Source organism: Myxine glutinosa, chromosome 1 (assembly GCF_964187855.1).
Source record: "Myxine glutinosa chromosome 1, kmMyxGlut1.1, whole genome shotgun sequence".
Lineage (NCBI taxonomy): Eukaryota > Metazoa > Chordata > Myxini > Myxiniformes > Myxinidae > Myxine > Myxine glutinosa.
The window spans coordinates 70995009-71067097 of NC_136261.1; the positions used below are offsets into that span (position 1 = coordinate 70995009).

The window sequence follows — 72089 nt, forward strand, 5'->3', positions numbered from 1 at the left end:
AAAAGTATGCTAAATTAAAAAGGCAATGTAAGGATGACAAACTACAGTCTGAAAAATGTCCTAAACAAGATAGGGATGATGTTGGTTTAGAGAGTAGCTAACAGTATTTGCCATCACATAACAATCCCAATGAGCTAATGATCCTGCACGTTAGCGGAGCAAATTGGCAATTGTTCAGGGTACCGTCCCACAATGGTCTTCTCTTCTCGACTGCAAAAGATGGTCTAATCAATTGAATTTTTAACATCCACCAACCAATGCTAGGCGACATGACGGTATAAAATGGGAGTATACAGTAAAACACGGGACACCCAGCTTATTGTCCCACCAGATTGACAAACTGATCCAGACCCATGACAGCTTATAGTCATGTTTCCAATTAAACTCGGACGACGCAGCTCAAAGTGAAGTTGGTGACCACAGAGCTATCATGTCAACCCATTTTCATGTTTATGTTAAAGAAATTGTCATTCTGGTACTTAATATCGAAGCTATCTAACTTTTCTTTAAAGCTATATACAGGAGGGCCTTGCCGTTTGTGAATTAGTTCAATCGCGATGAATTTATTGAGACAAATTTTGCGGGTTGACGAACTATTTTCCACATTTATTCACCTAATTAGCATGTGCCGTGAACACAATAACCCCCTCAAAACCCCCCAACATCATCATCTCCATCAACTCGTCTTTATCGTCGCCATCGCATTTTTGGATCAAGTTTATCATCATCATTATTAAAGGTAAGCTTCCTGATCTTAACTCATGAAAATAAACTTTATTTTATGTTCTAATAACCCTCGTATACACAAGTGACTTGCTGCGTACCAATCCCACTGCTCCCATACATCCCTTCAACTTTTCTTGGATCAATGGTCATTGTACCTCCGTCCATCATGACTACCAGGAGAGGTATGTCCTAAAAACATTTAAATCAATTTATTTTAAAAGGCACACCACTATCATTAAAAAGCAAACAGACGAGTTTAAGCATGTGTAAAATGTGAAAGCGGTGTCAAATCACTGTTCAATAAAAACGAGGACCATTTAAACAAGTACTTTATGAGACTCAATAAATTTGAACACCGGGGCACCAAAAACAGGAAGGAAGGAAGGAAGAAATTCGAAAAACGGACGACACTTGGAACTTTTGCGTCGAATTTAGCACAAGACAAACCGAACACGCTCGTCATCAAAAGAATATTAACAGCTTTAGTAACTCGGTCCTTTTTGTGAAGTTGTTTAACTTTGCAATCAACATATTTAAAATGCAGAAGGGAAAGGGGGATAGGGGGCTGACAAGTGCAAAATAAACTAAATCAACTGTGGAAGTTAAGGGTCATCACTACATGTTACAATATACATTTAAATCAAATCTTTTGTATGTTCATCCATGCATGAAGCATACCATTTGTGCAAGTGTAGCAGCCATGCACTGCTGTATACACACTGGTGTTAAGAGCACAAAAATGTACAAATCACTATTTATTTCTTCCTTGCGCTAACTCTGTAGAGAAATACAAACAATGCGATGATTTTTGTTGACAACCTTGATAACCTAAGAGGATGAAATGAGCAAGCAGATAGAGAAGATATGTCAGCAGCTCAAAGTGCTGCATGCGGAAGGGCAACCTTGATTGGCAGCGGTCCTGCCTCAGATGACTCTACAGCGATCAATGGGCCAGTAAACACGGGTGGCAGCTTCATGACCTGCAATCCGGTTCCTGTCACGGGCAGTTTCTGCAACCACAGTGCATTAATGAGCACTCATGATCAAGAGATCAAACAGAAATCTACAATGCACTTCCGATTGATTGTTGTTGCTGCGCCCTTGTGTCTGAATGACTCGATAAGAGTAGCATTTGTCTGACCTTTTGATTCCTCAGATAAGAACGCACAGCATAAATAAATTAAAAAGAGGACACCAACTTAATGGGCAAACACAGTAGGGTTGTAACAATAAGCCTGTGTCATGATATAATATGCAACTTACGGTAGAATCCTTATCGTGATACATACCTTAAATATTCAAAGCAGAATATCCATCATTGCGTTATGTGATCAATATCATGCATGTATGTATGTGGTGTTGGCTGAGCGGTTAGGGTGCAGGCTTGGGATCCTAGGATCCTGGGTTTGAATCTCGGTCGATCGCTGAATTAACACCAGGGGGATTGACTCAGCCTGTCATCCTTCCGAGGTCGGCAAATTGAGTACCAGCTTGCTGGGATGAATGATCACGATGTGTACCCCGATTTAGAATAGGTACACCGTATCCCTGCGCATCATAAGAGGCGACTAAGGGTTGGCGTCAGGAAGGGCATCCGGCCATAAAAACATTGCCTCAAACAGGGAACCATGATTGTCATGGGGCCCGCAAGGCTAACCCCTGCTCTAGCGGGGAAAAACGGCCTTAAAACGATCATTCATTCATTCATTCACTATGTATGTACGATAGATATATATATATATATATATATATATATATATATATATATATATATATATATATATATATATATATATATACACATCATCCTAGGTAAGAACCAAACAAGAACACCGATTTATTGTCGACAAACGTGCTCATTAGAATAATTATGCAAAAAAAAAAAAAATGCAGGAGAGTAAGATACTTATAATATACCAAGATTCAGATTCAGCATACTCTGTTGCAGAGTGTCGGTGTGGCTGAAGTAGTTTCTTGGCAAGGGTTATACTCGGTGGTTTACCATTGCCTTCCCAGTAGTTAGAGCAGGAATTTCTAATTTGTTCAGAGCCGGCGATAGCTCACCCACTCTTCGAGAAAGACACCGTGGGATCCTTAACGTCCAAAAACTGATGCCAACAAACGTGATGCCACTTTAACATCCATTCAAGGGACGGCACACAAAGTCAAACTGACGAGCTATTGATTAAAAGCAACAAAACACATACTATACCTGCCAACATTTATAAATGAACTAGAATGGCACTCTTCGACATCGCAACGTCAACCGATATGCTTCCGTCTACATTATTACATCATTATACGTACATACTTGTAACAAGTTTGATTTAAATCCCTTCAGCTGTTCTCAAGTATCACAATTTTACCTGACATTACCTCTGATCTTTGACGCCGAAATCTAATCAGTTCATCTTGGCCATTATTTATTTATTCATACTTAGCCTGTTTCTGCTTGGCTGCATCATTTTCTGGGGGTGCAGCTGCGCCGCTGATGCAATGCCCCCTTACTAGCAAGCTGGTACTCATTTTGCCAACCCCAGAAGGATGACAGGCTGAGTCAACCCACTGGTGTTAATCCAATGGATGACAGGAGCTTGAACTCAGGACCCTAGGGATCTTAAGTCAGCCACCTTAACCATCAAAATTCTCATTCAAATACTTTTTTCATCAAAAAACCAGGCAAAATACAACTTTATACATCATCAAATTTCTAAGGTGCAGCTAGATGTTTGGAACTTGCAAGTTTTCACACTCCAAATTCCATGTAATCTTGGTGTATAACATTCATTATCTCAATCACCAAAGATGAATGGAGATTATGTTTTCATTCCAGTCTGTCTCTTTGTCTACAAACAACAACAACAGGCATTTTAAGGCCATTTTCCCTGCGGGGGTTAGCCTTGCAGTCCCCATGACAATCTTCTCCATTTTGCCCTATTTTCTGCATCTCTCCTTGTTAACCCCTTGCCCGCATTTCTTCTTCCACCATCTTTAACCAAGTCTTACTCGGTCGAAGAGGTCTTCTTTGACCTCGAAGACCTCGACCTATCCACCCCCTCCCCCCCCACCCCCCCCCCCCCCCCCCCCCCACGAAGACCTCGAAGGTCTTATTTCTCAATGTCTCTTTGTCTGTGAGCAGGTAATCCCAAAGTTATGGACGGAGTCTCACTGAACTTGGTGGACAGGTTGGGTGTGTGACAAGGACGAATTGTTTCGATTTTGGTGAAGATCTCGACACTAGAATTTACAAAATGATTCTTCACAATTGAAACACAGCCAAAAACGATATATAACATGATATTTCAAAATGTTGTGAACGAGTTATGACAAAACAAGGTGGATGAGTTGGTTAGGTGACAAGAACAAGCCGATTAGATTTTGGTTCAGGTCCAAATCCAGATCCTGCCTATCAGTGGTATATACTGTATATACAAAACGTAACCTGCTCAGCCTGGTGGAGGTATGCGCTTTATCGTGTGCCATTCTAGTTGTCGATGGATGTTATAGACCACCGTGTCTCGCGATGCATTGACAAGTTATCACCAGCACCACAAATATATTATTACAAATCACTGGACCTGATTGACTTCTGAGAAACCCAATGGTACATAACGCTTGCTAAGAAACTGTCTTGGCAGAACTGACGCTCTGTCAACACCATGGTACATTGATTTGATTGAGTAACCAACTTAATGCACTTTTTTTTTTCTGTTGCAGTTTTGAATCTGGTTTTGCTTGTGAAATGATGCACAGGCCATGATAAATATGCATCCAAGAATGTATGGAAATTACAAACATTACAATGTTACCGAGTGCTATTTTTGGTGTGGAATGTTAACCTTTTGTTCTTAAACCATGGCAAATGATGACACAACCTAAGTTTCACCCCCAGATAAATCTGGTAGAGTGCGCATAAAAAAAACAAAAAAAAAACAAAAAAAACAATGACAGCCAAATTGCAATTTGCTCAATAGTGTAGCAGCATAGCAAACCTGTTGTGCATTTTGTGATACAAGCACCAAATTTGGCACAAATGTACATTAATATGTTGCGAACATTTTCAGATATTGGGCCACTTGAAATTCCGTAATTTGTTTTTTCAAATTTTTTCAAATTTCGTAATTTCAAATTTTTCGGGTGACACCGTCACAATTTCGGTCTTCGAGGCCGGCCGATATAGTGGGGCGGCTTAGCCCAAATATTCAAAAGAATTGTGCATTTTGTGATACAAGCACCAAATTTGGCACAAATGTACATTAATATGTTGCGAACATTGTGTGGTCAGCAATGAAGACGAGAGTCTGAATTACATGTATGCAAAAGACCTTGTGAACCAGTGAAGCAAATACACGGGTAAGCATGAATTAAATCTAGGGCATGATATAATTTCCATGATGTTTACCTCTACACTCAATGGTGGAAGGAGGTAATGTTTTGATCCCAGCTTGTCTGTATGTCTGTTTGTCTGTTAGTCCACAAAATTCCAGACAAAGCTTGTAGTAGTGGTAGTTGTAGTGGTAGTGGTGATAACAGAAATTGTTATATAGAACTGAACTTATATTATTATTATATGCAGAAAATAACTTCATTTCTATATGCCCTGCAGTGGACAGGTTAATTGGTTTATGCACTGAAGGGGTCACCCTGGTGTGCACTGCTGTGTTCTGCCTCACTGAGTTGTTCAGGTATGATGTACTCAGCACAAGCTTCCGGTCGGCCCGGAGGTGGGGGTGCGGGGCCTGTCACGGAACGTCAAAACAAACGGCCTGCCGGGGCCGCCCAAAAGTCGGGCGTGAGGGGCGCGTCCACTAATGGAACGCCTCTCGCTTCCCAGATCGAGGGCCACGTGGTCAGGAGAACCTCGTCCCTTCCGGTCACACTTTGCCTATCGGCCGGCCTCGAAGACCGAAATTGTGACGGTGTCACCCGAAAAATTTGAAATTACGAAATTTGAAAAAATTTGAAAAAAAAAATTACGGAATTTCAAGTGGCCCAATATCTGAAAATGTTCGCAACATATTAATGTACATTTGTGCCAAATTTGGTGCTTGTATCACAAAATGCACAATTCTTTTGAATATTTGGGCTAAGCCGCCCCACTACAAGGAATAACTCTAAACAAAGCCTCCTGGGGGTAAAATGTTAACTTTTGCAGTTTCAAAATTTTTATTTTTATGTTGAAGGCTCCAGGTTCCAGGCACCCATCTATATAGCTTAATATCAAGCTATATAGCCCTTGTCGAGGCCAGGCCTTAAATAAACGAGAAGAAACGTGTATGATGAAAAGTGTTTGTTTGCGAGAAAGAGAGATTGAAGCTCGCCCGGTTGCTGTAGTTTCAGTGCTGTAGTTTGAGTGCGACAGAAAGCAAGACTAGCAATCCTGACACGGAGAGTGTAAGATGGTTCCGGGTATGCAAAGTCAGGACGGTAGTTCTACCATGGGCGGTTGCTGTCTACAACCTAATACCTAAAAAAAAACTACTACCAATTGATACCAAGGATCTGCAATCTTGGCGTTAGACAAAAAAAAAAAACACCTTTAGAGGCCATTTTTCCCCGCAAGCGGGCACCGTGGTTGTTTTTTTTTTTTTGGTCCCCTTTTTGAAGCAATGTTTTACGGCTGGATGCCCTTCCTGCCGCCAACCCTTTTTGTCGCCTTTTACGACAAGCAGGGAATTACCAGTGAACTGGTACTCAAATGTTGACAACTTGGCGTTAGACACAATTCATAAAATCTAAAAGTGGGAATTGAAGATTATTTTATACATACATGTGCTGCAGGAATATGGTGATCTGGAGCAGTGACGGTGGTGGCACAGCAGATCCACAGCAGGACAATGATCGAGAGTACAAGGGTGAAAGCCAAAACCCAACGTGGCAGGCCTGAACGGCTGCTTGGAGACACAGAAACAACATTACATTTCTCTACTCTAAAGTGCATGTTGCATGAGATTTCCTTTCAAAAATCACTTCACTGGTCCCGCTGCGGCTCCATAAATCAGCAGAGAAGAACATGCTCTGCTCCGTTAACAAATTGACTGCAATTTATTTATTATATTTTCAACTGAGATCGAGGCTCATGGACACCTGAACGACAGGGTATGACAAGCCAACATCGATAATGAAGCAAATTATGACAGGCGAACTCTGTATAGCAAATTGAACAAACAAAAAGACAGGCGGCATAGCAAGGGACACATGGACAGGACAAGAGAACAGAGGGGGATCATCTATAACTATAAGAGGTGTGTGTGTGTGTGTGTGTGTGTGTGTGTGTGTGTGTGTGTGTGTGTGTGTGTGTGTGTGTGTGTGTGTGTGTGTGTGTGTACGTCGGCATTTTCTCAGAGATGGCCAAATGGATCTTTGTCAAACTCTCAGAGGTTCACCAATGAGTGTTTTAGGCAAAAAATAAACCTTTCTGAAAATCTTGAAAAATAAAGGTGGATTTTTTTTAATGCTGTATAGTGCCTATGTAACTATGTGAAAGGTAATATTAAATGATCCACGACCACATTTCTTACTGAGTATGGGAAAGTGTTTTAGACCCCACAAAAAAATTTGCAAAATTTGATTTCTTCAAAATGCCAGCAGGATTAAAACTAACGAGCAACGCCAGGTACCCCAGCTAGTAGTAGATGAAGGGCACGCAAACAAACAGGAAAACCTGGCAAACATGGCATATATAAAGAGAGAAAAGAAAAAGAGTGCAGTTGAAATGAAAACGGGAGACAGTGAGAATAGCAATAGATCAGGAAAAGACAATGGGGATATCACGTGGGGATAAGGGGAAAAGGGAATATCACGATGTATTCGTCTGTATGTCCATATATATATACTGTATATATGGTTGAGGTGTTGAGGTGTTGAGGTGTGTGTGTGTGTGTGTGTGTGTGTGTGTGTGTGTGTGTGTGTGTGTGTGTGTGTGTGTGTGTGTGTGTGTGTGTGTGTGTGTGTGTGTGTGTGTGTGTGTTCTCCATATACGGGTTTCAGAAGGTGGAACAGTCTTCCCAGGAATCGAAGTAACCACATCCATTTCAGTAAGGGATCATGGTTTATGGACCAGTTTGGAAGTTTTCTTGTTCTCAAAGTTTTGTTCCGACGGCTCTTTTGAGGATTGTCATCGAGCCTCGGACAGCTTCAAATTGCAGTTTGTTTGTCGTAATATTCCCAGCAATGGTTTTTAAGATCTCTAAGGTTATTTTTTGTCATTCCTGTTAATCCAATAATCACTGGCGCAATTTTTGAGGTCTTCAGTTTCCAGAATATTTTCACTTCATTTTTGAGATCTTGGTATTTTAGTGTATGCGGTTATGTTGCAATTAACAGGGGAGTGAAACTTTCATATAGAATCTTGAAACTGGTACTTATTGACTTCTTTAGATCACATAGGACTCAAAACCACCTGTTTCCAATTTTTTCCAGCATGGATACGCACTAAATCCAAGATGGCGGCCATTTAACACGATAATCGCTTAATCGCCAACTATTTTGGACATTTGTAATGGATATAGTTGTCCAGTATATCGTTTTATAGGTTTTATTGGTCACTGAATTCATTGAAGTACTTATCTATCTATAATTCCAGTAATCTCTGTGTGTATGTTTGTATGTTTGTATGTCTGTGACCGCTGTTTCTCGACAACCACGGGTCCGATATACTTTAAACTTGCCAGGTATATTGCTGGGGACCCGAGGATGTGCCTTTTCAAGGTTTCATATTAATCGGACAAGTAGTTACCGAGCTATGTCCAAAAAACGATTCAACCAATCAGAGAGCAGCGAGCTATCACGTGTGCCGAACGTGGCGAACAGACTCTGCCTCGGACGGCACATTTGAGAGCGTATTCATTTATTTCACGTTGGAAAACTATGTTGCCGTTAAACTATGTTTTAAAACTAATTAAAACTAATTTGCGATTCATCGTAACTGCGATTTGCGACCTTCCGGACAGTCAAATGAGGACGTCACTTCCGGACTTACGGATAGTCATAGTGACGCTGAACGTGGCGAGCAGACGCTGCCTCGGACGGCACATTTGAGAGCGTATTCATTTATTTGACGTTGCAATCTGTGTTGATTGTTGTAAGGTACGATCGATTGTAGTACATACATATTTATATTTTGTACATATTCATTACGGGCACGTCACGGGTACGGGTACGGTACGGGTACGGTACGGGTACGGTTCTGGGTACGGTACGGTTACGGGTACGCCACGTACGGGCACGTCCTAGTATCATCAATAACACAAAGCATAAAGTGAATAATCATCCAATATGAGGTATAATTGGCGCCATATGGCATGGCACACCCATATAAATACCCAATGAACGGTACACAAATATTTGGGTTATAATAATGATTATGTATATTTGTTTTTCAGCAAAATAAATCTGTCCTGATCGTTCTATGGAAGACTGCATGGCTTGAGCCATAATAATGTAACCACAGGAATGGATGCATGGGTGCAATCTGCCATGAAATCAGAGTTGACCAGCTTATGAAGTGTCCATTTCTAAACATGTATTTTCTTTTCTACTTGCAGGTAAATAATGGCATCCGAAGCGGAACCTCTGGAGAAAAGGGCACGTACCGAACTAAATTTCAAGCTGTGCATCAAATGTCAAACTTCAAAAGAAGAACAATTAAAGGAACCCCCACAGTCCCAAAAGCAATCAACGTATGACAAATTTCTAACAGCGGTTCGTTTGAGAGCGCAGTTTGGAAACACTGACTTTATTGCACTCAACGAAAAAATTGGACAATTGACAGCACAAGATTTATGTGACATGTTGTGTGGCACAGAACGTGCTATGCTATGAGCACAAATAAAGAACATATAATACGTGATGAAAAGCGCTACAACCGAGCGTGTGCAACATCCGATGTTACTCTCCTTAGTAGCCGAACCGTGGGGAGACCAACTGCTTCATCAACACTTAGTGCTACGGACGAAGAGCCAGTGTCAAAAAAGTACACCCGATCACAGTTAACTGCATATGACAAAACAGAATGTTTCTTCTGTCAAGGTAAAATACAAGGTCCCTTGCACGAATGTCAATCAGCAAATATTGGAAAGCAGATAAAGGACATAGTACACCACTCCAACAACCAAGAATGGAAGGTTAACTATGCCACTGTTCTATCTGACAATGATGCGCTGTCACGTGATATTGTCTACCACAAGAAGTGCATCACCGAACAGTGGCAGTTTCTAAAGCAGGGAAATGCTGCAGACAGTGGATCATGCCCTAAGACAGCTGACCGCTGCAACACAGATGCCAGTGGGCCGACAGTACACCACATCACGGCTGAAATTGAATTCTTTGCCGAAATACAAGATCGCATCAACGAGGGAGAATTTATTCCAATGGACGAAGCAGAAAAGCTATACTTATCGAAGATGGAACAATACAACATCCAGTATGTCTCAAAGTTTTCTAACGCCAAGTCCGAGCGGAGGTGGCTACGACAAAATATCGAGGAAAATGTTAATCTCGTTCAGTTCACACCATTACCGAAGAAGCCTACACTGATACATTCCAAAGCTGCACAAAATGCTGCAGTTGATGAAGCTGTCAAGAACAACACATACGATGACATGAAGAAGTTATTTGAAGCAAGCAGAGTCCTACGTAAATTGATCCAGGAAACAAAGAAAGACCCGTGGGTTTTCACCGGAACACTCGAAAATAGTGAGCATTGCGTAGTGCCACAGGAGCTCCACAGCATGGTGCTTTGGATCATGAAAGGTACAACTACAGTTAAAACTGAAGCTTGTGCACAAGAGTTTAATAGATCTGCGTCAATCGTCTCTCAGCAAATAGTACAAGCCCACAAATCTAATCGGCAACTCCTGTATGACCCAAAATCACCAGTGGCTGCGTCGTAATCGATGGCATGGCTCTCGTGCAGGAGATGGTTGTTCGGAAGGATGGTATAAAGTGTTGCCGAGACCTGTCAGGCTGTTATTCATTCAACATTCGAAGTGTTGACAACAAGTCGCAAGGCTACAGTGACATATACTTATTATTCGATAACTACACTGTTACAAACTCCATGAAGGACAGAACGAGACAGCTCCGAACAGCAGGAAGAGCACAAGACAAGGGATACAAAATAGAAGATTCCACACCGATCAAAGACTTTAAGGTATTCCAAGGAACCAAGGAAACCAAAGCCAACCTCGTGCTATACCTTGCACAAAAATCTGTCCAGCTGTGCAAACTGCCGATCACTACCCACACACACAAAGGTGTTATGTCTTCCCAATCAAACATGGTGAACATCACAAGTACACAGGAGGAAGCCGACACGTTACTGGTCATGTATGCAGTAGCAGTGAGTAGTTTGGGTAATACACCACATATATACTCCTCTGACACAGATGTGTTGGTGCTCGCTCTGCGCAGGGTCCCAAACCTCAACACAGAGAGTCTCATCATCATGGGCTCTGGTGATCGACGACGGAAGATTAAACTCAAACCTATCTACATGGCCATCGGCGCAGAACGTGCAGCAGCTTTGCCAGGATTCCACGCGCTCACTGGATGTGATACCACTGGCCACATCCAGGGAAAGGGAAAGCCTACTTGCTTCAAATCCTTCATGAAGGCTAGTGATGACGTAATCCATGCACTAGCTGGGCTTGGTGTTGGTGTGTATCCATCTCCGGAGGTGTTGGCTGGTTGTGAAAAGTTCGTGTGTCAGCTCTTCAAACCTGGTTATGAATCAGCTAAAGCACTCCGGTGGCATATGTTCAAGCAACTCAAGGGCAACCAGGGTGTAGAGAAACTACCTCTAACTCAAGGATCCATAACTGAACACATTCTGCGAGCACACTTCCAAGCTAACATTTGGGTGCAGGACACAGTAGCTGTTCCAAGTCTTCTAGATCCAGTATCGTTGGGATGGAAACAACTAGATGACGGACGTTGTGTTCCTGTGACGTCGAAAGTTCCACCGGTACCAGAGGCTGTCGTCGGCCTCGTGAAGTGTTCATGTATTGCCAGCAAATGCAGTGGACGGTGTTCTTGCAAGACCAATAATCTGTCATGCACAGAGCTTTGCAAGTGTGAAGGTGCTGAAGGATCATGCACTAATGTTGCAAATGAGGAGACAGAGAGTGATGATGATGATGACAGCGACAGTGATGACTAATAACGTGGCAGTAATAATAACTAGCATCCGGATACATGTATAATTGAGCATCCAATTTGATATGTGTATGAACACCATTTTGTTTTCCCCATGATTGTTAGATACATAAGATGCCTAGGTAAATTTCCATAACACAAGTATGTTGATAAATGGTTTGATTTTTCTGTATATGGTGGCCACCATCTTGGACTTATTCTACGACATTAATGAAAACATTGAAAACTTCTTAAAGAAGTAACATACTTGGAAGAAAAGAATATATTGTAATCACAAAAATGTCAGCTTATCATTATACATGTACGTAAATAAATGGTTCAGATATTAAAATATCGTATTTTTTCGAAATTTGGTGGACGCCATCTTGGATGTTGTCAATGGATATGAATGAAAACATTGAAGACAGTCTATTTCATACAACCATATTTAAAAAAAAAAAAATTTCATACAACCATATGTAGATACAAATATATTGTAATCAAAAGCATGTCCATAATAAACTTATCATTGTGCATATATTGAATACATTGGTTCAAATATAACGATTTATTGCTTTTTCGGTATATGCTGGCGGCCATCTTGAATTTTGCCACTGGACATAATTTAAAAAATTGGAAACAGGTTGTTTTGTGTTCAGTGTGATCATAGAAAGTAAAAAATCACAAGTTTGCAGATTCTATATGAACCGTTCACTAAATAACACAACGACCTACACTATTTGGTCATTTTCTTGATTTCTGCATTGTTTAGGCCAGAATCGCTGGGGGTTAACACCTCAGTTAGCAATGCCTTCTTTTCTTTTTTGTACCTTGGTGCTATATCCGGTTGCAATGCTTTGTTTTCTATGTTCACGCTTGATGGGATCATTAGGTGATACGGTGAGCATTTCTTCCTTGTTTTCAGTGATTGCTTTTGGTTTGTTTCCACGAGTTTTCTGGAACTGGGATATTGAGACTTTTGCAGACGTGCCAGTGGGTTACTGTATTTTCCGGTGTATTAACCTCGCTTTTTTATCGGCAAAAAGGTTAAAGGTTAGGGGGGTGTGGTTAATACACAGATGTAGCAAAAACAAGAATTTTTTTTGTTTTTGTTTTTTGTATACAAGTCAAAGCTCGTGTGAGAGCGAACACATATAACAAAGTCAAAAAAGTATAAAACAGTATAAAAAGTATAAAAACCATATAATATAATAAACACTTTAAAAACACACACTTATAAAACACGTTCACACTTTCATTAGCATGTCATAAATTCCGATGTAACGTTTAATTCAACTATACATGGAATCTCATGGAAGAACAGAATGACAGGGAGCAACAGTACAAACAAAACGTTTTAGTACAACTGCATAGTTGTCAAAGCACGTGATGAATAAAAACGTTAACATGTCAAAACACCTTTATAATTGAATGATCAAAAGGTTTACTCAAGCCCAACAATTTACCGTGCCATGCACATCAAGAAGCCGTGGTGATCATGTGCATCGGTAGAACGGCTGTTGGTATCCCACTGACCTCTGCTGGATATGTCTGTACGAACTTGTGTGTCTGAAAAGGCAATTAGCAAAGTGTTATCACACACGTCATTATGCATGCACACAAAATAAAGTCGTTAAAAAGGAAAGAAAAGAAAAGATGGAGTCACATGCACATACTTTGCAACAAAATCATGATATTTGATCCAATTCCAATGACGTCCACTACCTCGGAATGTGCATGCTACATAGCAATAGTCTCCAGTGACAACTGGGGTTATAGTACAAAGCATTACCAAGTTGGGATTTGTGTGACTCATCCAGACCATCTGACACCTTTTCTCGAAACTCCAAATAGAGCCCAGGTTGGGACTGTTGACCGGCAGCACATATGTGGGTGAAAGGGGGAGAGCAAGGTGAGGATGGAGTCGGGACAGTACCAGAAAAAAAAAACACACACAAAAACTATCAAATAGAGGGAAGTTGATGGTGAGCCATCGCAATCCCCACACTTCCCACATAAAGCAAAGTTTAAAGATGACAAAATGTGATATCAAATTGACCCAATATCTCATTTTGAGTTTAAACTAGAATGGCACTCTTTAATGTGGTGACGTCGACCGATATGCCTCCACCCCCATTGTTGCATCATTATACATACTTGAAGCAAGTTTGATTTAAATCGCTTCAACTGTTCTCAAGTATCACATTTTTACCTGACATGACCTCTGACGCCAAAATCTAATCAGTTCATCTTTTCATCATAATATGTACTTATAACAAGTTTGGTCAAAATCCCATTATTAGGTCACAAATTTGTGCAGTAACAGAATTTTTACCTAACGAAACCTCTGACCTTTGCCCTCTTGATGCAGAAATCTAATCAGTTCCACCTTTGCATCATAATATATACTTGTACCAGGTTTGCTCAAAATCTCAACACTGGTTCACAAGTTAGCTCGGTAACAGAATTTTCATCTAAAAGGACCTCTGACCTTTTGACCCCATCATCTAGTCAGTTCATCTTTACATCATTATACATACCTGTACCATGTTTGACTTGGAACCCTTGAGCCATTCTTAAGTTATGACGGTAAATAAATAATTGTAACTTAACTTGACCTGTGACCTTTGGCCTCTTGACCCCAAAATCTAATCAGTTCATCTTTACACAATTATACATACCTGGTACCAAGTTTGACTTAGATCTCTTCAGCCATTCCCATTACAAGGTCACAAATTATCGCAGTAACATAATTTTTTTTTTTATCCCTGAAGGACAGCCGGACGGGCAACCCAAAAACATAATGCCCCTGGCGACTTCGTTGGCGGAGGCATATAAATTCGCATTTTGAACTCTAACCTTGGACTTTGACTATGAGTCAAACCCCCCAAAAAATCATTACATATTATTTCATGCATCTCCCAATGTTGATTACATATACAAAGCTTCATTAAAAACGTTTTAAAATGTGGCCGCAATTGCATTTTTTTGGTATTTGACCTTTTGACCCCACCCCAGGTGGTGGAGCCAAAATGCCACTGCTCTTGCACCTTCATGCCATGTGTTCATGCCTACATACCATCATAACTACCAAGTTTCGTGAATTTCTGTACAACCATTCAGGAGATAGCGTGACGGACGGGCAGATGGAAAGACGGACGGAGATGATTACAATATCCCCACATTTGTTTTCAAAAAGCGTGAGGATAACTGGAATGCTTTCGATGAAGTTGTTTACTCACACTGTTTTCTATTCGTGCAATACATCCCCAGAAGATGCTAACCAATATCGTCACACCACCATGGTGTGAATAAATATAATCCTGTCCTAATTTTCATTTCATATTTTCCCTGTGAGCTCAAATTTTAACTCATCTGAGGCATTCACAATATGAAGCTCTGGGCCAAATCTGGCGATTCTAGTTGCCTTTGTTCAGGTGTTTTTCCAAGAAACAAACAGACCTACGGCCATGGAAAAATAACAATGTTGAGAGCGTTAGGTTCCAAATAACCCAGAGGAGAGAGATTTGATGGAGGGGTGGGAAGAGGAGAGAGGGGACAGTGCCCTATTGAGTCATGAACAAATAAATACCTCAGGCTGTATTTATGAATTTTCAAGGGATGACGTGGAACGACGGAGGATGCCCAGTCTGCGGGTGGCTTGGGAGGGCAGCATTGTGATATGCTCAGCACAAGGAGAGGTCATGGCTTATAGTGAGGCTCAGAAGTAGCTCACCGACTACTTCCTCCAACCCCCCCCCCCCCCCCCACCCCCACACCCCATCAGCGTTTCTCTCAAGTTTTTTTTTTTTTTTACCTTGCCATCGTTCTTGAAATGGTAATACAAGAGTAAAAATCAGATCAGCTGTGTACCATACTTCAAGGATAGAGAGCTAAAACAGCTCTGTTCAGTGTGGTACCTGCACAAGTATATCATGCATGTCTTACAACTTTTGGTGCAAGTTTACTGAACAGGGCAGTGGAGTCTCACACATGGTCACCTCAGGGTGGCATCATTGGCAACGTGGTACCCACAGGAACAAATACCATTACATGACTGTGGCAGAGGAGCTGCCCAAATTAAATATGAAGGGGAAACCTGGCTCACGCCAACAATCTGATTTCTTTGTGAAAACCACTGCATTTTAAAAAGCCAAAGTTTTACAAAAACTTGTCTTTTTTTACTACATTCCAATGTAGATGTGGCAACACAGGATAACGGATTCCAAAAACTGCTAATGACCTTTAGAAACCACATATTTAAGTTGAGAATGATATGCAAAGGATGAAAAAGGCATATTTATGAGAACAAGCCCAATTAAGGATAATAATAAATAAATAAATAATAAATTTAAAAAACCACCTATCGAGGCCATTTTTCCCCGCAAAGCGGGGGTTGGCCTTTTTCGCGTACCGTGGTTGTTGTTGTTTTTTGGTCCCCTTTTTGAAGCAATGTTTTACAGCCGGATGCCCTTCCTGCCGCCAACCCTTTTTGTCGCCTTTTACGACAAGCAGGGAATTACCAGTGAACTGGTACTCAATTAGCCGACCTCGGAAGGATGACAGGCTGAGTCAACCCCCCTGGCGTTAATTCAGCGATCGACCAGGATTCGAACCCAGGATCCTAGGATCCTAAGCTGGCACCCTAGCCGCTAGCCCAACACCAGGGTTATCAGACATGGTCACCTCTCAGACATGGTCAACAAGCCCAATCAAGGATACAAGGAGCAAATAAGGGAGAGTAATATGGCCATTTGATATCCCTTGTGAAGCTCTCTTGACTTTTGATCAAAATTAAAGTTATTAGGGAAAATACAAATCAGCGCAAGAATCGTTTCAGCTCTTACCTGGAACATGACAACACGGCCATCATCTGCCTGCATATAGAAGGTCCAAGAAGAGGAAAGCAGTCCATGAGCAGAGTCGAGTAAACGAGCCCACGATGAGCCAAGTAGACCGAGTGTGTGCATGTGTGGAAGCATGGCTGCCAACTGGGTATATGGAGTGAAAGAAAACGAGGAAGAATCAAAATGGGTGCATCCAGAACTAGCTGGGTAAATTGTACGCTAGGCATGAGCCTTAGTAACTGTAGAAAATTAATTTGAAAAATAAAGGTTTAAATAATACCTGTTGCTGCCTGAGCTCTGCCAGAGGTTGCTGAACTCGACAACCTACAATACAGCTCTCTTCTTCAGCTGCATTGTTGTAAGCTTCTGTACAAGCTACAACCAGACAGAAATAAAATTGGAATGGACCAATCAGGACATTACTCGAGGAGACAATGGCCAAAATCAATGCAGTATATATGCGATTTGAACCTCAGATCCCAATATCATGAATCACGTGGCAAATGGAAATAGAAAAACAACATGTTAGTTGGTATAACCAATCCGATGAAACCTTCGAAATATTTGCTGAAATGATCCTCAATTGCTTGCAGTTGGTTCGTAAATATATGAGGATCCCATTCGTCATTTGGAATCACTCATGAGAATTATAACAATTGCAGAAAAAAAAGGGATTATCAATTTTAGCAAATGAGTATGTTCATGTAGATACATATATAATATACAAAGGTCTTTCTTAACACTCACTCACTCATAAATGTTTAATAGTACTTTCTAGGTGGGCTACAAATCTGAAGATTTGCATACTTGCGCACCTTGAAGACAAGATTCCGGAGGGGTGAGGGTTGAGAGGGAAGGTTAATCACAACCCGTCCGTAAATGGAAGTAGAGCGAAGTCCCCACGCTTCCCATCTAAAGCAAAGTTGAAAGATGGCAAAACGTTCCACCAGGAATGACCCAAAATCCAATTTCGAGTTAATTTTTTTCCCCCATTTAGACACCTGGGAGGACCCTAAATGCCCAACCCTTGCGGCATGAACCAGCGGCCAAATCCCAAAAAATTGTTACATATTTCATGTGTCCCCCCAATGTTGATTGCATAAACAAAGTTTCATTGTGAAATGTTTTAAAATGTGCTTGTAATTGCATTTTTAGCTGCGACGATCAGCTCTATGAGAGGACCGCGTTGTTGTTGTTGTTGGGGTGCCTTTTTGAATAGCGCATGCGCATACACTTGGACGTGCGTTGGTATGAGGTAAGAACATCGCGGACTAAAATCGCGATTTGTTTGAAGATACCAAAATAAATTTAGCAACAAAGACAACATGAATGTTTTCATATCAATCTCGTTTCACAAAACTTGACACAAATTAGGTGTAATTATTGAATAGCGCATGTGCATACAATCGGACTTCCCCTACCGACCAAGCCCGTTTCAAATTATCCCTCTGCCACCCAGAATTAACATTAATAAATAACATTAATGAATTAACATTAACAGAAATAACATTCACGTCCATACATTATATGTAATCAGTTGATGAAGCATGTTGCGTCGCAAAACAAAGGACAAGACAAGACCAGAACTGAAACACAAAAAGACGCTAGTGCATGCGTATAATTTAAGTGACTGGTCGAATTTGGTAGCGCACATTGCAACGGATATCCTCATGATTCTACACGTCGCAGCTGGTGACCACACTGTGGTCATTTTTCTCTTGTTGGTATTTAACCTTTTGACCCACCCCAGGGGGTGAGGCCAAATGTGATGCACTGCTCCTGCAGGTTCGTAATATGTGGTGATCATAACCATCAAGCTTGGTGAATTTCTACACAACCGTTGAGGAGGAGATAGCATGACGGACAAACAGCCAGACAGACAAGACAGACAGAGACAGACGATTACAATATCCTCCAATTTTTTCTAAAAGGGTGCAGATAAATATCAGTGGACAAAGGTCGGCATGTGTTGCCTCACTCCTGCTCACAGAGAGCCAGGTGCCTGAAGACAACAGAATGTCACGTGATGTCGCATGGGTACGATCTCTCCCCAAGGGAGTTCGTGATTCTCAGTTTTATAGCAGCATGATGAAACAAGTGCTTGTGGGATTTTGTTGTCTCGAAGATTGTGTGTATGTGTACAGTCGTGGCCAAGAATAATGGCACCCTTGCACTTTTTTCAGATAATTCACCATTTCTTCCAGAAAATTGTTGAAATTAAAAAATATTTTGGTATCCACATGTATTTCTTCAGTTTGCAGTGGAACAAAGCAAAAAAAGCTGAAAAAATACTAAATCTGAGTTTATTCGACACAGAAATCCTAAAATGGCCCGGACAATATTATTGGCACCTTTTAGAAGTTGTTAGAAATAATTAGATTTCAAGCAGGTGATTCTCCTTTACTTTGTAATTGAACACCTGTGGTGACGTGCAGGTGCCTGCAATAAAAAAATCACTCATTCAACCAGTTTGAAAAGAGAAAAGGAGCCCAACCTCACGAATGCTCTTGTGGCTGAATGGAAGCAAATCCCCACAGCAATGTGCCAACATCCAGTGGAAAGCCTTCTCAGAAGAGTGGAGGCTGTTATAGCAGAAAAGGGTGGACCAACTGCATATTAATGCCCATGATTTTGGAATGAGGTGTGTGATGTTCGGGTGTGAACCCACCAGACCCACCATATATGAACCCACCAGTGTGTACCCAAGTTTAGAATAGGTACACCGTATCCCTGCGTGTCGTAAGAGGCAACTAAAAGGATTGGCGCCAGGAAGGGCATCCGGCCATAAAACATTGCCTCAAAAAAAGGGAACCATGACAATTACAACTACATATGGGCAGGGTACAGCCCGAAGTACCCCGTGGGGGACCTCACTCCCTCTCGTCAAAACTCAAGGTGGGGAACCCGATCGAAGCAAGGGTGGAAATCACTCCATTTATGACGACGAAACGTCTGATGCCCCACGTGGAGATCGGTTTCTGAGGTTTGGGACATGGAATGAAGGGACAATGACAGGGAGATCAGGAGAAGTGGTGGAAGTATTGGTCAGAAGAAGAGTAGACATATGTTGAGAACAGGAGACGAGATGGAAGGGAAGTGGTGTGAGAATGGTGAAGGGTAGGCAGGGACAGAAATACAAGTTTGTGTGGCAAGAGTGCCTGGAAGGTGTGCATGGTGTTGGGGTCCTGTTTTCTCAGGAGTTTGTAGACAGTGTGGTGAGTGTGACGAGAGTGAGTGAACGGTTGATGATGGTGAAAATGATGATTGGAAAGCTCTTGGTGAACGTCATCTCAGGATATGCTCCGCAGGTCAGTCGGAGCGATGAAGAGGACAAGTTCTGGTGTGCAAAAGAGAAGCTGATGGAAAACGTGAAAGATGAGGAAGTTTTTGGCGTAGGAGGAGACCTAAATGGACATGTGGGAAGGAGTGTACACGGTTTTGAGAGAGTTCATGGGGGTTACGGATATGGTGTGAGGAATGGAGAAGGTGAAAGGATTTTGGAGTTTGCTGATGGAGCTGATTTGTAATACTCAGTTCCAGAAAGAGGATAATAAGCTTGTTACATACACATCAGGTGGGTCGACGACAACCGTTGATAGGGGGCACCTCCGGGACACAAAGGTGATCCCGGGGAGGAGGCTGTTTCACAGCACCACTTAGTTGAATATGAATGAATGAATGATCGTTTTAAGGCCATTTTCCCCGCTAGAGCAGGGGTTAGCCTTGCGGGCCCCATGACAATCATGGTTCCCTGTTTGAGGCAATGTTTTTATGGCCGGATGCCCTTCCTGGCACCAACCCTTAGTCGCCTCTTACGATGCGCAGGGATACGGTGTACCTATTCTAAACCGGGGTACACACCGGGAATCATTCCTCCCAGCAAGCTGGTACTCAATTTGCCGACCTCGGAAGGATGACAGGCTGAGTCAACCCCCCTGGTGTTAATTTAGCGATCGACCAGGATTAGAACCCAGGATCCTAGGATCCCAAGCCAGCACCCTAACCGCTAAGCCAACACCGTCTGCTCCATAAGGGTGAAAGGTGCGAGGAGAGCTCGGCGGGTGAAGTACCAACCGAGAATGAAGGTGTGGAGGTTGAAAGAGGTGACAGTGAGGGAGGCATTAAAAGAGAGGCTGAGTATGGTAGAGGATGATGTGGTTGAGCTTGAAAGTGGTTGGAAGTCAATGAAAGATAGTCTGTTGGGAGCCGTTGGTGAGGTATGTGGATGGACAAAAGGACCACCAAGGCACTCGGAAACATGGTGGTGGGATGATGAAGTTGGAAAGAGGATTGACGAGAAGAGGAAGAAGTTCAAGGAGTGGCAGAAGGCGAAGGGTACGGGGGCAGAAAAGGCAGAGCATGAAAGTTATAAGGCTGCAAAGAAAGAGGTAGCAAAGGCGCAGAAGGCATGTAGGAATATGTTCGGAGAACGCTTGGATACGGAAGAGGGTCAGTGATCGTTATTCAGGATTGCAAAGCAGATAGCGAGAGAGAGGTGCGATGTGATGGGGGTGAGTTGATTGAAGGATGAAGTGGGACAAATCGTTGTGGATGCAGAGTGAATTAAAGGAAGATGGAAGAGATATATGAAAATGCTGTTGAAAGCAGAGAATGAATGGGATGGCAACATAGAGAGTAACCCAGTTTTAGGACCGGCAGAGAAGTTAACGAAGAAGGAAGTTGAGGAAGCGATAAAAGCAATGAAGAGTAGAAAAGTGGGAGGGCCGACGGGAGTTGTCGGAGATATGTTGAAGGCAGCGGGAAGTTGGGGTGTAAAGAGAATGACAGAGATTTGTAATCTGGTGGTGAAAGAAGGCCGCATTCCAGTGGATTGGGAACTGAGTACCCTCGTCCCTCTATACAATGGGAAAGGTAACCCTCTGGACTGTGGCTTGTATAGAGCGATAAAGTTATTAGAGCATGGAATGAAGGTATTGGAAAGGGTGCTGGATTTATGCCAGGAAGAGGAACGATCGACGCGCTTTTTATTGTAAGGCAGTTGCAGGAGAAGTACATGGAGAAGAGAAAGAAGTTGTTTCTTGGGTTTGTTGATCTGGAGAAAGCATTTGATAGGGTTCACACGAAGTAGTGACATGGGCATTGAGGAAGTAAGTAGTGGAGGAATGGTTGATCAGAGTAGTGATGGCAATGTACGAGAGAGCACGCACAGCTGTAAGGACGAAGGACGGGAACAGTGGTGAGTTTGAGGTGAAGGTGGGAGTGCATCAGGGGTCAGCACTAAGTCCACTACTATTTGTAGCTGTGATGGAGGTGCTGGCTCGGAATGTATAGGAGGGTTTACCGTGGGAGTTGTTGTATGCAGATTTTTTTTTATTTATTTTTTTTGTATACAAGATCGAGGCTCGTGAAAGAGCGAACATTAATCACACAGAAATACAAACCGACACATAAAACATGTAACATCGGGAGCGGTAGACAAGATGGGGAGAGAGGAGGAAGGACACAAACACAACATTATTTTGAGAGCAGGGACCGAGAGACATGGAGACATCGAGAGATCTGTGAGAGGGAGAGGGCATTGGGGGGGGGGGGGCATGGGAAGGGGAGGGTGGGAGAGGTATAAAACATATGGACACTGCCAGGACTTCCAGGAAAGAAGTTGGAATTTCAAACAAGGTGGATCTGGGGTGAATTAGCGGGGGTAGAAAAGATCAAGGTTTTGGATGGGGGAAGATAAGAGATGGTGGTGAACAGCTGTTTTAAAGACCTGGAGGGACGAGTGGGATTGAAGGGAGTGAGGGAGTTTGTTCCAGAGGCGGGAGAAAAGAGGAATGAAAGAGTGAAGGTGAGCAGAGAGCCGAGATTTCGGCAGTTTAACCATCAGAGGGTTTCTGGCAGATCTTGTGCGACCTGTAGGAATATTTGGGGGACAGAGCACAGAGAGCTGGGGGTGCAAGGCCGGAGAGGAGTCGGTAGAAGACAGAAAGACCACCTACCTGCCTGCAGTGAGTGAGTAAAAGGCCCTCAGAGATAGCTTCATCGCGGGAGATTCCAATAATTCTGAAAGCTTTGGTTTCGACAGCGTGAAGCCGAGCTAGGTGTGAGGCAGGAGCACCGGCCCATAGGGGAGAACAGTATTCCATTGAGCTGCGGATGAAAGCCTTGTATGTGGTGAGGAGCTCAGGTGTGCCGAGGAAGGACTTCGCACGACGGATGATGCACAGTCGGCGACTGGCTTTGGAGGCCAGCTTGGAAATGTGGTTTTCCCAAGAAAGATCATGGCAGATAGTGAGACCCAAAAGCTTGAGCGACAGAACTTCTTGGAGAGGATTGTTGAGAAAGTAGATGGGAGGGTTGTCCAGTCGATCTTTTCGGAGAGACGTAGTAAGAGTGTGAGATTTGTCAGGATGGAAAGACATGTTCCACTTGTTTGACCAGTCTGTGATTTTGTCCAAGTCTTCAGAGAGTGCGGAGGCTGCAGACTGCCGATCTGAGGGCAGAGGAATGGAGCGGCAGAGAGTGGAGTCATCAGCAAAGAGATAGAGAGGCTTTTCCAGAGAGTCGGAGAGATCATTGATAAAGACCAGAAAAAGCACAGGGCCCAGAACACTGCCTTGGGGAACTCCAGCCTGAACAGGAAGGGGAGTTGAGAGAAATCCATTCAGGACCACACGTTGACTACGACCAGAGAGGAAGTCTGCAAGCCATGCATGGAGATTTCCATGGATACCATAGGAGGAGAGTTTGGTGAGCAGAGCTGGGTGCCAGACCGTATCGAAGGCACGTGATATGTCGAGGGAGACAGCTCTGATTTCCTGTTTGGCATTGAGGACCTCCATCCATTGTTGAGACAGCAGAAGCAGCATGTCCAGAGTAGAGTGACCTGGTCTGAAACCAAATTGATGATCAGAGATCAAACCGTTGGAGAAGAGGAAAGATTTCATATCCTAAGCAATGATGGATTCCATGACTTTGCTGATAATTGGGAGCAGGCTGATTGGTCTGTAGAGTTGCAAGGATCTGTTTTTGCACCTTTTTTGTGTAAAGCGGTAATGTTTGCTGATTTCCAGGATGCTGGCAGATGACCTTGAGCAAAAGAGAGGGTGAAAAGGACAGAGAGAGGGTGAGATAGAGCAGCAGAGCAGGATTTTAGGACCCGTGGGCTGATGCCGTCTGGTCCAGTTGCAGAATCAGAGTCGAGGTTAGACAAAAACTCCTCCACCTTGTCAGCAGAGAAGGCCACAGAGTCCAGGAGCAGTTGGGTTCGACTGGGAAGGGTGGGAACAGAGAGAGATGGGTTTGGGACACAAGATTTTGAGGCAAACACAGAGTTGAGGCATTCGGCTTTGTCACGTGCGATGTCAACTGTGTGGCCATTTGAGGTAAGGGAGGGGATGGAGGGGGAACAAACACCAGAAACGGATTTGACCAGACGCCACCAGGATTTGGGGGAAGGAGACAGGTTTGAGAGTTCATTCTTGAGTGTGGAGAGATAGTGCTTCCTGGCACTCCTGAGGGTAGACACACTTGTTCCGAGCTTGGTGGAAGGAACTGAGATTGACTTCAGTTGGATTTGCCTTCCAAGAGGCAAAGGCAAGTTGTTTCAGGTCAACTGCCTCACCACAAGATTCAGTGTACCATGGACGGGAGGAAGGGTAAGACAACTGAAGACGAGATGGGATAAATCTGTGCATGAGAGAGAGCAGTTTGCTTTGGAAGAATTCCCAGGAAGAATTGATGTCAGAGGCAGTGGAGATGGGAGACCAATCCAGACGCTTGATGGCTGCTTGAAGACCGTCCCAGTCGGCCTGAGTGAAATGCCAGACTCGTCGACGCTGAGGAGGCTCTCTGAGAATGGCCAGAGAGATGTCCACTTTGACAAGCACATGATCAGAAGAACCGATTGGAACAGAAGAAGAGCAGCAGACATTAGCAGGGAAGTTTGTCATAACCAAGTCTAGAAGAGAAGATACTCCATTGGCTGAGATCCGGGTCGGGAAATTGACAGATTGTGTCAATCCCAGTGAGTCACAGAAGTCCTTTGCTGAGGTGCCATGACTGGTGAGAGAGGAACCCACACCCAACCAGCTGGCATGATGACAGTTGAAGTCACCACATACGAGGAAGAGAGAGTTGGGATGAGTGGATAGAAGTTGGTCCATGTTGTCAGACAGTGAAATGTAAATGGAGTCATCACTGTTTGGAGGACGGTACAGAACACATATGAACAAAAGGTGGGAGCGGAGAGGAAGCCGTAGCCAGAGGTACTCCTGGGGGTGAGGAGGAGAGAGGGCAGTGCAAGGAGAGTGAGGAAGAGAGTTTTTGATCAAGATAGACACCCCACCACCAGGACGAGGCTCAGGTCTATCATACCGGAGGAGGGAGTAACCAGGAAGAGATATTAAGGTATCAGAGACATCTTGAAGGAGGAAAGTCTCTGTTAAGCAGATCAAGTCTGGATTGTCAGAAGCAACCTGTATGGAGAGATCAGTCAGGTTTGAGCGAAGCCCCCGGATGTTTGAGGTCCATACCGTTAATGAAGAGAGAGGGGAGCATCGGGTACAGGACAGGGGAGGGGAGGAGTAGGGTAAGATGAAGGATGAGAGGGGGAGGTAGGGAGAGCAGTTGATAGTGTGTCAGAGATCACAGAAGAGTTCCAAGAAAGGGAAGGATGAGGAGGATGAAAGGTTTGATGGTGAAGGGATGAGGCACAGTGAGGGGTTGTTTGAGGGGGGGGCAGAGGAAAGTAGAAGGTTGGGGGGGGGGTGGAGGTATGAGATAGAAGGGAGACGAAGTGCGGAGGAGGCAGCTTTGAGGAGGAGGAGGGAGGAGGGAGAATTGGAGAGGAATGGTATGGGGGGAGATTTGAAGGGGAGGAGTGAGGGGGGAGTTTAGGAGGGGAGGGGCAAGGGGGGAGTTTAGGAGTGGAGGGGCAAGGGGGGAGTTTAGGAGTGTAGGGGCAAGGGGGGGATTTGGAGGGGAGGGGCAAGGGGGAGTTTAGGAGGGGAAGGGCAAGGAGGGAGTTCAGGAGTGGAGGGGCAAGGGGGAGTTTAGGAGTGGAGGGGCAAGGGGGGAGTTTAGGAGTGTAGGTGCAAGGGGGGGGATTTGGAGGGGAGGGGCAAGAGGGGAGTTTCGAAAGTGGATGATTAATGAAAGACGAACATTGATAACAAATTGGGTTTGTTGTGATTTTCAAGTTAGCAATCCGATTCAGAACGATGGAGGAGGGGTGGAATGAATGTGAATTTAGACCATGTAGTGAGGGAGACGTATAAAAGATTGAATTTCTTTTTTTTGACATGGAATGAGATGGAGAGGAATTTGAAAAAAGCCTTTTAAATAGGAAGAAAAACAGCGTGTTGTAATATACCACTGAATAAAACACTGAAGGGGAACGTTTACACATATTTAAATAATATTAAAACAGAACCGTAAACAATCTTATATGCACAATGTACCAACGGGTGGAGAGCCGAGAGGGACCACCACGAGTCACGTGGACAGGGCAAAAGGTGGATGGCAAGGAGATAATGGGGGCGGGGCGAACAGCACACCTGGACAGAAAGTACAGGATGAGACAAACAGCACACGTTGAGAAAGGAAAAATAAATGTTTTTGGTTTGTTTGTTTTTTTCGTTTTTTTTTTGGGGGGGGGGGGTGGGGATTTAAAACGTTAGACAAAGAGTATTATGTTCGGGGTAGAAGGGAAAAAACTAAGAACCAAGCAAAACACGATGTTGGGGAGTTAAGTAAACAAACACCGATGGGGGTACAAGGCCGCACACGCAGAGCAGAACACGATTAAATAATTACGAGTTACAGGAAATTCAAACCAAAACTAACTATAAACAAACAATATTACGCATGGACGATAAAATAACGAGTTGAAATTTGACAAACACACGAATGAAAAAATAACCACTTTGGATGCCCGGAGAGAACCAGGCCTCAAGGGCGGAAGCTTCAACAAGGGCGGAAGCTTCTGGTGTTGATTGCGGAAAGTATGGATGGACGGAAGGAGAAGATGAACAGGTGGAAGGAATGTATGGAGACAAAAGGTCTGAAGGTAAATATCGGAAAAACGAAGGTGATGGAAAGTGGTAAAGCATGTGGTGAGGTGGAAAGAACTGGGAAGTGGCCGTGTGCTGTGTGCAGGAAGGGTGTCGGAGTGAACTCCATTCAATGTACAATGTGCGCTGAGTGGGTTCATCATAAATGTAGTGGACTGAGAGGGTCATTAACCAGTGTGGCAGCTACATTCAAGTGCAAGGTGTGCACAGACGGAGCTGCAGATGGACGAAATGTTGAGTTGGATCTTGGAGACGGCATGAAGCTGGAAGGTGTGAAAACATTTTGCTACCTCGGAGACATGTTGAATGGAGAAGGTGGATCAGACTCGGCAGTTGCTCAAGTGAGATGTGCATGGATGAAGTTTCGGGAACTGAGTGGCATGCTGACGAGGAGGGGAGTGTCGTTGAAGCTGAAGGGAAAGGTGTATGCTGCATGTGTGAGAAGTGTTATGATTTATGGGAGCGAGACATGGGTAATGAACGTAGAGCAGCAACAAAGGCTGGAATGGGTGGAAATGTGAATGGTCCAGTGGATGTGCGGAGTATCGTTGAGAGAGAGGAAGACAAATGATTAATTGCAAAAGATGATGGGAATAGAGCCTGTGATGGATGCTGTGAAGAGAAACAGGTTGAGATGGTTTGGTCATGTGTTGAGGAAGGATGGAAGTAACTGGTTGAGAAGAATGATGGAAATGAATGTAGAAGGAAGTGGAGGACAGGGAAGACCAAGAAAGACTTGGCTAAAGGTGGTGGAAGAAGAAATGTGGGCAAGGGGGTCAACAAGGGGAGATGCAGAAAATAGGGCAAAATGGAGAAGATTGTCATGGGGACCGCAAGGCTAACCCCCGCTCTAGCAGGGAAAATGGCCTTAAAATGCCTGTTGTTTTGTGTGTGTGTATATATATATATATATATATATATATATATATATATATATATATATGTTAGCCATTAGGGTTTAAACCCCATGACTCAATTGATCACAACATCTGAAATTATATATCGTGCTTCTGAAAACTGATTTGAACTCAGCTGCAGGCAGAGGCGGGTGGACAAAATGTGGTTTCGAGGCTCGAGGTGCAGGATACAGGAAAAACCTGTGGATCCTTAGCCCAGTAAACAAGTCCTTGAATGTATGTGCCAAACAGAAGATAAAATGCTCACAACCCACGTACAGGGAAAACATGTTGCCAAACGCCTTCTTCACAAAGGGAATAATTAATTGTATATCTTTGTAGTTTCCAGTGTGTCTCCTAAATCAAGGACGTAACCAACCTTGGAAAAGAAATATAGACATTACATATCCTTTGATTGTTATGTATTCAGCATGTGTATTCAATCATTAATCTACTATTATGCTTAGTGTCAAGAAAACCATTGAAGGTATTATGAGAGCATTTCCTTCGGCCTGCGCTCGGGTCTGATGTGTTTAGATAAAGGGCCAAAAAGGGTCACCCTATCCTATGCTTACATCTTTTCTGTCTAAGTTTGGCCTTCTGCAGGAAGGGACGATGGTAGGTGGGTCTTTACGGCCCAGTTTGCTTTGTCTTTAGCGCAGACTCTTGTCTGATATTTTTGCTATATATGAAATGCCTTTTTACTGATTTTGCAGCGAGTGTCTTGAAATTGCCCGCTGCGTGTCAGGCGGTGCATTCTTGAGCCTTGCTCCACACAGTGTGTTTGTAATCGATTTTATTAAACATTGTTGCTCTGATCCTTGTTCTTCTTCCTTCCCTTGAGGTCGTTGACCTCCACAATCTTGGTGTCAGAAGTGGGATCATCCAGGTGTGCAGACGAGGTGGTTCCTCACGTTCCAGGTCGGGAAGGAGGCCCTGCCGGCATCTAATTTGGGTAAGCATTTTTGCACATCGAAATTGAAAGCCTCCTGCCTTACTTTGGATGTGTGGACCTCTGTCGGCTGTACTACCTGGCTTGTATTCCGAACTATATTTCGTTTAACCAGAGCAGCAGTGGGTAACGAATCGATTATACAGGGCGCCCGAGATAAGGAGGGATACCCCTCAGGTAAGCTCCCGGCGTGGGAAGCAGGTAGACCCATATGTGGGTGATAGATAATAGGTGTTAAGTTACTCCGGCGTGAGAACTGCGTTTAAGGCTAGAGATCGGGGGGCGACCCGATCTTAGGACTACCAGGAGGGATTAACCCAAGAAGGTAGGAAGAATGGGTAATAAGGTAGGAAAGGAGGGAGAGCCTTTGAAGAACACTCCAGCGTTTTACATGAAAAGAGAATATGGGTATGCTGCTTTGCAACCGGGCAAGGCATGGGCTGTATTGACCATGGGTTTGAGTACGCCTTGGCCAGAGGAAGGGTCATTTGCAATAGACAGGTTGGATGTGCTATATGGGGCTTTAGATGCCCTAGAGAAGAAGAAGAAGAGACTCCCACCTGATTCATGGAAGGTCTATAGTTGGTGGAAGGTGGAGGCCTTGAAGAGACAGGCAGCCTCCAGACAAGCGAGTTTGCGAGGAGAGTTGGGCAAATACCAGGATGAGCGCAAACAGGGTCGAAAGAAGCAGGATAAACAGATGAAGGCGCTCGCAGCGCAGACAAGCCAGAGGCTAATGGTAGCCCGGATTAATTCCGATGAGAAGGAACAGGATGAGGAAGATGAAATCCCTGTTTCCTATTCCCCCCATGGTCCAGTCCCAGGATCTAAGGCACGTACCCGACACCAGGGCGCTATAGGGGAAACAAATGGGAGACCCCCTAGAGTTCAAAGGACCCCACAACCATCAGCCCCATAGGTCGAGGACGATGGAGATAGTGGCACAGACACCCCGGGGTTTCCACCCCCGATAGGTCCAGGTCAGAAAGTATACCCTTCACTAGTGGAGTATCAGGCACCAGTGCAACGTGCGATAGAAACAAAGGGAGTGTTCCCCATGCGATGCGTGGGAATAGATGCAAACGGCGTGGTAGTAAGGGAACGAGTGCCGTGGAAGGAATCTGATTTAACGGCCATGCAAAAGAGGGTTCAGGAAATGTTGATCGACCAACCTTTGGATATAGTAATATTGCTCCGTCACTGGATTACAGAGGATGCCCCGGATTGGAGAGATATTTGTCATTTGGGAGCATCCATATTGCCACCAAAGGTATGGGCAAAGGCTAAAACCCTTTCATTATGGCCAATAGATGACCCCATGGCTCGGGTGCCACCCATGGCCGGAAACGATTGGGTCATTTTGAAAAATCATCTCCTGACCAACATTGGCAATGCGCTAGCGCCACCCGGAGGACCAGATTGGGGAAAAATCGGCAACATAAAGCAAAAGGCAGGAGAATCAAACGGCGATTACCGAGAGAGAATAGAAAAAGCAATAGCTCGATGGGGCGGGTTAGGATTAATCCAAGTCGAGGACCTACCCGCTCCCCTGGTAAACAATTACCTAGTAGAAGGGCTTCGGCCCGCATTAAAAAAACAAGTGCATGCCGTCCTTTTCGGTTGGAAAGGAATGGGGACCAATGAATTATGTACGAAACTTGAACAATGTCCGGGCTCCTCCTCGGAGGAAAAGAAGGAAATTAAGGACGAAATGTTGCAGATGTTAGTAAGGGAAAAATTGGCCCAGCAACAAGCAACAAGAACAATGGGGAGCAAGAAGAAGAAACAAAAGGGGGCAGAAATAATGGGAAGTGACAGTGAGAGTGGGTCAAGTGATGAGACCCTCGGTCCGGCACTGCAGGCAGCTGTGATGCAAGTACCCCGGGGACCACAAGGACCTAGTGGGCCAAGGAATCAGACGTGGGGACAACCCCAACAACCCCAATGGGCTGCTCCACCATGTTCTGTGCTAGGTCCCCCGCCGGCCTATTGGCCACCACAAACACCCATGCCAGGATGGGCACCGCAATGGGGACCCTCCAATATGGGCCCCACCCCATGGGTTACCCCCAATTCGGGCATGCCATACGGGCCTAGTGCCCCAGGCCAACAGATGCCGAGGGGAGGGCAAGGGCGCCCACCTCCCTACAAAGGGGGGCGAAGGCCGAACCAACAAAACCAACAGGGGGGTCCAGGACAGGGACCCCCAGGGAGAGGGGCATGCTTTGAATGTGGACAAATGGGCCACTGGAGACGGGATTGTCCAAATTGTCCAAGGGGACCACGAGGGCCCCAGGGACAGCAAGGGCCGTCATATGGAAACGCCTATTGACGGGACGAATGCGGGCCGCCAAAGGAATGTCCATTGATAACGATGACCCCAGATGAGGAACCGACCTTGACGTTAGATGTAAATGGACAACCACTAGAATTCTTAGTGGATACTGGTGCGACTCGCAGTTGTATCAATAAGGGACAACTACCTACCTTGAAACCTACACACAAGAGCGTCCAAATCCAGGGCGTTTCGGGAAAATTAGAAGCTCTCCCCGTATCAAAAGAGGCCCGAGTAATGCTCGGACCGCTAGAAGCTAAGCATGCATTTCTCATGACCACTACTGCCCCAACTAATTTACTAGGACGGGATTTGCTGTGTCGATTAGGTTGTAACATTGCGTGCACCAAAGAAGGTGTATACGTCGACGTCGGAGAATCGAACCGCGATTTGTTAATGATGGCATTACAGCGAGCCAGCCCCACCGTGTATTGGTGGCGGTTGGAGGAAGGGGCTCTAGCAACATGGACCCATGTGATCGACACGATTGGCGCACAGACGCAAGAAATTCGCGATTGGCTAGAAGAACACCACATAGCCACAAAATTGAAATACAACCCGCCGCACTGCACCGCATGTTATGACGCGACTGGGAGCGATGATTATTATTTAGACATGGTTGCGGCAGCCTTAGGAGAAACCTCTGATCTTCAATTATCACACATATGGATTGGCCGAGAGGGAATTGGGATTACGGTAACCTTGTCGCCGCGCCAGAGATCGAAGGCTAAGTACCCCGAGGGGATGGTAGCGCATGTTACCCTTAGCACCGCCAGAGGATGGCCACCCGAGAGCATTGGATGGATGATGGACCGACTGCGGAAAACGCCAGTAAGGCGTCGATACAATGTTGAACACCGAACGGTCCATGTGTTGGACAACGATGAGGGGTTCATAATCAATTTGGCACCTCAGGATAGACGAGTTAGATTTGAGATGGTGGAACTACCACCCAAAGCGGCACACATGGTTAGAGCGGTCCCCACGACCCCAGGGGACTCCGATGGGTTACTCGACACCGTCACCCCATCACTATGGGCGCAACACGAGAATGAAGTAGGGCGCATTAGGGATGCACCCCCGTTGGTGATTCCAATTAAAGAAGGGTTACCTTTACCACACATTCGGCAGTACCCACTTCGGCACGAGGCCGACGCAGGCATTTTTCCGGTGATAGAATCGCTCGTGCAGCAGGGAATAATAATCGAAACCAACAGCCCATGTAACACCCCAGTTTTCCCAGTGCCAAAACCAATGACAGGAAAGTGGCGATTTGTGCAGGATTTGCGGGAGATTAACAAAATAATTCAGGGTATTCATCCGGTTGTACCAAATGCAGAAGTTCTGATGACTTCCATTCCGCCGGAGGCTACACATTTTACAGTCATAGACTTGTGTTCCGCCTTCTTTTCAGTGCCAATAGCTCCAGAGTCCCAGTACCTCTTCGCTTTCACCTTTAGGGGGAGACAATTCACCTGGACAGTGCTTCCGCAGGGTTTCGCAGATAGCCCCACCTTGTTTTCACGGGCGCTGCACCGCGATCTCGCGGATGTCCAGTTGGGAGGCGGCTCGGTGCTGTTGCAGTACATCGACGACTTATTAATCTGCTCTCCATCCAAGGCAGCCTGCGAGACGGATTCACTAGCGCTGTTAAATGCGCTAGCCGAGAAAGGCCACAAGGTAGGCCGGGAAAAATTGCAATTTGTGCGGGAGATGGTTACATACTTGGGACACGCGATTTCGCATGGGAAACGTGAGCTCAACGCGAGCCGGGTAACTGCCATCATGGAAACCCCGTTGCCTCGTACACAAAGGGAGGTGTTGCGATTTTTGGGAATGGCAGGGTACTGTCGCACATGGATAATTGACTATGCGTTACTAGCAAAACCTCTGTATGAGGCGACGAAAAACGACCAGCCACGGATGGTGAACTGGACTGACAATCGAATACGCTGCTACGAAGGGCTCAAACGAGCCCTGGTAACGGCCCCAACCTTGGGCCTTCCCGACTATAAAAAGGCCTTCACACTTTTCACCCATGCAGTAGGGGGATTCGCGCAATCCGTGTTAACTCAGACTCATGGAGATAAGGAACGTCCGGTAGCCTATTTCAGCAAAAAGCTTGATGCGGTAGAACAAGGCTTTCCGCTGTGCTTACAAGCCGTGGCGGCTGCCCGATACGCAGTTGAGCGGACGGCCGACATAGTAATGGGACATGCGGTCCTTTTACAGGTACCGCATTGCGTTCATACGCTACTACAACAGCGAAACACACAGCATCTCACAGCCACTCGACTGATGCAATACGAAACGGCATTAATTATGGCACCTAACGTAACGGTGATGCGGTGCACCGTTCTTAACCCAGCGACACTTTTGCCAACAAAGGAGGAGGGAGTCCCGCACGTTTGTACGGACGTGGTCCAGTTAATATCAACGGTAAGGCCTGACTTACAGGACACTCCGCTACAGGAAGCCGATCACACCTATTACGTCGATGGTTCAGCCAAACGGGCATGGGACGGATTCCTGTTATCTGGGTACGCAGTATGCTCGGATACAGAGATGGTCGAAAGCGGCCGCCTCCCGCCCACCTGGTCAGCACAACAAGCTGAACTGTACGCACTCACGAGAGCGTGCGAAGTAAGCGAGGAAAAGGCAGTAACAATTTATACTGACTCGGCATACGCACACGGAGTGGTCCACGACAAAGGGGCCATATGGAAAATGAGAGGGTTCCTCACTTCAGCAGGAGCACTCATCAAAAATGGGGACTTAGTGCGAAATCTGCTTCATAGTATTATGCTACCACGTGAAATAGCTGTAGTTAAATGCCGAGGTCACCAGCGTACAGACGACGCTGTGGCCCGCGGAAACGCCCGAGCCGACGAAGCAGCAGGACAAGCGGCAAACCAACAGGTTGGGTATAATATGCCAGTAGTTACGCGCAAACAGGGCGCTAAAGCGACCGCCCAGGCAGACGTTCCGACATCCGCACCTACAGAGTTCGATGTAATACAATTACAAGCCGCGGCCTCAAACGTAGAACATCAAGATTGGATTAAATTGGGAGCTCAGCGCCCCGCGGAAGGACAAATGTGGACGATTAACGACAAACCCGTGGCACCGCGAGCTTTATTGCCATGGTTGGCACGCATGGCGCATCAAAATGGCCATGTGTGCCATAGGGGGGTGATGAGGCAGGTCACTTCCACCTGGGCAGCACCAGGCCTTTCGGCTGTGGTTACCATGGTCTGTCGCTCGTGCGCTATATGTCAACGGCACAATAGGGGGGCTCCCCCCAGGCGCCGCCACAACGCGGGCCACCCGGCTCCGGTCGGGCCGTTCTGTCATATCCAGTTCGATTTTTTCAATTTACCACCTTGTATGTCCTTTAAGCATGTATTGGTAGTGGTGGACATGTTCACCAAGTGGGTAGAGGCCTACCCATGCGTCAAGGCTGACGCTATAACGGTGGCCAAGTGCCTTTTGCGGCACTTCATATGTCGATTCGGCGTCCCGCAGAAAGTGTCATCCGATCAGGGCGGGCACTTCACAGGGGACGTCATTAAAGCCGTATTAAAGGCCTTGGGGGTGATACAGTCGTTCCACTGTGTTTACCACCCACAATCGGCGGGACTTGTAGAACGAACGAATGGCACACTGAAAGGTAAGTTGGCAAAGATTTGCGACGAGACAGGCCTCAAGTGGCCGGAGGCCCTTCCGCTAGCGTTAATGAGCGTGCGCTCCACTCCAGGGCGCACCACTGGTCTCTCTCCGCACGAGATATTAATGGGTCGGCCCATGAGTTTGCCGGTATCGGCGCCAGTGGATATGGCAGCACTTGAATTACCTATCATGGATGACATGCTTTTAAAGTTTTGCATAGGTCTGTCCCATGTGGCGCGCAGCATACATGAACGTGTTCGGGAGGCCCTGCCGGAGCCAACAAGCAAACCTATCCACACCTTTGAGGCAGGAGATTACGTGCTGGTGAAGCATTTCACCCGTAAGACTGCGCTCGAACCAAGGTGGACGGGGCCATTCCAAGTTCTCCTGACCACACCAACAGCGGTGTTTTGTGAGGGCAAGTCGTCCTGGGTACATGCCACACATTGTAAGTTGGCCATACCCACAAACACAGACACCTCAAACGCACCACCACAGATCGAGGATGCTGCACCACCGCCTGTTAGGGGTGGCGATCACACTTAGTTTAATATACCGCTTTGTCAGCACTGCACCTGCCGTGTCACGCCTCAAGTGGGGGGACATGAGGGCATGAGCGAACACGGAGACATATGCATATGGCGACCAAACTGTTAAGGTCTACCGGCAGAGAGTTATCTGGGGTCAGAGGATAAATATACCCTGCTGCCACGTAAAGGAAGACGTATGGACACAGATAATGTGGAGGGCGTTGTACACAGACTCACATGGAAGGAAGACAGGATTTGCTGCCCTCAGTCGTATAAAGCAAGCGCCACGACAAGGCGGCACACCAATAGTAAACATGGCCAGGGCAGGTTACAAATGGGGAAAGGACTCGAACAATTTAACCACGCATGTATTACTGAACAGCGGCACTACTCTGTTACTACAATGTGAATTCATGACCTCACAGAGCTCCCCCTACGCCTATAGGCCACCATGCATCTCACACATATTAATTCCGCACCCACGGATCGAAAGCAAGAAAAAGCCAAAGGAAAACACGTATTGGACAGTGACCCGTGCAATGGCGAAGGTACAGAACCGATCACGTTGTTGGGTGTGTATGCATTTTCCTCACACCAGTATGACAGGGATAGAAATGGTAGTGCTGCCCCTGTCCCTACGAGATATGTGCTCAGGACCCTTGCGTACCCCATGTCTGACCACAACTTTGGAGCTGATAGGCCCAAAACCCCCAGCAGTGTGTTCCCGGGTGTTTCGATATACCCCACCCATTAAGCAGGCTTTGTTAGACAAACCACCTGACCCAGTCTGGGTGACAGAGCAAAAGGGACGGGTGTGTCTTATAGGAAAGGGACACGTTCAGATGGGAACCTCGGAATGCACCCATACCCTGCCATCCGACGCCAGAGGGAGACAAAAGGGAGGCCCCCTTGTAATAACCATAGATGACCAGGCCCAGCATAACGTAACCAAGCTAACCATATCTTGGGGAGCACCAAGCGCCACCCGCGTTGAAATTAGTAAATGCATGGCCTCGGCCCTTATCCCACCCCATGGAGTGATGTTTATTTGCGGAAATAAGGCATATCCATACCTACCCGAACAGTGGGGAGGGACTTGTTATCTGGGATCCATCTTTCCCAAGGTAAATTTGGTAGATCATTTTAATGAAACAGGGTACACCCCTACCCACGAGAGGAAGAAACGATTCTCTCTTTGGAACCCGGATGGAACAGTAAGACTGGACGGACGCTGGTGGCAGGTCCTACTAGGAGCATTTTTTCCCCAGGCGGGAGTGACTATGAATGATTGGCGAATAGATAGTCTCGCATTAGTAATGGAACGAATTGGAAACGAAACCCGAATCGCAGAACTACAATTGGAAGACGAATTAGTGCATATGCGAACGATGGTGATGCAGAATCGAGTGGCTTTAGATATGTTGTTGGCAGAAAAGGGAGGAGTATGTGGGGTAATCGATGGAAAATGCTGCACATATATCCCCGATCACTCGGAAGGAATAGAGGCCTCAATCATTCGGCTTAAGGCCGCGACCCAGGATCTCACGGATAGCCGAAAGGAAAGGGAAGAAGCCAATAATGTATGGTCCAGCATATCAGCCTGGTTCAGAGGATGGACAGGGGTCATTGTAAAATGGCTATTGACAGGCCTGGCCATAGTCGTGGGAATCGTACTCACCGTGGTTATAATGAAATCCCTAATCATGATTTGTGTGAGAAAATGTTTCACAGGATGGACCCCACCCACCGCCACCAACGGGATGTTACTTTCACTATATGGGAAGGATCCAAAGGCCATTGGTGAACCGGCCAACTCTATCGTCTCGGACCCCCACGATTGGGTTGATGGCCTCGACGTTTCGTGGCAAGAGGATGTGGCTTTAGGGATCTACGATTCCTGGCTTGAAATCGATGAACCTGTTGATGCTTGGGATTCTGATAATGATTATGATTTTAGTTGGGATGATTATACCTGTGATTTAGAAAGTGTAGGTTCTTTTAAGAGCTATTGCTATTATGCCAGCAGTGAGGAGCGGATGGCAAACATGTATCCGGGATATCCGGGAGAACCACCTTCACCACCACTTACACCACCCGTAACAAGCAATTTGGGATCGTCTCAGCTTAAGACACCCAACACTTTGAATACTGACGTTGATACAGACTATGTGGAGATGGAGATTTGTGATTATGAGGAGATGGATATTGGTGATGACGAATGTGCCTCCTTTTCTTCCACAGAGCAATCACACGTACAAGGCTTGATGGCATTGGACGTCGATTGTTTGCCCTGATTCGCGAGGACCACACCTGCATAAGGAGGGCCCCAAATCTGGCTGGCAACTGGGTCGCACCTACGCCGTGGCGAGGGTGGATTCGGGATCCGGCCGGGCGGCAGCTATCTCCTAACCAGGCGCCGTCGTCGCGAATTATGGCTAACAATTTATGCGTTGAATGTTAGACGGCCAGTTAGGGCCGGTATCTCTCTTTGAGCATGCGTGACGCTGTGTCGCGCCTGGCATGTGACTAATTGGGATGCTGACCACTGGGGTATACGGTGTCTTTCCAAGGAGTTGTCTTGTAAAGACAAAGGGAGGAACTGTTAGCCATTAGGGTTTAAACCCCATGACTCAATTGATCATAACATCTGAAATTATATATCGTGCTTCTGAAAACTGATTTGAACTCAGCTGCAGGCAGAGGCGGGTGGACAAAATGTGGTTTCGAGGCTCGAGGTGCAGGATACAGGAAAAACCTGTGGATCCTTAGCCCAGTAAACAAGTCCTTGAATGTATGTGCCAAACAGAAGATAAAATGCTCACAACCCACGTACAGGGAAAACATGTTGCCAAACGCCTTCTTCACAAAGGGAATAATTAATTATATATCTTTGTAGTTTCCAGTGTGTCTCCTAAATCAAGGACGTAACCAACCTTGGAAAAGAAATATAGACATTACATATCCTTTGATTGTTATGTATTCAGCATGTGTATTCAATCATTAATCTACTATTATGCTTAGTGTCAAGAAAACCATTGAAGGTATTATGAGAGCATTTCCTTCGGCCTGCGCTCGGGTCTGATGTGTTTAGATAAAAGGGCCAAAAAGGGTCACAATATCCTATGCTTACATCTTTTCTGTCTAAGTTTGGCCTTCTGCAGGAAGGGACGATGGTAGGTGGGTCTTTACGGCCCAGTTTGCTTTGTCTTTAGCGCAGACTCTTGTCTGATATTTTTGCTATATATGAAATGCCTTTTTACTGATTTTGCAGCGAGTGTCTTGAAATTGCCCGCTGCGTGTCAGGCGGTGCATTCTTGAGCCTTGCTCCACACAGTGTGTTTGTAATCGATTTTATTAAACATTGTTGCTCTGATCCTTGTTCTTCTTCCTTCCCTTGAGGTCGTTGACCTCCATATATATATATATATATATATATATATATATATATATATATATATATATATATATATATATATATATATATATATATATATATATATATATATATATATATATATAAATATATATATATATATATATATATATATATATATATATATATATATATATATATATATATATATATATATATATCTATCTATCTATAATTCCAGCAATCTCTGTGTGTCTGTCTGTGTGTCTGTGTGTCTGTGTGTCTGTGTGTCTGTGTGTTTGTCTGTGACCGCTGTTTCTCGACAACCACGGGTCCGATATACTTGAAACTTGCCAGGTATATTGCTGGGGACCCGAGGATGTGCCTTTTCAAGGTTTGTAATTAATCGGACAAGTACCTACCGAGCTATGTCCAAAAAACGCTTCAACCAATCAGAGAGCAGCGAGCTATCACGTGTGCCGAACCGTTAATGCAATGCAAGCGTTAATGCGTTAATGCAAGGCTTTTCTTTTTTTCCCTCTTCTCTTTCTACTTTTCCTTGCGATTAAATTGCAAACAGCCAAAATACGTTGGCGCTAATTGAATAATTGGCCATTAACACTAAAATAATCGTAACTGCGATATGCCAACTTCCGGACAGTGCAGCCTTCCATGTTGTTGTTGTTTGCAGCAGCTGTTTGCAGCAAGGCAAGGCTTTTCTTTTTTTCCCTCTTCTCTTTCTACTTTTCCTTGCGATTAAATTGCAAAAAGCCAAAATACGTTGGCGATAATTGAATAAATGGGCATTAATAGATAGATAGATAGATATGCGATATGCGAACTTCCGGACAGTGTGCGCGTTACGAGCTGACCGCCATTACGGTACGTAATTCGATTTCTTATGCGCATTATTTCTCCCAATTCAGTCAGAGCGAAGGGCGGAAGCGAAGAGCGTTGTTATTTTTTGTTTACGGGCGTACGGGCGGGGTAGAGCGTACGGGTAGCGTTTTTTTTTTTTTTTGGCAAGGAACGGGCACCCACGTACGGGCAATGCCCTAGTATCTATAATTCCAGTAATCTCTGTACGTTTGTACGTTTGTTTGTTTGTCTGTGACCGCTGTTTCTCGACAACTACCGGTCCGATATACTTGAAACTTGCCAGGTATATTGCTGGGGACCCGAGGATGTGCCTTTTCAAGGTTTGAAATTAATCGGACAAGTACTTACCGAGCTATGGCGATTTAGCCGTTCGCCGTTCGCTTTGGCGTTGCGAATGGACCAAACCATTCATGTAAATAGAGGGGGGGGGGGGTTCTGTGGTCGTTCGCTTTGGCTTTGCGAATGGACCAAACCATTCATGTAAATAGAGGGGGGGGTTCTGTGGTCGTTCGCTTTGGCTTTGCGAATGGACCAAACCATTCATGTAAATAGAGGGGGGGGTTCTGTGGTCGTTGCGAATGGACCAAACCATTCACATCGAATCATCGAATCACATCGAATGGACCAAACCGTTCGCTTTGGACCAAACCATTGCATGTAAATAGAGGGGGGGGTTCTGTGGTCGTTGCGAATGGACCAAACCATTCATGTAAATAGAGGGGGGGGGGTTCTGTGGTCGTTACTGCCACGTGGTTTCAAAGTTTTTTTTTGTTGTTGTTGTTTGCACGCATGTTTTTTTGCACCCACGTACGGGCACGCCCTAGGATGTTTACACACACACACCCCTACACAAATTTTTTTTTTTTTTTTTTTTTGGCAAGGAACGGGCACCCACGTACGGGCACGTCCTAGCTTATATATAGTACGGGCATGCCCTAGTATATATAAATAAAGTGAATTGTTGAAGCACTATATTTCATTGAAGAAGTGGCTTGTGATTGCTTTCTACAGGCCACTCAATAAATCAACTAATTCAAGAATGACAGTTTGTGTAATAGGTTTCTGGAAAGATCGCGATTCGTTTCTGGTCAAAGTTCATTCCTCACCGAATAAACAAAATGCAATAAAGTACAACAGTGAATTGGCACGCCCTCAGTAGATGATAGAGTGAGAAAGCATTCCTATTTATGATTGTTTACATCTTCCTGACACTGTCCCGCTTACATAAAATAATAATGTTTATAACTTCCAAACATACTGTACATCAAAATTAAGTCGACATCTATCTATAATTCCAGCAATCTCTGTGTGTCTGTCTGTGTGTCTGTGTGTCTGTGACCGCTGTTTCTCGACAACCACGGGTCCGATATACTTGAAACTTGCCAGGTATATTGCTGGGGACCCGAGGATGTGCCTTTTCAAGGTTTGAAATTAATCGGACTATCTATAATTCCAGCAATCTCTGTGTGTCTGTCTGTGTGTCTGTGTGTCTGTGACCGCTGTTTCTCGACAACCACGGGTCCGATATACTTGAAACTTGCCAGGTATATTGCTGGGGACCCGAGGATGTGCCTTTTCAAGGTTTGAAATTAATCGGACAAGTACCTACCGAGCTATGTCCAAAAAACGCTTCAACCAATCAGAGAGCAGCGAGCTATCACGTGTGCCGAACCGTTAATGCAATGCAAGCGTTAATGCGTTAATGCAAGGCTTTTCTTTTTCCCCCTCTTCTCTTTCTACTTTTCCTTGCGATTAAATTGCAAACAGCCAAAATACGTTGGCGCTAATTGAATAATTGGCCATTAACACTAAAATAATCGTAACTGCGATATGCCAACTTCCGGACAGTGCAGCCTTCCATGTTGTTGTTGTTTGCAGCAGCTGTTTGCAGCAAGGCAAGGCTTTTCTTTTTTTCCCTCTTCTCTTTCTACTTTTCCTTGCGATTAAATTGCAAAAAGCCAAAATACGTTGGCGATAATTGAATAAATGGGCATTAATAGATAGATAGATAGATATGCGATATGCGAACTTCCGGACAGTGTGCGCGTTACGAGCTGACCGCCATTACGGTACGTAATTCGATTTCTTATGCGCATTATTTCTCCCAATTCAGTCAGAGCGAAGGGCGGAAGCGAAGAGCGTTGTTATTTTTTGTTTACGGGCGTACGGGCGGGGTAGAGCGTACGGGTAGCGTTTTTTTTTTTTTTTGGCAAGGAACGGGCACCCACGTACGGGCAATGCCCTAGTATTATCAAAAGGGAAGATGCATACTTTACATAACTCGAACTTGCAATGTGGGAACAGCGACAATAATATCACAATTATTGTTTCTTTTGACTTCAGTTTATAAGTTCTACCCCTTAAGATTAGTCTTAAACTTGAAATCATATATAATTATCAATCTCAGCATAGCCTAACAAGTTAGAATGTAAACAATAGTTTTTGTTTTTTAACTTTTCCTTGCTTTTTTTTGTTTGTTTGTTTGTTACTTTTTTAAAAAGATCCCGATGCCTTTGAATTGTTAACTAAAGAGGTCATTCTGATCACTCATTCTTGATTTAGGACAATGCAAGCACAATCCACTTCATTAAATAATAAAGTATATATATTTTAACCTCTGCCACCAAAGGTGGACAGAGATCATTTGACCACTCCTGCCTGTTTGTCCGTCTGTGAACAGGATATCGCAAAAAGTTGTAGATGGATTTGGACTAAATTTGGTTGGGTGTGTGAGAAGGAAGAATTGATTCGATTTCGCTGAAGATCTGGATACGAGAAATATTTTAATTTTGTATACAAATTCTTCACCATAAAGAGATGGGGCATATATATATATATCTAACTGAATATATATATAGAATATATAGTTGAATATATAGTTGCGGTTTTGAGACTAAAGGATGACCCCCCCCCCCCCCCTCCCCCCTCGTAGGTAGACGCACCACAACATGTAGCCTCGCTGTAGTATAGTTATTTCATAGTAAATGTAAGCTTTATGGTGCAACAGCAACATGGTAGGGTTGGAAAACAAAATGGGTGGTCAAATGAAAGAATTGGGGGACAAATCCACCCTGGAAATGAAAGGGTTGGAAAACAAAATGGATACCCAGATAGAAGAGTCAAGAAGGGAAAAATGGAGGTGTGACATGGAAAAGATGAGGGAGGAATCCAGAATGCCATGTGCTCGGAGTATCGTTGAGAGAGAGGAAGACAAATGATGAATTGCGAAAGATGATGGGAATAGAGCCTGTGATTGATGCTGTGAAGAGGAACAGGTTGAGATGGTTTGGTCATATGTTGAGGAAGGATGAAAGTGACTGGTTGAGAAGAGTGATGGAAATGACTGTAGAAGGAAGTAGAGGACGGGGAAGACCGAGAAAGACTTGGCTAAAAATGGTGGAAGAAGAAATGCGGGCAAGGGGGTTAACAAAGAGAGATGCAGAAAATAGGGCAAAATGGAGAAGATCGTCATGGGGACCGCAAGGCTAACCCCCGCTCTAGCAGGGAAAATGGCCTTTAAAATGCATGTTGTTGTCGTTTGTATAGTAAATGTAAGCGTAGTCCTTTCCTTTGTTAGTTTTGCGTTGAGCAGGCCAGTGAGTAGGCCTCAATTATGCTGGAATGCCATGTGCTCGGCCTGAACAATTCTGGCAAGGCCGAAGGGAGGAGCTGCAGGGGGGAGTGGCCGGTGAGCAGCGAGCTGCCAATCAGAGCTCAAGGGGAGTGGCTCACAACGGCGGCGAGAGGCGGGGCTTGGAACATTCGGGTAAGATTGGGGAGGGGCCATACAAGGCCCTGCCCCGAGCCCATGAAAGCAGAACGCGCGGAAGGCAGAACGCGTCAGAACGCAGACGGGAGCCGAAGGAGAGAGAGGAGAGTTTGCCCCGAACGAGACAAGTGAAAGTCACCCAGCCCCTGAACAAGTCGAAGTGCTTGAATTGAACTGTTGCAATAGCCTCGTTGTGCACGAACTTTCCCCGTGTCCTGTGCCCTGCTACCTGTATTAGTCGCGCTTGTGGAGACGATCCATTCCGGGCCACAGACGCGCGATCTCCTTGCTTGCGTTTCCAAGCATACATGCCGTGACCACCAGAGGGCCACGCCGGGCGAGCTGTCCGGGAGCGACCGACGGCAAGGCGCGTTTGGCGCGCGGACTTTCTTCCACCATTTCCCCGTGTGTGTGAGTGGGCCCTTTGTCTGGGGATAAGTTAACATTGTTTAAGTGCCTGCTCTGTGTCGCTTCGCCTTGTACATAATAAATAAATTGTGTTATTCCTCTTATTTGATCGTCCCATCCTCTCCATATATTGGCCTAGCATCGTACGAATAGAACCGCTCAATCGGGTTCAATAAAAGTAACGGCACGAGTCACGTGATTCGCACACCGCTCAGGCGTACTCGATTAGCGTGGCTTGTGCGAGGTCCGATCCCTGTTTTCGTGGCAGCGTGGGTCAAAGGTACGTGCGGCATCGACCCGATACCCTTTTCCACGCTCGCTGCGGAAGTGGCGACTCGGCCTCGTGGATACGAAGACCCTAAGAAAAAAAGGGGTTTAATCCCCCCTTTTGTAACGTCGACGGGCTTCGGGAGATCCGCAACAAATTGGTGTCTAGGAGTGGGATAATTGGACCTAGAGTGCGCTTCACGTGCTCAAAATTACGATTGGACGAAATGTAGTTTTTAAAATCAAAATTAAGTTCGTACGATGGCTGGCCAAAGCGATCAAATGCCGGTGGGGGTAGTAGAAGATGAACTAATGACCTAGGACCAACAGGGGACAGTTGGTAGTGGACAAAGCTGACGAGGGTGCGGCAGTAGGTAAAGACAATGGCCGCGCTTCGCACATGGCGGCGGCGGAGGCCAAACCCGTTGTGCAAGTGAGTGTTGAAGACATGCAGTTAGTTATTCATGACTCAAGTGTTAGCACTCATAAAAGAATGGGGTGAAGAGATGAACGAAATATTTGATAGGGGGGAGGAGGCGAGATGTGAGAAGAATAAAATGACTACTCAGATGGACACCAAACTAATCGAATCAGGGTGCAACATGGTAGGGTTGGAAAACAAAATGGGTGGTCAAATGAAAGAATTGGGGGACAAATCCACCCGGGAAATGAAAGGGTTGAAAAACAAAATGGATACCCAGATAGAAGAGTCAAGAAGGGAAAAATGGAGGTGTGACATGGAAAAGATGAGGGAGGAATCCAGAAGAGACATGGAAAAGGCAGGGGAGGAGATAGGGCGCAAGTTGAGCGAGGAGTTCGCGGTGGTACACGACGAGGTGAAGCGGTGCGGAGAACGCATGAGGAGCGAGGTAGAGCAGAGGACAGCCAAGTTGACCGGGGCTATGAGAGTCGCGACGCGGGGTGTAGAGGGGCTGACGATCGTCACATTGGAAAAGAAAATATTGGGGGCGCCAGCGAAGGTTGGATTGGAAAAATAAATTGCGGGGGCGCCGACGACCGTCGAGGAAAAATAAAATAAATCACGGGAGAAGGTAATGGAACACGCGCAGAGTCTGTGTTTGCACCGTGATGCCGGGCTTGCTAACCCAACAAAAAGTTTGCAGGTGCTGGCGGAGGAGGGCTCGGAGGGTGAGTAAATATGGCGCGAATGTGTTTGGCGCGAACGGGTTCTCGGCGCGCTTGGGAGAGAGGCGAGACCCGGGCGTTCGCAGTTGGGCCATTGTGCGGTATGAGAGGGAGTCCGTAGCAGAGCGCGTGGAGCGAAAGAGTGGTACGCGGTATGAGGGAGAGTGCACACCCGAGTGTGTAAAGGAAACGTGTGCACCGGAGTGTGCAGAAAAAGAGTGTGCAACGGAGTGTGCAGAAAAAGAGTGTGCAACGGAGTGTGCGAGGGTCGAGTGTGCAAAAGAGGAGTGTGCGATAGCGGAGTGTGAGCGGGAGTGCGCACCTGGGGGTGTGGAAAAGGAGTGTGCGATGGCCGAGCGTGCAATGGCCGAGCGTGCAATGGCCGAGCGCACACCGGTGTGAAAAAGTGTGTACCAGAGTGTGTAAGAGAGGAATGCACACCGGGGTGTGCGATAATGGGGTGTGTGAAAGGTGCGAGTGCGCCTGGGTGGTGTGCACCGGAGTGTGTGGAGGAGTGCACACCGGAATGTGTGGAGGAATGCACACCAGAGTGTGGAGGAATGCGTGTGGGAGGAGTATGCACCGGAGTGCGAAGAAGAGTGCACAACGGAGTATGTGGAGGGCGCGTGTGCGCCTGGCTGTGCAGTAACGGAGTGTGTGAGGGGCGCGTGGGCACCTGGGTGTGCGAGTGTGGAGTGGGTCGCGCGTTGTGAGGACGCGGCCCGGGCATCGACATCGACATCGACCGGGGGGGGCGGGGGGGGGGGGTAGAGCTTCGTGGGACTGGTAGCATACGTGAGCCCCCGGTGAGTTGTGTGCTGCAGGGACCGGAGGGGATCGGTGCCGCGTCGGTCTCACGAGGACCGGCGTGCACGATTCGTGCCTCCGGCCCCCGCACTGTATGGTTGGTGCCGTATGGCGGCAAGGCCGATCGGCCGGGTTCAAGGGAAGGTAGGAGATTTCGGAGCCACGCACCCTACCGGGTGCGGTGCTCCGACCGTGGCCGGCTGGGTTATCTTGCGTGGGACCGCGAGGCCCCGTGCAAGGATGGAGCCCTGAACTTGGGCCCATCAATCCCTCACCCCTTGGATCAAAAATGCCGGACGGACAACCCATACAGGCGACCAACCACCCGCATGGATCGCTCGGCCCTTCGAGGCCGAGCTGTGACAACATACCTCCAGCTGGAGGGGCTCATAGTTTAGAGGACTGGGGGGAGTAGCGTCCCCCACGTGGGGGAATGGTAGTCACCATTCCTCATATGGGGGGGGCCCATGAGCACAAGTTTAGGGGGATGGCAGTGTTAGGCACATGGAGGGGCCAGCAATGGTTGCCTCCATGGGGCACCGAAGCTAGCCGAGGGAGGGCTAGGATAATGATAGGGATTTAGAAGACTTTAGAGACAAGAGATTTAAGTAGTGACACCTGAACTACAGAGGGGACGTAGAGAGTTTAGGTGGTTGATAAAGAACAGGGTGTGCTTAGTTTAAAGGGACGACGGGAAAGCACGAGTTATAGGGGAAATTAGTTAGGTAGATGATGCTGTGTGTTTGAGGAATTGTGGTTGAGAATAAATGGAATCGTGTTGAGGTGTGTGAGAAAAGTAGTGTGCAAGATATTTGGTGTATGAGAGTATTTGGTGTGAGAATGATTGGTGTGGAATGATTGGTGAGGAGTGCATGGTGCGAAGGACTGAATGAGGGGAGTGGAACCCATTCATGGAAGCCCAGGGGGGTAGTGTAAAGCCAGGTAGAGGGCATAGGTAAATTTGCGTGGATATTGACACCTGTGGTGCGGGGAGTAGCAAGAAGTGCTTTGTAGGGTGCAGGAGACAGTGAATGGCTGGGCGTGTGGCTTAATTGGTGTGTATGGTTATTGGGACACTCCGGCACTGGTAGTTTGTCGGCCAGGTGAGGCCGCAGATAGGCTCTGGGAGCCGGTTAGGTTAGTCATGAGTGGGGCCCGAGGATCCCCGGAGAGGACCCGGGTTGCCCAATGCCAAGGTGTGCATCAGGGGGTAAGTGCCAGGGAGGGCCTTCCCCAGTTAGGTAGTCGCAAGGAGCAGGTAAGCTTGGGTGGCGGCTTCAGTGGCGGAGGTGCGCAGGTAGGTAGACCTGCTAGTGGAGCCATACGACCCAGCCCCGAAATTGTGCGATGGCACAGTGTGAAAATTTGTGGGAGTGAGACACGAATTCGGAGGTTTTGGTTTCAACAGCGTGAAGACGAGCTAGGTGTGAGGCAGGAGCACCAGCCCAGACGGGAGAGCAGTATTCCATTTTTTTTTTTTTTTTTTGTATACAGAATCGAGGCTCGTGCAAGAGCTAACATTTACTTCACAAACAAATCAACCAGACAAACAAAATATATAAAAAGAGGGAGCGGAAGACAAGATGGGGAGAGAAGGGGAAGCACACATACACAACATTTGAGAGCAGGGAGATGTTGCAGGGGGCAGGGAGCAGGGAGCAGGGGAGACTTATATAGGGTTGGTTTTCTAAGGCTGTAGGCCGCACCTCATTTTGTCGAATAAAGTGGTATGCGGGTGGTTCCGGTATTTGGGACCGCAGGGACGGAAAGTGCAGCCGGCCCGCTCTGAAGGTTCGGATCGGGACACCGGGATTCATTCCGGTCGCCCGGTCGGCCCGGAGGTGGGGGTGTTCGCCTGTCACGGAACGTCAAAACAAACGGCCTGCCGGGGCCGCCCAAAAGTCGGGCGTGAGGGGCGCGTCCACTAATGGAACGCCTCTCGCTTCCCAGATCGAGGGCCACGTGGTCAGGAGAACCTCGTCCCTTCTGGTTGCCCTGCCGTCCCACCGGGAGCGCTGGCAGGGTGTACTTCAAACTAAGCTTAAGTGTCAAGTGTTAAGTTCCTCCTTGCCCTCGCAAGGGAAAGGCTAGGGTCAAGCTCTTCCAAATTTCCAAACACTAGGAATCGGACATCTCAAATTAATTAATTAATTTGTTAACACATCTCAGTCGCCCGCAACCTCTCTAGCGCGGGCGTCGAACCAGTTCATTCCCGGTGCGGCCGGGCCGAATATCGGCCCGGACGTGGCTGAAGCCGTTGATTCCGCCGTAGCCCGCTAACGCGTAGGCTCGCGCGTCCCCGGTCTGCCTGGGCTCCGCGGGTGCCCTACCGTGCCCGGCACTGCTGATCTCTCTTGCTTCCGGGAGTAGGTGCCGGTGCCCGGGGACGGAGTTCGCTGTCTAAACATGGTAGCGCTAGGCCAGTGGGACCGCCGGGACCCACGTGCACTCACAAGTTGTTCTGCGCGTGGGCGGCAGTATCAGACTGGGGCGCCCAAACGCTCCCCGGCTAAAGTTCATCCTGAAAGCGCCCACATTGTGTGGACAAACCAAGTCAAGGGCCACGTGGTCAGGAGAACCTCGTCCGGTCACACTGTGCCTATCGGCCGGCCTCAAAGACCGAAATTGTGACGGTGTCACCCGAAATCCGAATTGTGACGGTGTCACCTGCGGATGAAAGCCTTGTATGTGGTGAGGAGCTCAGGTGTGCCAAGGAAGGACTTCGCACGACGGAGGATGCCCAGTCGGCGACTGGCTTTCGAGGCCAGATTTGAAATGTGGTTTTCCCAGGAAAGATCATGGCAAATAGTAAGACCCAAAAGCTTGAGTGACAGAACTTCTTGGAGAAGATTATTCAGAAAGTGGATGAGAGGGTTGTCCAGTCGGTCTTTTCGGAGAGACATCGTAACAGTGTGAGATTTGTCAGGATTGAAAGACATGTTCCACTTGTTTGACCAGTCTGTGATTTTGTCCAGGTCTGCAGAGAGTGAGGAGGCTGCAGACTGCCAATCTGAGGGATGAGGAATGGAGCGGCAGAGAGTGGAGTCATCAGCAAAGAGATAGAGAGGATTTTCAAGAGAGTCAGAGAGATCATTGATGAAGACCAGAAAAAGCACAGGGCCCAGAACACTGCCTTGGGGAACTCCAGCCTGAACAGGAAGAGATGAGAGAAACCCATTCAGGGCCACACGTTGACTACGACTAGAGAAGAAATCCGCCAGCCATGCGTGGAGATTTCCATGGATACCAAAGGAGGAGGGTTTGGTGAGCAGAGCGGGGTGCCAGACTAACGAAGGCACGTGATATGTCAAGGGAATAATGAATATGAATATGAATGATCGTTTTAAGGACATTTTCCCCGCAAGAGTGAGGGTTAGCCTTGCGGGCCCCATGACAATCATGGTTCCCTTTTTGAGGCAATGTTTTTATGGACGGATGCCCTTCCTGACACCAACCCTTGGTCGCCTCTCACGATGCGCAGGGATACGGTGTACCTATTCCGAATCGGGGTACACACCGTGATCATTCATCCCAGCAAGCTGGTACTCAATTTGCCGACCTCGGAAGGATGACAGGCTGAGTCAACCCCCCTGGCGTTAATTCAACGATCGACCGGGATTCGAACCCAGGATCCTCGGATCCCAAGCCGGCACCCTAACCGCTAAGTCAACACCAACAAGTGATATGTCAAGGGAGCCAGCTCTAATTTCCTGTTTGGCATTGAGGACCTCCATCCATTGTTGAGACAGCAGAAGCAGCATGTCCAGAGTAGAGTGACGTGGTCTGAAACCAAATTGATGATCAGAGATCAAGCCATTGGAGAAGAGGAAAGATTTCATATCCGAAGCAATGATGGATTCCATGACTTTGCTGATAATTGGGAGAAGGCTGATTGGTCTGTAGTTGCTAGGATCTGTTTTTGCACCTTTTTTGTGTAAAGCGATGAAGTTGGCTGATTTCCAAGCAGATGGCAGATGACCTTGAGCAAAAGAGGGTGAAGAGAACAGAGAGAGGGAGTGAAAGAGCGGAAGAACAGGATTTTAGGACCCGTGGGCTGATGCCGTCAGGTCCAGTTGCAGAATCAGAGTCGAGGGGTTGACTTAACCTTTTCCACCTTGTCAGGAGGAAAGGATACAGAGTCCAGGAGCAGCTGGGTACGGTGGGTACAGAGAGGGATGGGTTTGGGACACAAGATTTAGAGGCAAACACAGAGTTGAGGCATTCAGCTTTTTCACGTGCGGAGTCAGCTGTGTAGCCGTTTGAGGTAAGGGAGGGGATGGAGGGGGAAAAAACACCAGAAACAGATTTGACCAGACGCCACCAGGATTTGGAAGTGGGAGACAGATAAGAGAGTTCGGTCTTGAGAACGGAGAGATATTGTTTCCTGGCTCTCCTGAGGGTGGACACACTTGTTTCGGGCTTTGTGAAAGGAAATAAGATTTCCTTCCATTGGATTTGCCTTCCAGGAGACGAAGGCAAGTTGTTTCTGGGCAACAGCCTCACCACACGATTCCGTGTACCATGGACGGGAGGAAGGGTATGACAACTGAAGACGAGATGGGATAAATCTGTGCATGAGAGAGAGCAATTTACTTTGGAAGAATTCCCAGGATGAGTTGATGTCAGAGGTGGTCGAGATAGGAGACCAGTCCAGATGATTGATGGATGCTTGAAGACCGTGCCAGTTGGCCTGAGTGAAATTCCAGACTCGTCGACGCTGAGGAGGCTCTCTGAGAATGGTCAGAGAGATGTCACTTTAACAAGCACATGATCAGATGAGCCGATTGGAGCAGAAGAAGAGCAGCAGACATTTGCAGGGAAGTTAGTCATAACCAAGTCGAGAAGAGAAGATGCTCCGTTGACTGAGATCCGGGTCAGGAAATTGACAGATTGTGTCAGTCCCAGTGAGTCGCAGAAGTCCTTTGCTGAGGAGCCATGGCTGGTGAGAGAGGTACCCACACCAAGCCAACTGGCATGGTGACAATTGAAATCACCACATATGAGGAAGAGAGAGAGTTGGGATGAGTAGATAGAAGTTGGTCTATATTATCAGACAGCGAGATGTAGATGGAGTCATCACTGTTTGGTGGGCGGTACAACACACATATGAACAAAAGGTGGGAGCGAAGGGGAAGCCATAGCCAAAGGTATTCCTGGGGGTGAGGTGGAGAGAGGGCAGTGCAGGGCGAGTGAGGAAGAGAGTTTTTGATAAGGATAGCAACCCCACCTCCAGGACGAGGCTAAGGTCTATCATACCGGAGGAGGGAGTAACCCGGGAGAGATACTAAGGAATCAGAGACATCATGAAGGAGGAAAGTTTCTGTGAAGCAGATCACGTCTGGTTTGTCAGAAGCAACCTGTATGGAGAGATCAGTCAAGTTTGAGCGAAGGCCCCGGATGTTTGAGGTCCATACCGTTAATGAAGAGGAAGGGGGAGCATAGGATACAGAACAGGGGGGGGGAGGTATAGGGTAAGATGTGGAAGAGGAGGAAGAGGTAGGGAGAGCTGTTGACAGTGTGTCAGAGATTTCAGAATAGCTCGGAGAAAGGGAAGGATGGGGCGGACAAAAGGTTTGATGGTGATTGGTTGAGGCACAGTGAGGTGTTGTTTGAGGAGGGGGAAGAGCGAAGCAGAAGGTTGGGGGAGATGGAGGTGAGAGTTGGAAGGGGGAAGAAGCGGGGAGGATGCTTTGCGGAGGGGTGAGAGGGGGGAAATGGAGAAGAAATGAGGGTGGAGAGATTTGAAGGGGAGGGGCAAGGGGGGAGTCTAGAAGGGGAGGGGTATGGGGGGAGTTTAGGAGGGAAGGGGCAAGGGGGGAGATTTGAAAGGGATGGGTGATGGAGAAGATTTGGAGGGGAGGGGCAAGGTGGGAGATTTGAAAGGGATGGGTGATGGGGAAGATTTGGAGGGGAGGGGTGAGATTGGGATTTAGAAAGTGTTGTACGATTTATAATGGGAAACGAACATTTATTGCAAAATGAGTTTCTTGTGACCTTCGAGTCAAAGATACGTTTAAGGACGCTGGAGGGGGGTTGGAGTGCAGGAGAGTTTAGGGAATGTAGAAAAGAGGAACTGTAAGAGATGGAATTTTTTTTTGGAATGAATAGATTTGGTGAGCAAGTCAAAAGCAACCTTTTAAAGAAGAAGAAGAAAAAGTTGTTGTAATATATGACAGAATACAGTACTTCAGGGGAAAGTTTAAACATTTTTAAATTTAACAGTGAAAACTATCTGGGGAAATGGGGGCGAAACACGTGGTTGAAGAACTAACGAACGAATAAGAACAACGAATAAACGAATAAGAACAATGAATAAGAACAGAGAAGGAAATGTTTTTTTGGTTTGTTTTTTTTTGAGTTGAGATTTTAAACAAGGAAGTACGGGGTGAAAAGACTGGGAAAAACAGAGAACGAAAGTAATTGGAGCACAATCGACCAACAACACAAACAACATGCATTTTAAGGCCATTTTCCCTGCTAGAGCGGGGGTTAGCCTTGCGGTCCCCATGACAATCTTCTTCATTTTGCCCTATTTTCTGCATCTCTTCTTGTTAACCCCCTTGCCCGCATTTCTTCTTCCACCATCTTTAGCCAAGTCTTTCTCGGTCTTCCCCGTCCTCTACTTCCTTCTACATTCATTTCCATCACTCTTCTCAACCAGTCACTTGGAGCACAATCAACCGCTGAGAGAAAAACAAAGCCTCAAGGTCGGACACGGTACAAGGCCTCAAAAGACGCGGCACGAATTAACCGACGATTTTTTATACAGGTATGAAAGATTAACACCGAGAATCTTCCTAGGGACACACAAACACCTCGGGACTTCCTTTGCCGGGTATTAGTCTGGGATCCAGTCACCAAAATTTGAGAGAACCTGACATGGCATGTTATACTCTTTGTTTGTGTTTTTTCTATTAATTTGGACATTAAGGTCCGCTGAATGAGAGGTCTGCTCTGCCGGAAACCTTGCAAAAAAAATGTGGCCATTTTTGTATATGCACCCTTTCTTTTTTGACCGAAAAATGTGAAAAATGTTTTTTTTCTTAAAATCCTCAGTGGGTTGTGTAGGGTGTTTCCCACACATAGACTTTAGTTGGGCGGGCCGCCCAGGTATATTAACGGCCACCCAAGTAAAAAAATAAAATAAAATAAAATGTTCGCCCTACACTGTGAAACATTTGCCAGATGGTTGATCATTGAAGAGAAGGACCTGGAGTGCTTGTCTGAGCTTGCCATCAATGTCCAGCTACTCCTAGATGCCATGTCAGAAAGGGATGTAGAGAAGGCATCTTCTGCATGTGCTGATGCAACCGACCAACTGAAAAAGCTGTCACGTTTGATGGCTGAGTTTGATGAAGTATGTACATCACCTACCACAAAGCTATGGCTAATGTACATGGACATGGTGATGATTCTGAAACGGTTCATCCACGCCGAGCGTGCAGGCCTGTGGGAGGAACACCTGGCTGAAGTAGAAAATATGTTACCATACCTTGTAGCTGCTGGCCACTACAGGTATGTATCCTGCCTGCCCCACTACCTAGAAGCAATGAGAAGCCTACCGACACTGGCTTCGAACATCCATCGGGAATTCAAGGATGGGCAGTTCACTGTACGTCAAACAGAAGGTCGTTTCAATGGTGTCTGGACAGACATGGCACTCGAGAAAACCTACAACCGTGATACCAAGACAAAACTCTTCACTGGCATCAGTCAGCAGCCAGCGGCCATGGAGAAATACTTGCGAGCTCTTCCAGTTCTGACAGCAGTGTCAGAGCAGACAAAGGCTATGGCACACCTGGATATGGATGACCCCAAACACCATGAGGTCTCCAACAGCCAAGGCACAATGGAGGCTGAAAGTGTTAGGAAAATAACAGATGTCATCAACAACCAAATGATCAATCCATTCACATGTGAAGAACAGGAGCTGATGAACCTCTCAACAGGCCACAAAGCTGCATCTGCAGACTTGGTGAGCGCCCATGAAAAAGGACTGGATGCACTGGCTGCAGCAAGAAAAACAGACAGTGAGAAAATAGCCCCAATAAAAATTGCCACATTAGCAGCAAAGCCAAAAAAGTCACTGTCCATGGCACTCAAAGCCAAGAAGGTCTACGAGGAAGAGTGCAGTTGGCTGAAACCTGTACTTTGTGCAGGACCTGGATGAAGACAAGAAGGTGGAGGTCTTCAGTCATGAGTGGACAAGTTGCCCAGCCTCCCTGTTTGAGCCAGATCCATCCCTTGACCAAGGTTATGCCATGCGTAAAGGGAACAAGGCCGATTACTTGGCTGCAATCAAGACATCCCTTGGCAGCTCATGGAGGGAAGTGGACAGACTGCCACCGTCCGACAAGCCTGTTGTAATGATAGTAGATGCCATGGCATTCATCCAGCGTCACCAACATCTTGGGAGCAGCACCTTCCATGAACTGCAAGTAAAGCACCTGAAGCAGCTCCTCAGTAGTATCCCAGACTGCTGTGACTGCATCCACTTTGTTGGTGATCGATATGTCTCCCCAGCTGAAAGGTGAGGAACGAGAGACGTGACGTGTCCGTCACGTCACGTGTCGTGAAGTAAGATGGTTCCATCTGAGGGATGCCCTCTATCTCCGAAACGTTACTCATGATGCTATTCCGACACCAACCGCGTGGGGAGGATTTATATATCCGCTATGAGTAAGGATGGGTCATTCCGCTCTCTTGTGTCTTCGAGTTGGTAAGATTGTTGCAAGATCTGTGTTACATTTGCTAATATCTCTGCAATGGCGTAGTGGTAATGAAAGTGGCCAGAGATGCTTGCTTAAATAGCTTTTGTGTTTTCTTTGTAGATCAGTCGCATTCAAGTGAATAAAAGCTCACAACGTGGAGTATTGGTGGACCGTCTCGTTTCGTTTCACCACACGACAAGCCTGTTGTAATGGTAGTAGATGCCATGGCATTCATCCAGCGTCACCAACATCTTGGGAGCAGCACCTTCCATGAACTGCAAGTAAAGTACCTGAAGCAGCTCCTCAGTAGTATCCCAGACAACTATGACTGCATCCACTTTGTTGGTGATCGATATGATGTCTCCCCAGCTGAAAGTCTGAAAGGTGAGGAACGAGAGAAGAGAATGAAGACCTGCCCCAGCAAGATGAATGAGTACAAGCCACACGATACTCTCGCCATACACGAATGGAAAGGCTTCGGTCACAATCCACTGAATAAAGCAAGCCTGTTGAACTACATGGGAGAAGCATGGGCAGCTCAGAACAAGTCACTTCCTGCAGGATGCACACTTATTCTTGGTGGAATCTTCCATGATCCTGGTCGCACTGTCCTGTTGTCAGCAGATTGTCAGGTTGAGCTTCCAGAACTGTCCTGTGAGAAGCATGAGGCAGATACCAGGATGTTTGCCCACATTGCATACTCAGTACAACATCTGCACCGCAAACGGGCTGTAGTGGTGGCTGCTGACACAGACGTGATCATGATGTGCATATACTACATCACACACCTGGATGGCCTGCAGGAGCTGTGGGTGAAGAAGATGGATATCTACCTACCTGCTCATGCAATCGCCGAAGCCCTGGCAGTGAAGTATGATGTTGAAGCTGCAGATCTTACATCCATGCTCCTCAGCACCTACATACTGACTGGATGTGATACAGTGAGCTATCTCCAAAAATGCGCGCCTACAAAACTGCCGTTGATCACGTGGCAGACCTTCTGCCCCTGTGCAGATACGGTGACCCTGAAGAAAGTCTGGATGTTCAGGAAGATGTTGCGACAGCAGCTAGGCGATACATGGTGTCACTGTATAAGAGGAGTGACTTGGGTGGTAATTTGGATGCACTGCGAGCCCATCTCTTTGGTAACTTCAAAGGAGACATGCGTTGCCTTCCACCTACCGACGATGCCTTCCAGTTACACCTTCGCCGAGCCCTGCATCAGTTGGCTGGATGCAAGCGAGCACACATGTTTCAGCCAACCTACCCTGCTGCCACTGACTTTGGCAGAGAGCTTGTCAATGGTACGTTGGTGGCAACCATGATGCTGAAGGAGGCAAAACCTGCAGAATTCAAACGCACCAAATACTGTCACTGCAAGAAAAGCATGTGTGCCCGAGGATGCTCCTGTGCGAGAGCCAATGTGAAGTGTGTCATCGCATGTCTCTGCACCGTGCACCAGGGACCCCAACAAATGTTCAAGGATTCAAAATTGTTGTTGTTCAAAACAACAAATGTTCAATGTCACACTCGAAGACAGTGACATGCATTACACATTATAAGTTATTTTGTTCAGTGCAATGTTAATTTCATGTGATATTACAGACGTTGTTGCCAGTAATTTTTTATTTTGTTATGTTCAATTATTTTGTTCAGTTCAAGTTTAATTTCATTTTTTCTACATACTGGTCACTAATCTATCCAAATTCAGCTGCGTAACGATCATTGTTTTGTTGGCTTGTCATCCTGTGCACATTTTGTTTAAAAAATCATTTTGCTGTTTTGTATTTCTTGTGTTACAAGTATTTTCTTTGGGGGCACAGGGTTCTGTTAAAATTAAAAAGATGCCTTGGCCAGGATGTTTAATAAAATGGACATAAACTACCATGATGCTAAATATACGGTATGTCTCTAGGATTTTTTTAGCGTAAGGGTAATAAAATCACCGCAGAGCCATTGATTTTGGTTTGATTTTCAGAATTTTTACTGTGGAATGACTATAATGTTTGGTGAAAATAATGACACATTGGCTGATGGCATAACTCAGGGCATAGTTGATTACTAATGAAGTAAAGATGAAAAAAATGAAAAAAATGCAAAAACAAAAACAAAAAAAAAAACGGGGGCGCTTTTGCATAAAAATGATTCTAAATCATTTGGAAAGGTTTTGTAAATGTATTTCTCAACTTGATGTTGTCAACACATGTGTTCTGTGTATCTGGGATGCATTTATTGACAGCCTACACAACCCACTGAGGATTTTAAGAAAAGAACATCTTTCACATTTTTCGGTCAGAAAATAAAGGGCGCATATACAAAAATGGCCACAAATTTTTTTCGCAAGGTTTCCGGCAGAGCAGACCTCTCATTCAGCGGACCTTAATGTCCAAATTAATAGAAAAAACACAAACAAAAAGTATAGCATGCCATGTCAGGTCCAACCCATTTTATTGAGCTTTTGAGCCTGTGGATTCCAGACTATATTGAACCTGGGTTTGAATCTTGACCTGTCAATATAATCTGTCAGCCTGGTGTGATCCATCAGCGTGCACTGTCCCTTGGAGGGATGATAAACTTGGCATCTTGCCTGCTAGCACTTGAATGAATGAATGAATGAATGATCGTTTTAAGGCCATTTTCCCCGCTAGAGCGGGGGTCAGCCTTGCGGGCCCCATGACAATCATGGTTCCCTGTTTGAGGCAATGTTTTTATGGCCGGATGCCCTTCCTGACGCCAACCCTTGGTCGCCTCTTTCGATGCGCAGGGATACGGTGCACCTATTCTAAACCGGGGTACACACCGGGATCATTCATCCCAGCAAGCTGGTACTCAATTTGCCGACCTCAGAAGAATGACAGGCTGAGTCAACCCCCCTGGCGTTAATTCAGCGATCGATCGGGATTCGAACCCAGGATCCTAGGATCCCAAGCCGGCACCCTAACCGCTAAGCCAACACCAGGCTAGCACTTGGTGGATGTTAAAGATCACACGGTCGTCTGCGCAAAGATTATGCAAATTATCGCTGCCACACTGGCCAAATGACAAATTTCTGCCTTCGGCAAGGTTCCTTCAAACCAGGTTGCACTGCTTGCTATCTTAGTGTGGTGGCTGTACGATTCAGCAACCTTTTCACCAGAAAAAAATTCACCCCAAGGTGGTTTGCATGTTTCATGTGAATGGCCTTCTTTGGATATGAAGAGAAACCAATTGTACATGTTCAAAACAAAGCTTAAACGAAATATTTACCAATGCTGAGTTAGTTTGACTCCAAATATTTACTGCTCCCGACAAGACGTTTACCCAAAGTGACCTGGAGTATGGCTCCTCACTGCAAGTACCCACTCGCCTCAAATCTGTCTTGCCTGGGCTCGAATCCCGGCCCATATATAAACTGTAATCGAGGTGTTTCATCAATGTGGGTGCCGTCCCTTGGACGGACTGTAAACTAGGCATCCCCTCTGCCGGCATTAGTAGGTGTATGTTAAAGGTCCCACGGTGTCCTTTACGAAAAGTAGACGATCTATCAAGACCACAACGGCCAAATTATTGCCCCAAAAAGCCGGTTCATGAAAGACTTTGACCAAGCTTCCCCTGTTTAACTTCACAGGAATATTGGAGGCACAAGTCCAGGTCTTCCGCAAATAAGTGTTGCAGAAGACGAAGGCTGAGGCACAAGTCCAGGTCCTCTCTCGCCTACATCAGGTTGGTGGTCCTCGACCGTCTGATGCTTGCCATTAACGACTCCCCAATCCAATCATGTCACATGGTCCCATCAGTCATTTCTCATTAACCCCCTCGCATCCACGCTTCCATCTCACCACTACTACTACTTTAACCCTATGCTTCTGAAGTTTGTGGAAGTTTTAGTCCATCTAGCTCAACTCCAACATGCACTCTACAAGCTTCAAGATGTTCACAAAATACAACTTCAAATTGTACATCACACCTGTACATGTATTCTTCTATTCCTGCTAAAGGTGACTTTTGCTGCATGTCCGTGTACCCTCAACCCCTCCCCTCCCCACCCCCCCCCCCCCCAAACCCACCATGCCACGTATAATCGCCTTTCATCAACTAACATACACCTCATCTGCAAGCCTTGACCTCTGCATAATCAAAAATAATAAATAAACGAAGAAGCGAATCTGTCAGGCAATGGTTGAACTCAGGCGAGCAGGAAATGGTTGAAACCAGGTACGCCCAGGTGTGCAGGTGCATTAACATATGTATGTATTGTACAGGTCGAGTACTCACCTGCTTCGCAGTCCCGTCGGGTATCATGCAGGTCTCGCCCATCGTCCACAAATTGGCAGATAGCAAACAGTCGGCAGCCACGGAGGCAAGCGCTCAGTAGGTTCTGACGGGTGAAGAAATGAAGGAATAAAGAGGTAGGTTTGGGGGTTGTGGGTGCGAGAAGGTGCAGAAAGCAAGGACATCATGATCAAACATCACAATGGTGCGAGTCAACATGGTGTCAAACTGTCCATTTGGACAGGTCTTTCATCGAGCACAACACCGTTGCAATGGTCCACCATTCCCGGCATGAAGTGAACGCCGACGGGGGGGCCCACCTCGGTCCCATTGTTGTTGATGGCGCAGCGTTCGGCGCAAGAGGAAGTGTCGCCCAAGGCGAGATCAAGGGCAGTGGAGGCGCGAACCGAGTTCGATAGCGCGAGTAACAGCACGGCGAAGGCTCCAAAACTGCAGTAACGACGCGAGTCCATGACTGACTCGACTGTACACGAAAAACCAGCGACGGCCGCAAGCCAAACAGGTTCTCTTCTCTGCTCTGTCTCTACCACCAGGCAGAAAGCAGCGAACAACCTTCCTGTTAGTGTTGTTGTCGCTTCTTGAATTACATCATTGGAGCAAACACAAAGGTAAAAGTACACGAAACCTCAACATTTATTCATCTTACATAGAAAATACATTTATATTAAACTCAGAAGAAAATAATCGAGCGTAGTTAGATTTACCAATACACCGCCCAAAATGCCGAAGGCGTGATCAACAATTATGCAAAATAATTACGACAAATAACAATGACAGAAACAACATACATTATAATATACATGTGGAGGGGTGTGGGAGGTTAAGCACACCTACAACATCGTGCTGCTGGTGGAAATAAGATATTGAATGAAACACAAATGAAAGAACCTGAAGAGCCTACTAGTACTATGAAGGCCAAAGATGGAAAATTATTGGTATTGAAGCGCAGTGTTACGCGCGCTGCTTGTAAGCAAGGAGGAAACGGACAACGCGGTAATTTGTAAGAGTCTTTATTCAAGAGCTCCACTGTAACACTGGAGCGTTCCGGGCTGCGGACCCGGTGTATATCCCGCGGCCACGCCTACCCCTCGGGCGTGGCCACCGCCCACTTGGCGCGCGGAATGATGTCATCACGCCAGTGAGCTTTCGCATCCACCACACGCGCCCCCCCAAAATTCCCGCGCACCTGGAGGGCCAGTTTGCGGGGCAAACAGATGACCCGGCCGAAGCGCCTTCTGGCGACTGGCGGCGTCCGGGGTGCAGGGATGCCAGCTGGGATGCCTCCGGCTGCACCCGGGATGGGTGCAGGCTCGGGGGGCGGCCTGCCGGCAGGGCCGGGCGGTGCCAGGGGTCCGCCCACCGGGGGGCGACCCCGACGCGGGGGCCGAGCCACCGGCGGTGGGTGGTCCACGTCGTGGTGGGCCGGCTTCAGGCGGTCTATGGAGACATGGTCAGGAGTGCCGCCGATGTCCAAGGTGAAATGTTTCACCCCGGTCTCCAGCACGCGGAAAGGCCCGTCGTACGGGGGCCGCAGTGGTGTCCGGTGGGCGTCGTGCCAGACGAAGACGTACTCCGCGGTGTGAAGCTCCGGGGCGACGTGCGTAGGTGGGTGCCCGTGGTGCGCCGTGGGCACGAGGGCGAACCTCTGGGCGGTCTCCTGCAGCGCGGAGCGCTCTTGCGCCGCGGACCATGGTGCCGTGGAGTCGGGGAGGAACTCGCCCGGCACCCACAGCGGTTGCCCGAAGACCAACTCCGCCGCGGATGCGCGCAGGTCGTCCTTGGGCGCCGTCCGGAGGCCCAGCAGCACCCAGGGGAGCCTGTCGACCCAGCCGCCGTCGCGGAGGGTCGCCCGGAGCGCGGCCTTCAACGAGCGGTGGAACCACTCGCACAGGCCGTTAGCCTGGGGGTGGTAGGCCGTGGTGCGGTGCAGCTGGACCCCCAGCCCTGCGCGACCGCCCCCCAGAGCTCCGAGGTGAACTGGGGGCCGCGGTCGGACGAGATGTCCGAGGGGGCGCCGAACCGGGCGACCCAGGTGGCGATGAACGCCTGCGCGACGTCCGCCGCCGTCGTTGACGCCAAAGGCACGGCCTCCGGCCACCGGGTGGTGCGGTCCATCATGGTCAGGACGTGGGTGAAACCCTGCGAGTGGGGCAGAGGTCCCACCAGGTCCATGTGAACGTGGTCAAACCGACGTTCCGGCACCGCAAACGGGGCCAATGGGGCCTGGGTGTGTCGGTGCACCTTCGCGCGCTGGCACGCGACGCACGTCCTGGCCCAGCCGCGGACGGCCTTCCGGAGCCCATGCCAGACAAACTTGTCGGCGATCAACCTCTGGGAGGCCCTCGTGCCTGGGTGGGACAGGCCGTGGATGGTGTCGAAAATCTGGCGCTACAAGCCCGCGGGCCCGATGGGGCGAGGCCGCCCGAGGGAGACATCGCACCAGAGGGCCGTGCCCGCGCCGTTGAACGGCACCTCGGTGACGCGGAGGCCCGTAACGGCGGTCCGCAAGACCTGGACGTCGGGGTCGGCGGCTTGGTCCGCCGCCATCCGGGCATAGTCGATGCCGAGGTGGACCGCGTGGGCAACGGACCGGGAAAGGCAATCTGCCACCGGGTTGTCCTTCCCCGCGACGTGCCGGATGTCCGTCGTGTATTCGGACACGGCCGAGAGGTGACGCTGCTGCCGGGCCGACCACGGCTCGGCGACCTTGCCCATTGCGAACACCAGTGGCTTGTGGTCGACGAAGGCCGTCAACGCACCGCCCTCGAGCAGATGGCGGAAGTGCCTGACCGCCAGGTGGAGCCCGAGCAACTCGCGGTCGAAGGTACTGTACCGGCGTTCGGGCGGGCGAAGCTGCCGGCTGAAGAACGCCAGCGGTTGCCAAGCTCCACGCACCCATTGCTCGTGCACCACGCCCACCGCGTAGTCCGAGGCGTCGGTGGTGAGGGCGATCAGTGCATCGGGCGCCGGGTGCGCGAGCATGGTGGCGTTAGCCAAGGCGAGCTTCGCGCCCACGAACGCCGCGTCCATCTGCTCGGTCCAGGTAACGTCACCTTTGCCCGGCTTCCCTCGGAGGGCCTCGTGCAGGGGTCGTAGGAGCTGGGCGATGCGGGTCAGGAACCGATGGTAAAAGTTTACAATGCCCAGGAACTCCTGGAGCCCCCTGATCGTGCGGGGGCGCGGAAACCCCTTCACCGCCTCCACCTTGGCCTGTAGGGGGACGGCCCCGTGCCTGGTGACGCGGTGCCCCAAAAAGTCGATTTCAGTGACACCGAACCGGCACTTGGCGGGGTTCACGATCAGGCCGTGCTGGCCCAGGCGTTCGAAGAGCGTGCGGAGATGGTGGAGGTGCTCTTCGCGGGACGCGCTGGCGACGAGGATGTCATCCAGATAGACGTAGACAAAATCCAAGTCACACAAGACGCTGTCCATGAGGCGCTGGAACGCCTGAGCCGCATTCTTCAAACCAAAGGGCATCCGAAGAAATTCGAAAAGACAAAACGGCGTGATGACAGCCGTCTTCGGGATGTCCTCCGGCCTGATGGGGACCTGGTGGTAACCGCGTATGAGGTCCACCTTCGAGAAGAAGGACATATTCGCCAAGCGGGCGGAAAAGTCCTGAATATGGGGGACGGGGTAGCGGTCGGGGGTGGTGGCGTCGTTGAGACGGCGGTAGTCCCCGCACAGTCGCCATCCCCCGCCGGGCTTGGGCACGATGTGGAGCGGTGATGCCCAAGCACTCTCGGAGCGCCGCACGATGCCGAGCCGCTCCAGCGTAGCAAACTCGGCTTTAGCAACCGCGAGCTTCGTCGGCTCGAGGCGGCGTGCCCGGGCGTAGACCGGTGGCCCGGGGGTGGGGATGTGATGTTCCACCCCATGCTTGACGGTCCCCGCCGAGAAGGTGGGCCTCGTGAGGGCCGGGAAACGGGCGAGGAGGCGGGTGAATTCGTCCGCTGCCGGAAGCGTGCAGATGAACCTGGCCGGAACCGAACCGCTCAGTAAGCCACTCGGCGAGCCGCTCGATGAGCCGCTCCGTGAGCTGCTCAACGAGGCGGGCAGCGCGCAAGCGAGCGAGCTGAACGTCTCGGCCTGGACAAGCCTTCTGTGCTTTACGTCCACCAAGAGGCCATTGGCACAAAGGAAGTCCGCGCCAAGCAGTGCCATAGGCACGTCGGCAGTCACGAACGACCATCGGAAAACCTGCCCTCCGAACCGCAGAGAATGGCAGCGTTTTCCATATGTGCGAATGGGCGTACCGTTGGCAGCAAGCAGAGCGGGACCCCGGCCCGCGGTCTGCTTGTCGGACGTACCGGCGGGAACGACACTCACCTGCGCTCCCGTGTCGCACAGGTAACGGCGCCCGGATAAGGTGTCCGTTATGTACGGGAGGCTGTTTAATCGGCCGGCGCTCAGTGCCACAACCGAGGGCCGGCCCGGACGTTTCCCGACCTGCCGAATGAGCACGGCGGGCGACATTGCCGGGCCTCGTGGCCGAACCTAGCGTGGAAATGGCACCAGGTTTGCGGCGAAGCCGGAGGCCACGGTTTCCGCGGTGGTGGTGGGCGGGGCGGGGCGGCCGCCACGAGGCACCCCTCGGAGTAGGGGTGGGCACCCGCAGGAGGTTCAGCGGCTACGCGGTGCGTCGCGTAGTAGGGGTGGGCACCCGCAGCAGTTTCGGGCTCGGGAGCCGCTACGGCCGCACCAAAACTCGCCTGCGTGTCCAAAGCCGCATAGAACTTGTCGGCCTCGGCCGCGAGCGCTCGGGGTTCCTTTGTCGCAGAACCGGCCAACGCGAGGCGTACTCGTGCCGGCAGCTGGCATCGAAATAACGCCCGGAATAGAGCGTTCGGGGTTTCGTCCCCCATGAGCGACAGCATATGGTCCATTCGGACCGATGGTCGCGTGTCACCGAGCTTGGGGAGGTCCAAGAGGCGATCGGCCCTTGCGTCCACCGTGAGGCCGAACGTGGCGAGGAGGAGACGCTTGATCGCCTCGTACCTGTCGTCGGCCGGTGGGTTCCTCAGGACCGACACGACACAGGCGGCCGTGCCGGCCCCGAGGGAGGCGACCACGTGGCAGTAGCGTGTCTCGTCCGCCGTGATGCCTCGAAGCCTGAACTGGGCTTCGGCCTGCAGGAACCAGATCTCCGCCTGAGCTTCCCAGACTCAGGGAGCTTTATCGCTACCGCGTAGGTTGCCATGGCGGTGGCGGGTTTGGGTGGTCAGTGACGGCTGACCAGAACGTCGGAGGTCACCAATGAAGCGCGGTGTTACGCGCGCTGCTTGTAAGCAAGGAGGAAGCGGACAACGCGGTAAGTTGTAAGAGTCTTTATTCAAGAGCTCCACTGTAACACTGGAGCGTTCCGGGCTGTGCGCCCGGTGTATATCCCGCGGCCACGCCTACCCCTCGGGCGTGGCCGCCACCCACTTGGCGCGCGGAATGATGTAATCACGCCAGTGAGCTTTTGTGTCCGCCACAGTATGAGCAATGCTGGGATGTCGTGCAGTGAAAATGGACGTCGACTCGGCTTCCTTTGGACCGCTATCAGCTGATCTCTCAGAAAACCAATGATGTTAAAGACCGGCCTCGATTTGGACGACCTCGAGTGATCTCCAACAGAGAAAATGTCAACATTCACCTTTGATCAGGCTTGCCGGACATATTGCTTTTGCGACAAGCACAGGGTTGTGGCATGAATTGTATCTCCCTCGGAGGGCTTCGTGTCATAGGTTATCTATCTATAATTCCAGTAATCTCTGTGTGTATGTATGTATGTATGTATGTATGTATGTATGTATGTATGTCTGTTTGTCTGTGACCGCTGTTTCTCGACAACTACCGGTCCGATATACTTTAAACTTGCCAGGTATATTGCTGGGGACCCGAGGATGTGCCTTTTCAAGGTTTCATATTAATCGGAGAAGTAGTTACCGAGCTATGTCCAAAAAACGATTCAACCAATCAGAGAGCAGCGAGCTATCATGTGTGCCGAACGTGGCGAACAGACTCTGCCTCGGACGGCACATTTGAGAGCTTATTCATTTATTTCACGTTGGCAAACTATGTTGGCGTTCAACTATGTTTTAAAACTAATTAAAACTAATTTGCGATTCATCGTAACTGCGATATGCGACCTTCCGGACAGTGAAGACTGCACTTCCGGCAGCCAATCACAGAACGCGTTGTTGCGTAGGCGTGGCCGATGTGAGAGCGAGCCGAGCCGAGCGCGTGCGCCATTACGGTTCGTAATTCGATTTCTTCCGGAGAAAATAATAATTTCTCGATTTCTTATGCGCATTATTTCTCCCAATTCAGTCAGAGCGAAGGGCGGAAGCGAAGAGCGTTGTTTTTTTTGTTTACGGGCGTACGGGCGTACGGGCGGGGTAGAGCGTACGGGTAGCGTTTTTTTTTTTTTTTGGCAAGGAACGGGCACCCACGTATGGGCATGCCCTAGTAAACATAAAGCCAGCAGACCGATAAGACCCTCGTCACTCCAGGACACAAAGCAGCCTTGTTGGCATGGAACTGGGCACATCAACACAAATATTGCATCCTGGAGGAAGGAAGATCCAATGGTGTGATGGGGGCCAATTCCTCCTACACGAATGTGACTGATGGCATAACTCGGGTTTGGCGGTAACATAACCCAGACAATACATCCAAGAACATTGTGAAGTCCATCCCATTAGGTGGTGGATCCGTTATAATATGTTGCTACTGGTTACAATATTGTAAAGTTGACCTTGTCTTTGTACAGGATAACCTAACAGGTGAAATGTACTGGAGGGAAATCTTGGATCCTTTTGTTCCACGTCTTGACAACCACCCATTGTTCACAAGACCTGTACTCGTGCATGACAATACCAGACACCATCACTCTTGGATAGTTACCAACCTATTGCAAAACAATGCCAACACAGCATTGCCCTGGTCAGGAAGGAGACCTGATTTCAATCTAATGAGCACGTTTGGGTCATTTCTGGCCGTAGAATTAAGAAAATGGACCCTCCTATGCAGACTCCGGCACACACAGCCCCATTGTAAAGTCAGTTTGTTTATTGGTCTAAAATAGTGCTGCTAAATACATGATCCTCATTTTGTCATGATATCAAAATATATGCTTCAAAACCAAGTGGTCAAGCTTTTAATTCAAATCTCGAAAATTGTCACCCTGGTATTTCACATGCAGGACTATTCCTCAATGTGTGCACCATCCCTCCAGATGGACGCTAAACTGGGTGGGTAATCTGCTGGCATCAGTAGTTGGATGTTATTAAAGATCCCACGGTCTTTTGTGAAGAGTAGGCGAGTTATCGTCGGCACATAACAAATTACAAATTCCTGCCATGGTTGACCGTTGTGGAGTGACCAACCAGCCGGTTACAGAAAGATTTAGGCCAAAATAGTTTCCACCAGTCGACAGGTGTGTTTGCCTGTCACATGAAAGACAACAACAATTAATTATTATAATCCCCACGCTTTTTGAAAAAAAAGGTGCATATTGTTATCGGCTCCGTCTGTTACGCTGTCTCCTCCTAAACAGTTGGCAGAAATTCATCGAGCTTGGTCGTTATGATCACCACATGCCACAAAGGTGCAAGAGCGGTATCATTTCCCCCCTGGGATGGGGTCAAATACCAAAAAATGTAATTACGGCATATTTTGAAACATTTTTCAATGAAACTTTGGACAACATTGGGGAACGCATGTAATATGTAATGACTTTTTGGATTTGACCCCCGGTTCATGCCAACAGGAGGCAGGGACTTAGGTCAAAACGGGGAAAAAAATTAACTCACAACCTGATATTCAGCCATTCCTGGTGGAACTTTTTGCCATCTTTCAATTTTGTTTTAGGTGGGGCAGGATGGCACGCCGTCGACCTCTTATTATTTAAAATTATATAAAAATTTTAATAAAAAAAAACAAAATTTTTTTTTTAAGGTTATTATTTAAAATGGCCACCACCACATCTTTGTGATTTAAATGTGACCAGAAAGTTTTCCAGTTATGTCTTTTCAAATAACCTGTGTTAATTTCCCTACGAGAATATCGACTTGCACAGGAGCTCCACGCCCCCATTACAAATAAATACCTGTGAAGTATACACGACTCACAATAAGTTAGGGATATTGTGGGAATGTGGGAGTGAGTTTTTTTTATATATAGAGCTGTGTGTTTCACTTCACTGATTTTTGGGATAGGCAGACCATTGTATGTGTGTTGTTAGGGTTAGAACCTAAAAGGTTAGTTGTTAGGGTTAGAAATACACAAAATCAACCACACCGAAGAACCTGCCAATATCCCTAACTTATTGGGAGTAGTGTATGTCACTACAGTCTACATGCGCCACTTCGTAATTAACCCAACATTGGCGGAACATCAAAACATTCTCAAGTCAATGTCACCAAGTTTGGATCATCTTTCAGAACAAGCCTTGGCCGTGTAATTGCACCAGACAGTTCATGAAGCCTTGCATTTCATGGTGATACCATAAAAGTTCCTCTGCATATTGGCTTTTCATACGACTGATGATGTCGGGGTACCAAGGGCCTGTTGAAATGTGAAAACAGTATTTGTGGAGCGACAAATCCAGTCCCACATTGTTCCAAGTCTGCTGGCAAGGTCTGCACAATGCGTTTGGAATGCCAAATAAGGAATTCAATAACAGTGAGCACAAAAAATGTCAAAGGACAATAAAATCGTAACGCCCCAGGAATTTTGGTGGGATAGTGTAATTGATACCGTCAAACATGTGAAAGTAATTTTAAGCAAAGAAAAAGGTCGATTCAAGCAAAATCATTTGAAAACTCATTGTGATGGTCCAGTGTGCAAAGGTGTTTACTGAAGTGTGAAAACTTCACTTTGTCCCTCATTGTGCGTTTCCCTTTAAGCTTAAACAATAAAACCGAGTTATGAACTTCACAAAACAATGGATTTCCTTGTTTTGAAGCGTTTTCAAAGTTTGGCGAAGCGTGACGTATAGTTGTATACACAAACGATGTCTGTGTGTGCAGACCACGTCATGTGACATGCTGTCCAAACGAAGAACAAGTAGCCTCTTTAATGTAACTTTTTTTTTTTTTTTTTACAAAAGTGTTCTTATTCTTTCTTGTACTGATGGCTTGAACAGCAAAAAAAATTCCAGGTCTAAATTTTTGATCAAATTGATAACTTCGGGAAATACGTAGCAGACGGTTTTAAGATTTGCAGGATAGCTGAGTTGTGCACACTCCCTTTTGAACTATCGAGCCTGCTTTCAAATCTCACTCGAGGTATACGCTATCTTCCTAGTGTTTCATATGAAGGGTGATGTATCGATGTGTGCATCGCCACGTGGATGGACGTTAAACTGGAGGCCCTGTCTGCCAGAACTAGGCAGTGAACGTTGAAGGTCACATGGTGTGCCTTTCATGAAGTGGAGGCAAGTTATCACCGGCCCTTTGAACAAATCGCAAATATCTACACAAACTGGGGGTAAAAAGTGATCTGGTCGTGTTGGACACCAGGTTACACTGCTTGCAATTGCAGAGTGTGGTTGTTGTCTGGGCAGCAACTGCATTAAAAAAAAAAAATTCAGGTTCCATGGTATGACTAACTGAGTAGACTGCTTTGCTTCTTCCTTGAAATGAGTGTTTGTGGCAGGGGGTTACCATTCATCCTTGCACACGCGCGCACACACACACACACACACACACACACACACACACACACACACACACACATATATATATATATATTGTAACGGATTTGGGAAACCGTGCACTGTGTGTGTAATTCATTGTAAATATACCCCCATTGTAAATAATGTAATGATTCCTGTAAATACCTCCATTTGTGTAAAGGTCAAAGGTCGTCCCTTTAGCTACTACATCGCATACATGTAGAAAATCATAGGCCTTTCTAAATAGTTATTTCTTTATTATGTGTTCCAGTTTAAGGCTCTGTTTTCCATTAGTTGACTCTGCATTGCACCAAATCAAATAAGATAGACCCCCTTTCAATTGCCCAAAACCTCCATTGCCGATTGTATTGCCAACTGCATTATTGCCAACTGCATTTGCCTCCATTACGGCGTGGTCAACTCGGAGAAGAAGGGTGTGGCCCCACCTCGTCATCAGAAGGTGGAGTGAGCCAGCCCCCGATCAACCAACCAAACATGAGGGGTTTGGCCTGAGAGGGCGGAGGCAAGAAACTTCGAGGAGGTTCAAGAAGATTCTAGGGTGTGGCCTATAAAACCCGTTGCCTCAGCCCCCACCAAAAGAGATGTGTAAGGGGCCAGACGAGAGAGAGAGTTCTGAGGGAGGTGCGCTGGACCAGAGGCAGATTCTGTGGAGTGTAGAGAGAACTTCGGAGACGCAGGATGAATAAGCAAGCTGCCGGTGTGAAGCCAAATACGTGGAGCTGCCGGCTCCTCGCTGCCAGCCCGGAGCGGAGCTGTTTACCGGGATTTTCGCCTCGACCCCAAAAGCGTGGATCGGAGCGCGCGCTTGGAGCCGGACCTCGACGCCTACCATCTGCCTGGCCCTTTCTCTGCCTTCCCATGCCATCGATGCCTGGCATCCATCTACCCCCATTCGTGTGAGTGACTTCGTTCTGTCTGTATTGTCCTGGGTTTAAGTAAGCCTGTATAAGTTAAGCTTGCTCTGTGTCTATCTTCACTGTATATTACTTTTATTCCTTGCTTTCTTTGGTTTGTGTAAATAGTAGTTAATAAATATCTGTTCTTTCATACCTTTGCCTTCTTCTTCTTCCTCGTCCGATCGTCCTTGTCTTTTCCACATTGAGTTCCTGTGGTGCGATTTCAGCCAACGCATATGAATCGGGTTTAGTCTTTGCTAATGGTTCGAACCGCGGGCTGCTAAAACCGCTCAGCAAATAACATCTTGCCCGTGGTTTCGAGCGGAGTTACCCACCTGCCTCGTGGAGGGATTGCCAGAGGTGTACGGGAATCCCTTGACCAATCACTTCGGGCAATCCCGCCCCACAGGGGAGCGGGGTAGCTTCAGGATCGAAGACGGCCAGTGTAAATAGAAGGGGGATTAACCCCCCCCCCCACACCACCCTCCCTGCTAAGAGGAGCGCCGTACTCCGCTTCCGTAACAATTGGTGTCTGGGAGTGAGATTCGGATCCGAAGTGCGCTTAACGCACTCAAAATTTGGAGCGGCCAAAATTTTATTTAATATTCTAAATTTTTAAATCGTGCCATGGATGATCAAGGCGACCGGATGCCGGTAGGGGAGATAGAAGAAGGGGTAGAATCGACCCAGGATCCCGGGGAGGCAGTGGGAGTAATAATGGAGTAGGAGAGCAATGAGGATGTGGTAGCGGAGGTTTCAGGCGCACGAGATGGCGGCGCCTCGCATGAGGTTGGAGGCGCACAAAATGGCGGCTCGCACGTGGTTGCGGCAGCCGCGCCCGCGGCGCCAATGGACTGGGGCCTATTCATGCTGCAAATGCAGGCCTTCATGGAAGAGAACAGGGGGCTGGGAGGCCAAATTGGAGCAATGAGGGACGAAGCAAGGGGTACTAGAGCCCAAATTGGGGACTTGGGCAATCAAATCGGGGGATTGAGAGACGGGTTAAGTAATATGGAAAATCAAATTGGGGAATTGGGGAATGAACCACCTTTAGAGGCCATTTTTCCCTGCAGAGCAGGGGTTGGCCTTTTCCGGGCACCGTGGTCCCATTTTTGAAGCAATGTTTTTACAGCCGGATGCCCTTCCTGCCGCCAACCCTGTTAGTCGCCTCTTGCGACACACAGGGAATTACCAGTGAACTGGTACTCAATTTGCCGACCTCGGAAGGATGACAGGCTGAATCAACCCCTCTGGTGCTAATTCAGCGATCGACCAGGATTCGAACCCGGGATCCTAAGATCGCAAAGCCAACACCAGGCTAGGGAAGGGAAAGGGGGAGGGGAATGGGGAAGCAAAGGGGAGGGAGGGTGGGGGGGCAGAAAGAGAGAGAGAGGGAAGGGGGAGGGGGAAGGGAGGGGATGGTTAGTATATCGCACAAAAATGTGAATCGTGCCATGGATGATCAAGGCGACCGGATGCCGGTAGGGGAGATAGAAGAAGGGGTAGAATCGACCCAGGATCCCGGGGAGGCAGTGGGAGTAATAATGGAGGAGGAGAGCAATGAGGATGTGGTAGCGGAGGTTTCAGGTGCATGAGATGGCGGCACCTCGCATGAGGTTGGAGGCACACAAAATGGCGGCTCGCACGTGGTTGCGGCAGCCGCGCCCGCGGCGCCAATGGACTGGGGCCTATTCATGCTGCAAATGCAGGCCTTCATGGAAGAGAACAGGGGGCTGGCAGGCCAAATTGGAGCAATGAGGGATGAAGCAAGGGGTACTAGTGCCCAAATTGGGGACTTGGGCCATCAAATCGGGGGATTGAGAGACGGGTTAAGTAATATGGAAAATCAAATTGGGGAATTGAGGAATGACATGGGAAATCAAATCGGGGGGCTAGAAGCCAAATTTGAGGGTCTGGACAATCAATTTGAGGGTTTAGACAATAAATTTGAGGGGTTAGACAACAGGTTGGAAGGGCTAGAAGGTAAATTAGGGGGCCAATTGGAGGACATGCGTAATCAAATTGGGGAAATGAAGGAGGGGTTAACGGGGTTGGAAAATAGAATGGCTGCCCAGGAGAACCAGATGGAAGGGGTGAAGAATGGGTTAGGGGGGTTAGAAAACACCATGGAAGGCAAATTGAAGGAAATAGGGGAGCAATCCACCCGGGAAATTAAACAGATGGGGAATCAGATAGAGGAGGTGAAAATCGGGTTAGAAACCAAATTGGATGCCCAGAGGAATGATTTGGAGCAGATGAGGGCAGCATCTACCAAAGAGATGGGAGAAATAGAGGAGGAGATCAGGCGAGGTGTGGGCGAAGAGGTCGCGGGGGTACGCAAGGAGGTAAAGCGGGATGAGGAGCGTATGGAGAAAGAGGTGAGAACGATCGTCGGCACCCCAATTTTCTCATCCAATTCGACATTCGTCGGCGCCTCTAAACTTTTCTTCCCCAATTCGACGATCGTCGGTTTCTCGACCATTTCCTCTCGTGTCGCGACTCTCATTGCCCCCAGTAAATTTGGCTGTGCTCCGCTTTACCTCGCTCTCCATTCGTTCTCCGCACCACGTCACCTTGTTGCGTACCACCGCGGCCTTCCCGCTCAGCCTGCCCCCAATGTCCTCCCCCATTTTTTATTATATCCCTCTTTGACGCTGCTCTCATCTTTTCCACTTCACACCTGGATTCTTTTATTTCGTCCCTCTGGGCATCCATTTTGTTTTCCAACCCTTCCATGTTACACCTGGATTCTTC

The 72089-nt window shown here is 47.5% G+C and overlaps 1 protein-coding gene across 1 annotated transcript; it reads right to left on the bottom strand.

Moving 5' to 3' along the window:
• Positions 1–913: 913 nt before the first annotated feature.
• LOC137424848 (transmembrane protein 59) lies at positions 914–59346 on the bottom strand. Its single transcript, XM_068112725.2, has 8 exons — positions 59054–59346; positions 58737–58839; positions 16990–17084; positions 16710–16853; positions 13655–13730; positions 13329–13431; positions 6497–6617; positions 914–1736 (listed from the first exon to the last, which is right to left on the bottom strand). The coding sequence occupies exons 1-8, from the start codon at positions 59204–59206 to the stop codon at positions 1602–1604; spliced, it is 930 nt and encodes a 309-aa protein (XP_067968826.2). The 5' UTR covers positions 59207–59346; the 3' UTR covers positions 914–1601.
• Between the last annotated feature and the right edge of the window lie 12743 nt (positions 59347–72089).

Coding starts and splice junctions, on each gene's coding strand:
- LOC137424848 (XM_068112725.2), bottom strand. CDS start 59,206: ATGGACTCGCGTCGTTACTGCAGTTTTGGAGCCTTCGCCGTGCTGTTA. Junction 58,840..59,053: donor TCAACAACAATGGGACCGAG/GTGGGCCCCCCC, acceptor TTCACCCGTCAG/AACCTACTGAGCGCTTGCCT. Junction 17,085..58,736: donor CCGACGGGACTGCGAAGCAG/GTGAGTACTCGA, acceptor GTCTGGTTGTAG/CTTGTACAGAAGCTTACAAC.